Source organism: Salmo trutta, chromosome 38, assembly GCF_901001165.1.
Source record: "Salmo trutta chromosome 38, fSalTru1.1, whole genome shotgun sequence".
Lineage (NCBI taxonomy): Eukaryota > Metazoa > Chordata > Actinopteri > Salmoniformes > Salmonidae > Salmo > Salmo trutta.
The window spans coordinates 34,761,584-34,833,672 of record NC_042994.1 but is presented as its reverse complement, the minus strand read 5'-3'; the positions used below and the strand labels follow the sequence as shown (position 1 = coordinate 34,833,672).

The 72,089-nt window shown below is 42.1% G+C and overlaps 2 long non-coding RNA genes across 2 annotated transcripts; both read left to right on the top strand.

Moving 5' to 3' along the window:
- Nucleotides 1–34,450: 34,450 nt before the first annotated feature.
- Nucleotides 34,451–34,814, top strand: LOC115178328 (uncharacterized). Its single transcript, XR_003872603.1, has 2 exons — nt 34,451–34,492; nt 34,718–34,814. It is a non-coding gene; the product is annotated as an uncharacterized LOC115178328 (long non-coding RNA).
- Nucleotides 34,815–46,384: 11,570 nt separating this feature from the next.
- LOC115178327 (uncharacterized) lies at nt 46,385–54,486 on the top strand. The gene is made up of 2 exons (XR_003872602.1): nt 46,385–46,422; nt 52,693–54,486. It is a non-coding gene; the product is annotated as an uncharacterized LOC115178327 (long non-coding RNA).
- The last annotated feature ends 17,603 nt before the right edge of the window (nt 54,487–72,089 follow it).

The window sequence follows — 72,089 nt, the reverse complement described above, 5'->3', positions numbered from 1 at the left end:
ATCCAATGATAGGCGTGGCGCGAAATACAAACTCCTCGAAAATCCCAAAACTTCAATTTTTCAAACATATGACTATTTTACACCATTTTAAAGACAAGACTCTCCTTTATCTAACCACATTGTCCGATTTAAAAAAGGCTTTACAACGAAAGCAAAACAATAGATTATGTCAGGAGAGTACCCAGCCAGAAATAATCAGACACCCATTTTTCAAGCTAGCATATGTCACAAAAACCAAAACCCCAGCTAAATGCAGCACTAACCTTTGATGATCTTCATCAGATGACACTCCTAGGACATTATGTTATACAATATATGCATGTTTTGTTCAATCAAGTTCATATTTATATCAAAAACCAGCTTTTTACATTAGCATGTGACGTTCAGAACTAGCATACCCACCGAAACTTCCGGTGAATTTACTAAATTACTCACGATAAACGTTCACAAAAAACATAATTATTTTAAGAATTATAGATACAGAACTCCTTTATGCAATCGCTATGTCCGATTTTAAAATAGCTTTTCGGTGAAAGCACATTTTGCAATATTCTGAGTAGATAGCCCGGCCATCATGGCTAGCTATTTTGACACCCACCAAGTCTGGCACTCACCAAACTCAGATTTACTATAAGAAAAATTGGATTACCTTTGCTGTTCTTCGTCAGAATGCACTCCCAGCACTTCTACTTCAACAACAAATATTGGTTTGGTTCCAAATAATCCAGAGTTATATCCAAATAGCTGCGTTTGTTCTTGCGTTCAAGACACTATCCGAAGGGTGACGCGCCGGCGCGTATCGTGACAAAAAATGTCAAACGCTGTTTAAAATCAATTTTTATGCAATTTTTCTCATAAAATAGCGATAATATTCCGACCGGGCGACGTTGTTTTCGTTCAAAGACTGAAAATGTAAAATGGACTCTTCACGTGCGCGCCCGTTTCATTGTTCTCAGATTGACCACTATCCAAATGCGCTACTGTTTTTCAGCCAGGGACTGCAGAGTCATCATTCCCCATTCTGGCGCCTTCTGAGAGCCTATGGGAGTCTTAGAAAATGTCACGTTACAGCAGAGATCCTCTATTTTCCATAAAGAGGCTATAGAAGGCCAAGAAATGGTCAGAGTGGGCACTTTCTGTATGGAATCTTCTCAGGTTTTGGCCTGCCATATGAGTTCTGTTATACTCACAGACACCATTCAAACAGTTTTAGAAACTTTAGGGTGTTTTCTATCCAAATCAAACAATTATATGCATATTCTAGTTTCTGGGCAGGAGTAATAACCAGATTAAATCGGGTATGTTTTTTATCCGGCCGTGAAAATACTGCCCCCTATCCTAAACAGGTTAACTGCCTTGTTCAGGGGCAGAACGACAGATTTTTACCTTGTCAGCTCGAGATTCGATCCACCTACCTTTTGGTTTCTGGCCCAATGCTCTAACCACTAGGCTACCTGCCGGCCCATAGACGTGTCCAATGCAGACATGATGGGATTAGTATTGGCTTCATAGGCGTGTCCAATGCAAACATGATGGGATTAGTATTGGCTTTATAGGCGTGTCCAATGCAAACATGCTGGGATTAGTATTGGCTTTATAGGCGTGTCTAATGCAGACATGATGGGATTAGTGTTGGCTTCATAGGCGTGTCCAATGGAGACATGATGGGATTAGATTTGACCTCATAGGCGTGTCCAATGCACTTGTACATGTGGTTTGTCATTTCGATACTGAAACAGGATTTGCTAATCCTCCCACATTGTTTCCATTTTGCTGAGATGTTTTCTCCATTTGAAATGATACTGTTAGAAATAGGTAAAGCACTCACACATCTGAGAACTTGTGTGTGTTGATCATTAGTTAATAACTCGAAAGAAAACAAAAGGCTGATTGATAATGATCAGTGTGGGGGTTTCTTTTTCCTCAGACAATTAATGAGGCTGACCATGTTGAGGGAGACCAGATTAGACTCATAATGAGGCTCACCATGTTGAAGGAGACCAGATTAGACTCATAATGAGGCTGACCATGTTGAAGGAGACCAGATTTGACTCATAATGAGGCTCACCATGTTGAAGGAGACCAGATTAGACTCATAATGAGGATCACCATGTTGAAGGAGATCAGATTAGACTCATAATGAGGCTAGGTAGGTATATAGGGATGTAGTAGGTAGGGATGACCAGGGATGTTCTCTTGATAAGTGCTGAATTGGACCATTTTCCTGTCAAGTTAAGCATTCAAAATGTAACGAGTACTTTTGAGTGTCAGGGAAAATGTATGGAATAAAAAGTACATTATTTTATTTTAGGAATGTAGTGAAGTAAAAGTTGTAAAAAATAGAATTGTAAAATAAAGTACAGATACCCCAAAACAACTACTTCAGGAGTACTTGAAAGTACTTTCACTTAAGTACTTTACACCACTGGTACTGTGTTACAGCTGCTCTCTCCTCCTCAATGCCATGAACTAGACCAGGTACTGTGTTACAGCTGCTCTCTCCTCCTCAATGTCATGAACTTGGTCCAAAGCCATCTCCTCCGTGGTTTCCCCAACCTAAACTCACTGAGATGAGGTCCAAAGCCCTCTCCTCCATGGTTTCCCCAACCTAAACTCACTGAGATGAGGTCCAAAGCCCTCTCCTCCATGGTTTCCCCAACCTAAACTCACTGAGATGAGGTCCAAAGCCCTCTCCTCTGTGGTTTCCCCAACCTAAACTCACTGAGATGAGGTCCAAAGCCCTCTCCTTTGTGGTTTCCCCAACCAAAACTCACTGAGATGAGGTCCAAGGTGAAGTCAAGTAGAGGTGGTTTGGTTGACTACATGAGTAACCTTGCCTGAAGACTTGTTAGGTTCCCAAGCACTTTAATTTGGTGTTGATGTTTCATGGAAAGAGACAGCAAAGTTTAGCCCAGTGTGTACCAGGTGGACATTGGGTTTGATTCAGACCCTGCCAGGTGTACCAGGTGGACATTGGGTTTGATTCAGACCCTGTCAGTGTACCAGGTGGACATTGGGTTTGATTCAGACCCTGTCAGTGTACCAGGTGGACATTGGGTTTGATTCAGACCCTGCCAGTGTACCAGGTGGACATTGGGTTTGATTCAGACCCTGTCAGTGTACCAGGTGGACATGGGGTTTGATTCAGACCCTGCCAGCATGGCCAGAAATGTATTCCAAGGTCAGTAACTTAGAACCACAGAACCACCCCAGACCTTTCATGCATGACTAAAAACACCTAAGTATTAGATTTACTGCCATGGTTTAGTATGTCACTGCATCAGACACCATTCATAATGCTGGCTGAGGTACGAGTAAAACTTGACATATTATTTCCTAACCATTCACAATGCTGGCTGAGGTACGAGTAAAACATGACATATTATTTCCTAACCATTCACAACGCTGGCTGAGGTACGAGTAAAACATGACATATTATTTCCTAACCGTTCACAATGCTGGCTGAGGTACGAGTAAAACATGACATATTCTTTCCTAACCGTTCACAATGCTGGCTGAGGTACGAGTAAAACATGAAATATTATTTCCTAATTGTCAAAAAATCCCCCCCCTAAATCAACTAGTCTATCTCTGTTTAACCAGAATAAAATTAGTTGTGTCCTTCAGACTGTTAGTCCATAATCAACTAGTCTCTCACTGTTTAACCAGAACAGTCCTTCAAACTGTTAGACTGTTAATCATAATCATATTCAGCTACTTAGATGTCATGTATTGTCATGTCATGTTCTCTATAATGAAACATCACCACTGTAGATGTCATATATTGTCATGTTATGTTCTCTATAATGAAACATCACCACTGTAGATGTCATGTATTGTCATGTCATGTTCTCTATAATGAAACATCACCACTGTAGATGTCATGTATTGTCATGTTATGTTCTCTACAATGAAACATCACCACTGTAGATGTCATGTATTGTCATGTTATGTTCTCTATAATGAAACATCACCACTGTAGATGTCATGTATTGTCATGTTATGTTCTCTATAATGAAACATCACCACTGTAGATGTCATGTATTGTCATGTTATGTTCTCTATAATTAAACATCACCACTGTAGATGTCATATATTGTCATGTTATGTTCTCTATAATGAAACATCACCAAGTGAAATAAAGTTGATCAGATATTCTTAATAGACATATAATAAAAAATGGTTGTTCAGAAATGATTAATTATCATGTTGCTCTCATGAAATGAACTAAATATTTCACAATCATTACCACTGCTGATATTCACAGAGAATAATTACAAGGATCATATTTCTCAGCTGCATTGACCTGCAGACATCAGACATCACCTCTCCTTTATGCACATGTGACTGAAATGTAACCAATCACACAAATCACTGAGCCAGTGCACTACATGTGTAGAGGGATAATTCCAGTGCAGTACATGTGTAGAGGCATAATTTCAGTGCAGTACATGTGTAGAGGGATACTGGAAATCAACCAATCCTCCATTGCTAATGCAATAGAAAGGTCAACTGCTTTATTATCTAAAAATGTAAAGTGCTGGGCGACAGAGAGAAATAAAATGGTTCAGTTTGAGGCCATGTGGCTGAGAGTGATGCGCTGGAGATGGAGGTGTGTTCTAGTGGGTCTGGGCAGGTGTGATGTAGTTAAAACCTCTTACATCTAGACGTTCCGCTAGCGGAACACCTGCTCCAATATCCAATGATAGGCGTGGCGCGAATTACAAATTCCTCAAAAATCCAAAAACTTCAATTTTTCAAACATATGACTATTTTACACCATTTTAAAGACAAGACTCTCCTTTATCTAACCACACTGTCCGATTTCAAAAAGGCTTTACAGCGAAAGCAAAACATTAGATTATGTCAGCAGAGTACCCAGCCAGAAATAATCAGACACCCATTTTTCAAGCTATCATATAATGTCACAAAAAACAAAACCACAGCTAAATGCAGCACTAATCTTTGATGATCTTCATCAGATGACACTCCTAGGACATTATGTTATACAATACATGCATGTTTTGTTCAATCAAGTTCATATTTATATCAAAAACCAGCTTTTTACATTAGCATGTGACGTTCAGAACTAGCATTCCCACCAAACACTTCCGGTGAATTTACTAAATTACTCACGATAAACGTTCACAAAAAACATAACAATTATTTTAAGAATTATAGATACAGAACTCCTTTATGCAATCGAGGTGTCCGATTTTAAAATCGCTTTTCGGTGAAAGCACATTTTGCAATATTCTGAGTAGATAGCTCGCCATCACAGGCTAGTTATTTTGACACCCACCAAGTTTGACCCTCACAAAACTCAGATTTACTATAAGAAAAATTGGATTACCTTTGCTGTTCTTCGTCAGAATGCACTCCCGGGACTTCTACTTCAACAACAAATGTTGGTTTGGTTACAAATAATCCATAGTTATATCCAAATAGCTGCGTTTTGTTGTGCGTTCAAGACACTATCCGAAGGGTCACGAAGGGTTACGCGCCCGACGTGTTTCGTGACAAAAAAATTCAAAATATTCCATTACCGTACTTCGAAGCATGTCAAACGCTGTTTAAAATCAATTTTTATTAGATTTTTCTCGTAAAAAAACGATAATATTCTGACCGGGAGTCGTTGTTTTCATTCAAAGACGAAAAAATAAAAACATGGTGTCTCCTCGTGCATGCGCCTCCAGTCTCATTGTTCTCAGATCGACCACAATACAAATGCGCTACTGTTTTTCAGCCATGGCCTGCAAAGTCACCATTCATCGTTCTGGCGCCTTCTGAGAGCCTATGGGAGCGTTAGAAAATGTCACGTTATGCCAGAGATCCCCTGTTTTGGTTAGAGATGATCAAGAAGGCCAAGAAATAGTCAGAGAGAGCGCTTCCTGTTTGGAATCTTCTCAGGTTTTGGCCTGCCAAATGAGTTCTGTTATACTCACAGACACCATTCAAGCAGTTTTAGAAACTTTAGGGTGTTTTCTATCCAAAGCTAATAATTATATGCATATTCTAGTTTCTGGGCAGGAGTAATAATCAGATTAAATCGGGTACGTTTTTTATCCGGCCGTGAAAATACTGCCCCCTAGCCATAACAGGTTAATGGAGATGGAGGTGAGTTCTAGTGGGTCTGGGCAGGTATGATGTAGTTAATGGAGATGGAGGTGTGTTCTAGTGGGTCTGGGCAGGTGTGATGTAGTTAATGGAGATGGAGGTGTGTTCTAGTGGGTCTGGCAGGTGAGATGTAGTTAATGGCGATGGAGGTGTGTTCTAGTGGGTCTGGGCAGGTGTGATGTAGTTAATGAAGATGGAGGTGTGTTCTAGTGGGTCTGGGCAGGTGTGATGTAGTTAATGGAGATGGAGGTGTGTTCTAGTGGGTCTGGGCAGGTGTGATGTAGTTAATGGAGATGGAGGTGTGTTCTAGTGGACAGGTGTGATGTAGTTAATGGAGATGGAGGTGTGTTCTAGTGGGTCTGGGTAGGTGTGATGTAGTTAATGGAGATGGGGGTGTGTTCTAGTGGGTCTGGACAGGTGTGATGTAGTTAATGGAGATGGAGGTGTGTTCTAGTGGGTCTGGACAGGTGTGATGTAGTTAATGGAGATGGAGGTGTGTTCTAGTGGGTCTGGGCAGGTGTGATGTAGTTAATGGAGATGGGGGTGTGTTCTAGTGGGTCTGGGCAGGTGTGATGTAGTTAATGAAGATGGGGGTGTGTTCTACTGGGTCTGGGCAGGTGTGATGTAGTTAATGGAGATGGAGGTGTGTTCTAGTGGGTCTGGACAGGTGTGATGTAGTTAATGGAGATGGAGGTGTGTTCTAGTGGACAGGTGTGATGTAGTTAATGGAGATGGAGGTGTGTTCTAGTCGGTCTGGGCAGGTGTGATGTAGTTAATGGAGATGGAGGTGTGTTCTAGTGGGTCTGGGCAGGTGTGATGTAGTTAATGGAGATGGAGGTGTGTTCTAGTGGGTCTGGACAGGTGTGATGTAGTTAATGGAGATGGAGGTGTGTTCTAGTGGACAGGTGTGATGTAGTTAATGGAGATGGAGGTGTGTTCTAGTGGGTCTGGACAGGTGTGATGTAGTTAATGTTTGTATGATGTTGTCATTTGTGTTGTTTATAAAATATCAAATATAATATTTTTAAGTCCCAATGCAAAGTTAACCTCATTGTTCTATTTTTGGTTTTATTACATTAAACCAATCAGAATTCAGAAGAATGCCAAAGTCAGGTGTGATGTAATATGGAGGACCAGCCTATTCCTTATGATGTAAACTACAACAGAAATAAGTTCAAATGTATAACTTCAAATTAAACCAATCGTTTGAACTCATGACTTGAGTAATTAAAGTAAACCAATGTTTTGGAAATAAATAACGCCATCTAACCAAATATCAAAGAATATTAGCTATGTGCAGTTATCTTAGCCAGACAGCTAATATTAGCTATTTAGCCAACTAGCTATGGTCAGCGAGCTGCATCACAACTACAGGAGACCAGTTAGAACCCAACTAACAAAACCCAACTAAAACATGACTGCAGATCAAAAGAGCAGAGACATACAGAATGATGGCAGGGAAAATCACAGCATCAAAAATAGATCGATTCCATGATGTCAGTCAGCGCGGTAGCAGTAAACTAAGGTTGAAAAAGTTACAAAACTCCCGTAGCCTACTTCACAGAGAACATACTGAAAAGTAGTGATGGGGAAACAAAGATTCCTGAAGCAATGACGCTTTCCAGCCTATTGTGTCAAAAATAGGTTCATTACTCAAGGCTTTGAGCAACACAGAATTTAGAACAGCGAAATAATTATAGATGACGTCCAACGTAGCGTAGCCTCTCTGTCATATACTAAACCACTGGCCCTGTTCGAGAGCATCAAATCCATGCTGCATTATAGGTAAATGCTGACTGATTTCTAAATAATAATGAGTAGTTATTTATGATGTAAGGTGATTTGTAGATCAGTCAGTCGGCAGTCGCCTGCAATGTCGAACAAGCCCAATTCCAAACCAATCAGGTGGTTGTTTGATGAAATGAAGCTTCAGACGTCATTGATGACGTGCTGCTGATAAAGTGATACAGGCATCGGTACACTGCTTTGAAGTTTACTGCTTAGCGATTTGGACGCAGGCCTCGTAGCTCCGGTATCAAACGTAACCCCCCTAATGAAAATTTGACAAAACAAAAAGGAGCAAGCAGGTTGATTTCCTCTGTAATTTTGAGCCCACAGCAAGAAGGCACCAGAGCCTACCGTGCTAACGGGTTCTCTCAAGATAAAACAACCGCACAGTACATGGAAAGGTGTGGTTAACGTTGGCAAGCTTGAGCTAGATATCGAGCCAGTGTGACCTTCCTGGTCCCGTCCCTCAAGTCAGTGATTCAACACAGGAAGGAGCAATGGATGGATAGTTCATTTATTTCCAAAGCTGCAATGATGGGACACACACAGTATGGATGAATGATCAGTAGTGATGGGATATAAACAGCACTCCCACAGCAATTCTCCATAAATCTGCCCGATAATATACTAACAAAAAACAATCAAGATGTCTGTCAAAGTTATTGTGATCATATAGTGGATTTAATAATTCCTAATTTACTATAATAAAATAATACATTGTTTCCATGTGTAATCTCATATTCACAACATCAGAATAAACTGTCATCCATTTTAGTACCAAAATATATCAAATTAACCTGGAAAATTACTCAACGTCCCTCTCTGGTGGTGAAGAAGTATAATACACCTAAACTAACAACCTGGCTGATAAACTGGCTGGTGTTCATGAGTTTATAAAACACATACTTTATACATTTGTCACAAATTATCTGCAATGATGAGACACACAGTGTGGATGAATGATCAGGATATAAATAACACTCCTATAGAAGATGCAGTGTGGATGAATGATCAGGATATAAATAGCACTCCTATAGAAGATGCAGTGAGGATGAATGATCAGGATATAAATAGCACTCCTATAGAAGATGCAGTGGGGATGAATGATCAGGATATAAATAGCACTCCTATAGAAGATGCAGTGTGGATGAATGATCAGGATATAAATAGCACTCCTATAGAAGATGCAGTGTGGATGAATGATCAGGATATAAATAGCACTCCTATAGAAGATGCATTTTCCAGTTTGCTAAATGTAAATGTTAAATGCTACCAACTTGAAAGAGGGAACTTTAGCATAAAACCCACATGGAGATTCGGCAAATAACATATAAAGAGAGGCTTATTTTGATGCCAAACCAACAACAGAAGTTACTAAAACAAAATAGCTAATTTATGATGTAAAAGGTGGATTTTATGATGTAATGTCAACTTTATACATTCCTATCCCAGGACCACTCAATTTCCAATTTCTCAAAAAAATCTGCTGTGGGTTACCCAGAATCACATCCTTTATCACTGACACACGAGCAGCGATCTAAGGTACTGAATCTCAGTGCTAGAGGCGTCACCACAGACCCTGGTTCAAAACTAGGCTGTATCATAACAGGCAGGGATTGGGAGTCCCATAGGGCAACGCACAGTGGCCCAGCATCGTCTGGGTTAGGGTTTGGCAGGGGTTTGGCCGTCATTGTAAATAAGAATTTGTCCTTAGCTGGCTTGCCTGGTTAAATAAAGGTTAAATACTTTTTTTTAAATGCAACTTCATTACACCGTTACACTGGCATACAAACTCGGTAGCATAGAGTTGATAATACATATGACGTTGGGAAATAGTGCATTGTGGGTAGTTTAGAAGATTTCCCGAAATAAGTTAATACATTTGTAATAATGCAAAAACATAACTGTTTGTACTTATAGGTAACCATATCGTGACTACAACTAGCTTACTAAGTCTTTAACCACACTGTGTTGTTACGCTGGTGAGTAAAAACTCATGCTTCCTACACTTTAACTTGTCTGAAAATAAAATATACATTTTACTCAACAGCGTTACCCACTCCAGTCAACAGATGATGGTATGTGGCTTTAAGGTGATGCTGTTGGTGTGACGTATAATGTAGTGGACGGAACGCTTCTTTCAACAGCAACAACAGTTCGTCAGCCACCTCGGTAGCTTGCTACACAAAATAGCCGAACAATAAAGCTCTTTAGACGCTTTAGTGTATATTAGCCACTGTGTTTTAAACCCACTTCTGTCGTCTAGTTAGTTATCCGATTTAATTTCATATTTACAGTGTTGTTGTTATTAGTCAGGTAGCGGGCTGGTTAAGTTAGCATTAGCCTAGCTAGCTAACATCCCCCACCATGCGGTCACTAAACTACTCTCCTCCTGCTAAAGAAGAGGAGATCTGCTGGACGGAGAAAGAAACTCTAGTCAAAGAGGAGGAGGAAGATGAGGCTGTTACAATACAAAAACAAGTAGAGGGTGAAGCTGTTACAGTGAAAGAAGAAGAGAAAGACGTTTCAGTGAAAGAAGAGGAAGACTTGTTGAGAGTGAAGGAGGAGGATGATGCAGTTTTTGGAGTGAAAGAGGAGGAGGGGGAGATGACTGTCACATCGAAGAAGGAAGAAGAGGAGGAAACTGGATATCTGGGCCCGGTTTCCCAAGGGCATCATAAGGCATCCAATGGTTCTAACGATGAACATGCCCTGATTAACACTAGTAAGTACTGTCTTAAAAACAGAGGCACAAACTCCACACTTGTTAAACTGAGGTGTGAAAGGGGAAATATGCAATTGCTACATCCATATTTGGACTTTTAAATAATTTATATATAGCCATTGACTCTTGAAGAATATAACACATGCCTCATGAGCTTAGTTCAACTGTTGTACCCCATCAGAACCCCAAATAAGCTTTTTTACTCCAATGTTCAGAAACAATGTAAATCAACACTGTATAGCCTCAACATGGTTAAAACTATAATGTTGATATCCTTGCATCCATAGGTCTGTCTATGAATTTGAAATGAGTTACATTTCTCCAGCCCCATCCATCATCTTATTACCAAAACAGTGGTGGAATTACAGCTTTGTTATTGTTTGGACTGCAGATTGGTTGATTGATTGTGTGGCTTTTTTAAAGGGGCAACCTAGTTTTTAAACAGAAACAAAATGGCTGCCCAGAGACTTGAGCTGTGTTCGAATACTCATACTAACCATATTATGCTTATTTGTCATAGTATGGATATAGTTAGTGGCCAAAAGTTCCCGGATGTCGTACTACAGTCGCCAAAATACGAAGTATACATGCAGAGGACACTATTTCTGTGCTTTTAGGGCCCATAATGCAATTCTTCAGGAAATGGGCGGGGCTTCAACTATTTTCAGATTTGAAAAAAATGGCGGAAACTATGCAGCCGAAGTCCGACGAGAGAGTGGATACAAATGAACTGCTTTAACTAATTATGACAAATGTTTAGAAAATGTTGAGCAATGTAACGATATGTTGGCTACGTTATCCTTACAAATCGCATAGCATATCTTTACAGCAGTATGTACCACTGTGTCAGCTACAGTTGAAGTCAGAAGTTTACATACACTTAGGTTGGAGTCATCAACTTGTTTTTCAATTGTTTACAGACCACTCCACAAATTGTTTGTTAACAAACTATAGTTTTGACAAGTCGGTCAGGGCATCTACTTTGTGCATGACACAAGTAGTTTTTCCAACAATTGTTTACAGATTATTTCACTTATAATTCACTGTATCACAATTCCAGTGGGTCAGAAGTTTACATACACTAAGTTGACTGTGCCTTTAAACAGCTTGGAAAATTCCAGAAAATAATGTCATGGCTTTAGAAGCTTCTGATTGGCTAATTGACATAATTTGAGTAAATTGGAGGTGTACCTGTGGATGTATTTCAAGGCCTACCTTCAAACTCAGTGCCTCTTTGCTTGACATCATGGGAAAATCAAAAGAAATCAGCAAAGACCTCAGAAAAAAATGGTGGACCTTCACAAGTCTGGTTCATGTTCATCTGTACAAACAATAGTACGCAAGTATGAACACCATGGGACCACACAGCCGTCATAATGCTCAGGAAGAGATGAGATGAACCTAAAGTGCAAATAAATCCTAGAACAACTGCAAAGGACCTTGTGAAGATGCTGGGGGAAACAGGTACAAAAGTATCTATGTCCACAGTAAAATGACCCCCCCAATATCAACATAACCTGAAAGGTCGCTCAGCAAGGAAGAAGCCACTGCTCCAAAACCGCCATAAAAAAGTCAGACTATGGTTTGCAACTGCACGTGGGGACAAAGATTGTACTTTTTGGAGAGATGTCATCTGGTCTGATGAAACAAAAATAGAACTGTTTGGCCATAATGACCATCGTTATGTTTCGAGGGAAAAGGGGAGGCTTGCAAACCGAAGAACACCATCCCAGCCGTGAAGCACGGGGGTGGCAGCATCATGTTGTGGGGGTGCTTTGCTGCAGGAGGGACTGGTGCACTTCACAAATATATATTGAAGCAACATCTCAAGACATCAGTCAGGAGGTTAAAGCTTGGTCGCAAATGGGTTTTCCAAATGGACAATGACCCCAAGCATACTTCCAAAGATGTGGCAAAATGGCTTAAGGACAACAAAGTCAAGGTATTGGAGTGGCCATCACAAAGCCCTGACCTCAATCCCATAGAAAATGTGTGGGCAGAACTGAAAAGCATGTGTGAGCAAGGAGGCCTGCAAAACTGTCTCCGTTACACCAGCTCTGTCAGGAGGAATGGGCCAAAATTCACCCAACTTATTGTGGGAAGCTTGTGTAAGGCTACCAGAAACGTTTGACCCAAGTTAAACAATTTAAAGGCAATGTTACCAAATACTAATTGAGTGTATGTAAACTTCTGACCCACTGGGAATGTGATGAAAGAAATAAAAGCTGAAATAAATCATTCTTTCTACTATTATTCTGACATTTCACATTCTTAAAATAAAGTGGTGATCCTAACTGACCTAAGACATGGAATTTTTACTAGGATTAATTGTCAGGAATTGTGAAAAACTGAGTTTAAATGTATTTGGCTAAAGTGTATGTAAACTTCTGACTTCAACTGTAGCTACCTAACGTTAGTTGGCTACTTATACATCAAACTTACCAGTATATTAACTATATTCTAACTAACTACCCAACATTTATTGACTTGATTATTCACATCATTCTTAGCCAAGGGGTCGTGTGTGTTCTCAGTGGACATTGTTAATTCGGGTGCGTTCGTAAATTCGCTCTGGCTTTCTACTCCGATTTCAGAGCACTCTCGTCTGAGTGTACCGGAGCTTAGAATAACTGAAGAATTTACTAGCGCTCAACACCCGTTGAATATGTCCAGGTGTCAGTAAACTTTAAAAAAAGCTCAAATTAAATTGTTGCGAGCAGCACAGTTAGTCACCAACGCTCTGGATAACATGAAAACAGCCTAACCAGCTCTGCTAGGGCAAGTAAAATGGTAAGAGTGAGGTTTTTTCTCATTTGTGTCTAGCAAGCTATCCAACGGTAGCCAGTTAGCTTGGGTGCTTTACTGTCTTTGTGAGGTCAGAACGCTTGGATCGACCCTACTCCTCTGGCCTTATACGAGCTCATGTTTTGGTTTCTGATGGGGTAATACAGTTGAATAATTTGAGGCATTTATAAGTTATATTCTTCAAGAATCAATGGCTAGATGGTAAATGGGTCTTTCTATAACTGCCAGTGAAGATTTCCTGTGGGGGTCAAATTGTTAGAGCTGTTGATAAGTCATTGTATAATATTCTGGCAATTATTTTCATGCCATTACATTGAAGGCGAACGTTTGTCTTTTCTTAGCAAGGTGTTGCTAAAATAATGTTAGCCGCTAATGCTAATCGCTAGCTAGCTTGCTAAATGTATTAAGAGTCAAACGTAGCTGGCTAATACTGCCTGGTGCCAGTGCTGGTGTAGGCATAGATAAGCATGTTTGTGCAGCGGTATCTTATCAGAGAGGAATAAGAAGTTTGAATATGTTGGCTAGCTAGCCGGCTACATGAAGTAAGAAAACATGTAATGTAACATCTAATTAGGGTCATCTGGAAACACTGACCAACACTTTGGTTCTTACCATGTCTTCTTCTTCGCTGAGGTTTGTCAGACTACACTCATCAGGTGTATTGCTGCCACCTACTGTACGGGGTTGTAAAAAATACCCCCAAAACATATATTTTTTTAAAGAACAAATCATTCTAATTAAAATTATAGAATACAAAATAAACAGTTTGACTAGTGCAATTTCTCACTTGTGCTATAAACACAACTCAGTTCACCTTCTACACTATTAGTGTGTTGGGATCCTTCTCCTGCATGGCTTCACTGCAGACTGTGGGACATCCACTACCTTCTCTCTACTCATTCCTTCAGCTATTTTCACTGCCTGCACATAGGACACCTGCTGGATGGGCCTGATCCTAGCTACTGTGACATCCTTCATCCGTACAGGGCACTCCAGGATCTTGGGAACGTGATTCCCATCACAATTACAACAACATGCTTCATCTGACTCTTCAACTATGACATATTTATTCCTTAGACAAACACTTGCCACGTGTCCAAACTTTTACAATTGTAACACCGCAGCGGCTTCTGTACATAGGGTCTCACCGCATATCTCACATACCCAGGTTTTACATAAGATGGGAGAACCAGTTCACCAAACGACAGTAAAACCTTCCGTCTGTTATTCAATTTAATGGACGTGCGTCTACCTGGAATGTTTTCCCTAAACCACCCAGCCTCTATGTCCAACGCAACACCAGAGATGACACTTTTAACCGGTGCCCTACTCTGAAAGTCATAGCCGTCCACATCTTGTTGAGTCACAGAGCTTCTCCTTTTGCGCTGTTGACACACAATCAGCATCATACCGCTCCTGGTCACTCAAACCGATTCCACTTTACCCAATTCATCCTTCACCATCTTTGAGACCGTTAACGGGTCACCCACAAAAACATCCTTGCTGATGATTCCCACTCCGACCATAAACTGCTGTTCATTACCAACTTTAGCCCTTTTCACTCCACTGTTCATCGTCCACTCAGTCTCAGCAACTGTACAGAGTCAATGTGCGGGGGTACCGGTTAGTTGAGATAATATGTACATGTAGGTAGAGTTAAAGTGACTATGCATAGATTATAACAACAGAGAGTAGCAGCAGTGTAAAAAGGTGTGGGGGGGGGCAATGCAAATAGTCTGGGTAGCCATTTGATTAGATGTTCAGGAGTCTTATGGCTTGGGGGTAGAAGCTGTTTAGAAGCCGCTTGCCGTGCGGTAGCAGGGAGAACAGTCTATGACTAGAGTGGCTGGAGTCTTTGACAATTTTTAGGGCATTCCTCTGACACAGTTAGAGGTCCTGGATGGCAGGAAGCTTGGCCCCAGTGATGTACTGGGCCATTCGCACTACCCTCTGTAAGGCCTTGCGGTCAGAGGCCGAGCAGTTGCCATACCAGGCAGTGATGCAACCAGTTGGCTATTGATGGTGCAGCTGTAGAACCTTTTGAGGATCTGAGGACCCATGCCAAATCTTTTCCGTCTCCTGAGGGGAAATAAGTTTTGTCGTGCCCTTTTCACAACTGTCTTGGTGTGCTTAGACCATGTTAGTTTGTTGGTGATGTGGTGACCTGCCCCACTACAGCTCCGTCGATGAGAATGGGGGCGTGCTCGGTCCTCTTTTTCCTGTAGTCCACAATCATCTCCTTAGTCTTGATTAGAGGTCGACCGATTATGATTTTTCAATGCCGATACCGATTTATTGGAGGACCAAAAAAAGTCGATGCCAACTAATCGGCCGATTTTTTATATATATATTTGTAATAATGACAATTGCAACAATACTGAATGGGCACTTATTTTAACTTAATATAATACATAAATAAAAACCAATTTAGTCTCAAATAAATAATGAAACATGTTCAATTTGGTTTCAATAATGGAAGAACAAAGTGTTGGAGAAGAAAGTAAAAGTGCAATATGTGCCATGTAAAAAAAGCTAACGTTTAAGTTCCTTGCTCAGAACATGAGAACATATGAAAGCTGATGGTTCCATTTAACATGAGTTTTCAATATTTCCAGGTAAGAAGTTTTAGGTTGTAGTTATTATAGGACTATTTCTCTCTATACCATTTGTATTTCATATACCTTTGACTATTGGATGTTCTAATACATACTTTAGTATTGCCAGACTAATCTCGAGAGTTGATAGGCTTGAAGTCATAAACAGCGCATTGCTTGAAGCACAGCGAAGAGCTGCTAGCAAATGCACAAAAGGGCTGTTTGAATGAATGCTTACGAGCCTGCTGCTGCCTACCACCGCTCAGTCAGACTGCTCTATCAAATCATAGACTTAATTATAATATAATAACACACAGAAATACGAGCCTTAGGTCATTAATATGGTCAAATCCGGAAACGATCATTTCGAAAACAAAATGTTTATTCGTTCAGTGAAATACGGAACCGTTCTGTATTTTATCTAACGGTGGCATCCATAAGTCTGAATATTGCTGTTACATTGCACAACCTTCAATGTTATGTCATAATTATGTACAATTCTGGCAAATTAATTACGGTCTTTGTTAGGAAGAAATGGTCTTTACACAGTTCGCAACGAGCCAGGCGGCCCAAACTGCTGCATATACCCTGACTCTGCTTGCACAGAACGCAAGAAAAGTGACACAATTTCCCTAGTTAAAAGAAATTAATGTTAGCCGGCAATAGTAACTAAATATGCAGGTTTAAAAATATATACTTGTGTATTGATTTAAAAAAAGGCATTTATGTTTATGGTTAGGTACATTGGTGCAACGACAGTGCTTTTTTCGCGAATGCGCTTGTTAAATAATCCGTTTGGTGAAGTAGGCTGTGATTCAAAGACAAATTAACAGGCACCGCATCGATTATATGCAACGCAGGACAAGCTAGATAAACTAGTAATATCATCAACCATGTGTAGTTAACTAGTGATTATGTTAAGATTGATTGTTTTTTATAAGATAAGTTTAATGCTAGCTAGCACCTTACCTTGGCTCCTTGCTGCACTCGCATAACAGGTAGTCAGCCTGCCACGCAGTCTCCTCGTGGAGCGCAAGGTAATCGGCCATAATCGGTGTCAAAAAAATGCCGATTACCGATTATTATGAAAACTTGAAATCGTCCCTAATTAATCGGCCATTCCGATTAATCAATCGACCTCTAGTCTTGATCACATTGAGGGAGAGGTTGTTGTCCTTGCACCACACGGCCAGGTCTCTGACCTCCCTATAGGCTGTCTTGTCGTTGATCAGGACTACCACTGTTGTGTCATCAGCAAACTTAATGATGGTGTTGGAGTTGTGCCTGGCTGTGCAGTCATAAGTGAACAGTGTGTACAGGAGGGGACTGAGCACACATCCCTTAGGGGCACCTGTGTTGAGGATCAGCGTGGCGGATGTGTTGTGTTGTTACATACACTTACAACATGGGGGCGGCCCGTCAGGAAGTCCAGGATCCAGTTGCAGAGGAAGGTGTTTAGTCCCAGGTTCCTTAGTTTATTGATGAGGTTTGAGGGCACGATGGTGTTGAACGCTGAGCTGTTGTCAATGAATATCATACTGACATAGGTGTTCCTTTTGTCCAAGTGGGAAAGGGCAGTGTGAAGTGTGATTGAGATTGCATCATCTGCGGATCTGTTGGGGCGGTATGCAAATTGGAGTGGGTCTAGGGTTTCTGGGATAATGGTGTTGATGTGAGCCGTGACCAGCCTTTCAAAGCACTTCATGGCTACAGACGTAAGTGCTACGGGTTGGTAGTCATTTAGGCAGGTTACCTTAGTGTTCTTGGGCACAGGGACTATGGTGGTCTGCTTAAAACATGTTGGTATTACAGACTCGGACAGGGAGAGGTTGAAAATATCAGTGAAGACACTTGCATGCTCACAGTACACATCCTGGTAATCCGTCTGGCCTTGCGGCCTTGTGAATGTTAACCTGTTTAATGGTCTTACTCACATCGGCTGCGTAGGACGTGCTCACACAGTCTTTCGGAACAGCTGGTGCTCTCATGCATGTTTCAGTGTTATTTGCCGTAATTTAGCTCTTCTGTCACTGGGCATCTATTGGCTGTGCTTCCCTTTGTAGTCTGTAATGGTTTGTAAGCCCTGCCACATCCAACGAGCATCAGAGCCTTTTGTAGTACGATTTGATCTTAGTCCTGTATTGACACTTTGCCTGTTTGATGGTTCATCGGAGGGCATAACGGGATTTCTTATAAGCTTCCGGGTTAGAGTCCCGCTCCTTGAAAGCGGCAGCTCTAGCCTTTAGCTCAGTGCGGATGTTGCCTGTAATCCATTGCTTCTGGTTGGGGTTGGTCACTGTGGGTACGACATCATCGATGCACTGATTGATGAAGCCAATGACTGTTGTGGTGTACTCCTGAATGCCATCGGAGGAATCCCGGAACATATTCCAGTCTGTGCTAGAAAAACAGTCCTGTAGCTTAGCATCTGCTTCATCTGACCACTTTCTTATTGATCGAGTCACTGGTGCTTCCTGCTTTAATTTTAGCTTGTAAGCAGGAATCAGGAGGATGGTCAGATTTTCCAAATGGAGGGCGAGGGAGAGCTTTGTATGCATCTGTGTGTGGAGTAAAGGTGGTCCAGAGTTGTTTTCCCTCTGGTTGCACATTTAACATGGTGATAGAAATTTGGCAAGACAGATTTAAGTTTCCCTGCATTAAAGTCCCCGGCTACTAGGAACACTGCCTCTGGGTGAGTGTTTTCCTGTTTGTTTATGGAGGAATACAGCTCATTCAATACGGTCTTAGTGCCAGCCTCAGTCTGTGGTGGTATGTAAAACAGCTATGAAAAATACAGATATACTCTCTAGGTAGATAGTGTGGTCTACAGCTTAGCATGAGATACTCTACCTCAGGCGAGCAATAGCTCGAGACTTCCTTAGATATCGTGCACCAGCTGTTATTTGCAAAAATACATAGTCCGCCTCCCCTTGTCTTACCAGACGCCACTGTTCTATTCTGCCAGTGCAGCATATAACCAGCCAGCTGTATGTTGATAATGTCGTCGTTCAGCCACGACTCCGTGAATTATAAGATATTACAGTTTTGAATGTTCCGTTGGTAGTTTAGTCTTCCGCGTAGGTCATCGATTTTATTTTCCAAAGATTGCACGTTTGCTAGCAGAATGGAAGGAAGTGGGGGTTTATTCAGTGTCAGTTGGCTTTTCATAGCGGAGCATTCAGAGTTAGAGACAGCAGGTGTGGTAGAGAGAGTTGAAAACAGCAGGTCCGGGACAAGGTAGCATGTCCGGTGAACAGGTCAGGGTTCCATAGCCGTAGGCAGAACAGTTGAAACTGGAGCAGCAGCACGGCCAGGTGGACTGGGGACAGCAAGGCGTCATCAGGACAAGTAGGTCTATGTTATTGTTAGGTGAAGTTATGGGTCCTACAGTAGGTTTGTGTTATTGTTAGGTGAAGTTATGGGTCTGTCAGTGGAATTTTCTATCCCAATGATAATAATTAACTTCTATGGGCTACGTGGGACGCTAGCGTCTGCGGGACACAGCCAGTGAAATATCAGGGCGGCAAATTCAAAACAACAAAATGTCATAATTCAACTTTCTCAAACATACAACTATTTTACACCAGTTTAAAGATACATCAAGGAGAAGTGTAACCACATTGTCCGATTTCAAAAAGGCTTTACAGCGAAAGCAAAACATTAGATTATGTTAGGAGAGTACATAGACAAAAATAATCACACACCCATTTTCCAAGCAAGGACATGTGTCAATAAAACCCAAAACACAGCTAAATGAAGCACTAACCTTTGACGATCTTCATCAGATGACACTCCTAGGACATTATGTTACACAATACATGTATGTTTTGTTCGATAAAGTTCATATTTATATCCAAAAACAGCATTTTACATTGGCGCGTGATGTTCAGAAAATGTATTCCCACCAAAACCCCGGTGAATGTGCACATCAATTTACAAAAATACTCATCATAAATGTTGACAAAATATTTAACAATTATTTAAAGAATTATAGATAGACTACTCCTGGATGCAACCGCTGTGTCAGATTTTAAAATAGCTTTACGGAGAAAGCACATTTTTCAATATTCTGAGTACATAGCTCGCCATCACAGCAAGCTATACAGACACCCGCCAAGTTCGGGGTCACCTAAACTCACCTAAACTTCTCTTACCTTTGCTGATCTTCGTGAGAATGCACTCCCAGGACTGCTACTTCCACAATACATTTAGTTTTTGTTCGAAATAATCCATATTTATGTCAATACCTCCGTTTTGTTCGTACAGATCACTTATCTAAAGGCATAACGTGCGAGCGCGGTACCAGAGACAAAGTCAAAATGTTCCATTACCATACTTAGAAGCATGTCAAATGCTGTTTAAAATCAATCTTTATGGTATTTTTAATGTAAAATTGCGATAATATTCGAACCGGACAATAGCGTATTCATTCAAGAAGAAAAAGAAGGAACAGCGTGACTGCGCATATCCAATCCCTTTGTCCCCAGGCAGTCCACTGATTGACTGAGCTCCTATTATCTGCCCAGTGACAGGAGAATGCTGAAAGAACTTTCTGAAGGCTGTTGACAGCCAATGGAAGCCTTAGGAAGTGCAACGTGACCCCACAGAATCTGTAGTTTCGATAGAGAATCAAAAAAAGAACTACAATTCTGACTTTCCACTTCCTGGTTGGATTTTTCTCAGGTTTTTGCCTGCCATATGAGTTCTGTTATACTCACAGACACCATTCAAACAGTTTTAGAAACTTCAGTGTTTTCTATCCAAATCTACTAATAATATGCATATTCTAGTTTCTGGGCCAGAGTAGTAACCAGTTTAATTTTGGGTAAGTTTTTCATCCGGCTGTGAAAATACTGCCCCCTACACCCCAACAGGTTAACAATCAATAAGCCTTGACTAATTCCCAAGGTTTGTAAGACACTGGGTAAAAAATAATTAGGCAAGGACTCAGCTTTCTGCAAAAGGTCTGTACAGTTTAGTCAGAGAACGTTCTGAAGTACATTACACGAAGATGTTCCTTTTATGCTCACTCCCCTCTTACGCACATACCTACACACGAACAGTAGGTGAGTTGTATCCCTCCCTGGAGTTCTCATCACTGTTAATCACTATCCAGTGCTGTCTGTTCCTTTCCCCCGAGATTAGGGGGACCTTGAAGGTTACTCCTTCTTTTCTCCTAAGTCTCTCCAGGTCTACAGTTCCCTTAGGCCCACTAACACGCACACACATTTCCCTTCCTCCAGGGTCTTCTACTAGACCTTATGGGACTTACGTTCAGTACTTTAATTATTCATTACACATGCTACATAACTATTCATTACTAATCAGTTATGTTTCAGGGATGGATTCTTTATTCATTTACCTTTATTATATAATTCCCTTATCAGGGTCCTACAGTAGGTCTATGTTGTTGTAAGGTGAAGTTATGGGTCCTACAGTAGGTCTATGTTGTTGTTGTTCAGAACACATTACCACTACTACACACTACCACTACTACACACTACCACTACTACACACTAACACTACCACTAATATTCAGAACACACACTACCACTAATATTCAGAACACACTACCACTACTACACACTACCACTACTACACACACCACTACTACACACTACCACTACTACACACTACCACTACTACACACACCACTACCACTACTACACACTAACACTACCACTAATATTCAGAACACACTACCACTACTACACACTACCACTACTACACACTACCACTACCACTAATATTCAGAACACACTACCACTACTACACACTACCACTACTACACACTAACACTACTACACACTACCACTACTACACACTACCACTACTACACACACCACTACCACTACTACACACTACCACTGCCACTACTACACACTACTACACACTACCACGCACTAACACTACCACTAATATTCAGAACACATTACCACTACCACTACTACACACTAACACTACTACACACTACCACTACTACACACTAACACTACCACTAATATTCAGAACACATTACCACTACCACTACTACACACTAACACTACTACACACTACCACTACTACACACTAACACTACTACACACTACCACTACTACACACTACCACTACCACTAATATTCAGAACACACTACCACTACTACACACTACCACTACTACACACTAACACTACTACACACTACCACTACTACACACTAACACTACCACTAATATTCAGAACACATTACCACTACCACTACCACTACTACACACTAACACTACCACTAATATTCAGAACACATTACCACTACCACTACTACACACTAACACTACTACACACTACCACTACCACTACTACACACTAACACTACCACTAATATTCAGAACACATTACCACTACCACTACTACACACTAACACTACTACACACTACCACTACTACACACTAACACTACCACTAATATTCAGAACACAAAAGCTAAAACCTTCGTCCATAACTAGCGGTTTCCTCATTAGCAGGGAGGTGTTTCTACAACCAAATTGCATGTGCATCGCCCTCCTGCTGCAATTTTAGCAAACACAGAAAGGGGTCTATATTGGAGACCGAAAGTTGTCTGGCACACTGCTTAGGATTTCACAATTTTGTTATTACTTAATAATCTTCGATGTTACTAATAATGTGAAAACAAGACAAAATATGACTTGACTGTATTAAGACAATTGTCAAATAATTTAACAGACGCCAATTGATGTACAACTTCATGGCTATGCTCTGGGCATCACCTTTTACCTTAAATAAACAATGGATTTCTGCTGTTGTGGGCCTTTAACCATCTGTCTGACTTTGTTGTTCACATAGGAGAGAGACGGGACTATCGTGGATCCTCTGGGGAACCTCAACAACATCATGATGCTGACGAGGCAGAGAAGAGTCTCTCCAGATCAGAACTCCTCAAGAAACACCAGCAGAGACCCACAGGAAAGAAATCTTATTGCTGCTCTGACTGTGGGAAACATTGCAAATATTCATCAGACCTTAAAATACACCAGCGTGTACACACAGGAGAGAAATCTCACCGCTGTTCAGATTGTGGGAAAAGCTTTTCAACATCACAGATTTTGAAGCTGCACCAGAGAACACACACAGGAGAGAAACCTCATAGCTGTGATCAATGTGGGAAGAGTTTTACTCAGTCAGGCTCCCTGAAATCACACCGGAAACTACACACAGGAGAGAAATCCTATAGCTGTGATCAATGTGGGAAAAGTTTTACTACATCTAGCAATCTGACTATACACCAGAGAACACACACAGGAGAGAGATCATTTAGTTGTAATCAATGTGGGAAGAGTTTTGTTCAATCTAGTGATCTGACAGTACACCAGAGAAAACACACAGGAGACAAACCTTATAGCTGTGATCAATGTGGGAAGAGTTTTATTACATCTAGCTATCTGACCATACACCAGCGGACACACACAGGAGAGAAACCTTATAGCTGTGATCAATGTGGGAAGAGTTTTATTACATCTAGCCATCTGACAACACACCACCGAGTACACACAGGAGAGAAACTTCACCATTGTTCAGATTGTGGGAAAAGCTTTTCAACATCACAGACTTTGAAGCTGCACAAGAAAACACACACAGGAGAGAAATCTTACAGCTGTGATCAATGTGGGAAGAGTTTTATTACATCTAGCAATCTTACTATACACCAGCGGACACACACAGGAGAGAAACCTTATAGCTGTAATCAATGTGGGAAGAGTTTTAATACATCTAGCCATCTGACTACACACCAGCGAGTACACACAGGAGAGAAACTTCACCACTGTTCAGATTGTGGGAAAAGCTTTTCAACATCACAGACTTTGAAGCTGCACCAGAAAACACACACAGGAGAGAAACCTTACAGCTGTGATCAATGTGGGAAGAGTTTTATTACATCTAGCAATCTTACTATACACCAGCGGGGACACACAGGAGAGAAATCCTATAGTTGTGGTCAATGTGGGAAGAGATACTCTGATAAAAGATCTCTGATTAAACATCAGAAAATACATGAAGGAGTTGTTTTGTGATATCAATGAAAATGTCACAATGTAGAATGTTTTAACATTGTAGAAGGATTATTTTAAGGAATTTCACAATGTAGAACCCTAAACATTTGCCCCATTCAATTGATTTCAGCATGATTTGGAAAAGTACTATTTATGTGATTTAACAAAAAGTGACTAACACAAAAAGAGCTGTGTTACACTTACCACGTTGGTGAGGCACTTGAATCAAAATGCAACACTTCAAAATGTAGCTAGCTGTTTGCGTTTAGCCAGTGCGTTACCATGGATCCCAATTGATTTTGACTGCACGTTTTTCTGTATTGTAGATTAGTTTTGTTTGGGCTCGTTCCAAGGGGACGAGAGTTCTAGAAGCAAAAAAGTACATTGTAGAAAAATATATATATTTAGAATTACTTTTTTTTTCATATTTTTTTTTATTGTTGTCAGCCAGGTGTTACAGGCTTTGGTTTTTCCATTTATGTTTTGAGGTTGGACTTTTGCATGTATAGCTCGTTAGCATGTATAGCTCGTTAGCACGTAGGACGCACTGATTGGTGTCACCTCGTTAGTCAGTATGTGTTACACCTGTGCTGGCTTGTCCATCTCGTTAGTGGGAAAGTGTTTCACCTGAGCTGGTCCAGGTTCTATTTAAGAGTGTCTGGCCCAGTGCTCCAGTTGTCTTGATACATGTGGAGAGTCAACACCTTTAGTTGCTCCACCTTTTTGGTTTGCTTCCTGTCTTTAAGTTTGGTGTGGGTTTTTCTTTTGTTTGTCTCTTCTTGGGCAGATTTAGTGGGTCTCATGGTGGGTGTCTTTTAGGTCCCAGTTGTTGTTACTAGTCAACTTTCAGTAGACACCCCCATAGTGTGTTTTAGAACACCTCCTGTTTAGTTTTGGTTGTTGTCAGTGACTCTTTGTTTGTTCCCTCTTCTATTTACGGGACATTTCTGTTTTTTTGCTGGGGAACGTAACAACAAACAGTGTAGTAAAACAAGCCTATATTTTGGGTTGGATATTGTGTCCAATTGTTCATATTTTAATCAATGGCATTTCCTTAAAATGCTCATTAGTCTTTCAGTTATTAATCTGTTTTTTATCTTATGTTTGTGTACTAAATATTTCTGTTCATAGTTTTTTTTGCCTTTGAAGCCATTGTGTTGCATCCATGTCTGAAATGTGGTGTATAAATAAAGCTTGATTTGAACATATTGTAAAACAAATTAACCTAATGACTGACCAATCAACAGACTCTTGGTCCATCTTACTATGAAAAACAGTATCAATCCCACATTTTCAGCCTGCTGAAGGCGTGGTGGAGTGGTAAACACCACCCCCGGCTCTACCAGGGGCTTGAGGTGGTCTCCCACAGCTCTGTTTATGTCATGTTCTGTGGCCTTGCTGTTCCATTTCTTGACTGTCCCTGCAACACAGAAACACATTTAGTCATATTATATAAAACACTCAAAGTAGTGGATATGGAGCATGTATGGCCTCAGTTACACCTGGTACCGAAATGTGACTTCTGTCATCTGATCACTCCAAGCTGCATTAGGTTTAGATCTGCCAGGATGGGCATTGTGTTTGGAATTTGAGTCAGGCCACCGAATATCCATAAGCAATGTAAAGAGGTGGGGTGAATGAGTGGAAAAAAAGTACATTTGACACAAATGATCTTTAAATCAAAGAACAAATGTGTGTCTGAGGGGAAATTAACTTTCATACAGCCAAAAGAGGTGAGAAATTACACCAATATCAGTGGACAATTTGCACTAATGTAAATAAACATGGATGATGGAACATATTCCCTTTTGCTGACGTGATGAACCACTAAGGGGACATAAATATTTACCATCTAAACCATGTGTGACCTCACCTCTCTGGCTGTAGAAGTGTTCTTCCTAACCAGTCCCTCAACAGCTCTCTGACTGAGCTCCACCCTCACTGGGTCTTCAGAGGAGAGGAAGGCTGAATGGATCAGTCAGTCAATAAAGTGTAGAGCTGCTGTCTGAAAAATCACAATGGATCTAATTTATCTCTAGAGAAACTACAACTGTCTACTACATCACACAGTTCAGGCTGGGTCTGATTTATCTCTAGAGAAACTACAACGCCCTACTACATCACACAGTTCAGGCTGGGTCTGATTTATCTCTAGAGAAACTACAACTGTCTACTACATCACACAGTTCAGGCTGGGTCTGATTTATCTCCAGGACTCCAGGTTAGCTAACTCCAATTAGCATTTGGAGAAGTCATTAGCCTAGGGGTTCACATACTTTTTCCAACCTACACTGTGAATGTTTAAATGATTTATTCAATATAGACAAGAAAAGACAATCATTTCTGTGTTATTAGTTTAAGCACACTATGTTTGTCTATTGTTGTGACTTAGATGAAGATCAGATTTATGCAGAAATCCAGGTAATTCCAAAGGGTTCACATCATTTTTCTTGCCACTGTACACATTACCTCAATTACCTCGACTAACTGGTGCCCCCACACATTGACTCTGTACCGGTACCCCCTGTATATAGTCCCGCTATTGTCATTTAACTTCTGCTCTTTAATTACTTGTTCCTTTTATTTTTTAATCTTATTTGTACTTTTTTAAACAGCATTGTTGGTTAGGGGCTGGTGAGTAAGCATTTCACTGTAAGGTCTACACCTGTTATATTCTGTACATGTGACTAATAACACTTCATTTGACAGACTCATAGTAAAGAATGAATGACTGACTGCCCAGTTCAACGTCTCACCTCACCTGGAGCACTGGGCCAGACACTCTTAAATAGCACCTGGAGCACTGGGCCAGACACTCTTAAATAGCACCTGGAGCATTGGGCCAGACACTCTTAAATGGCATCTGGAGCACCTGGGCCAGCGACTCCTAAATAGCACCTGGAGCATTGGGCCAGACACTCTTAAATGGCATCTGGAGCACCTGGGCCAGCGACTCCTAAATAGAACCTGGAGCACTGGGCCAGACACTCTTAAATGGCATCTGGAGCACCTGGGCCAGGGACTCCTAAATAGCACCTGGAGCACTGGGCCAGACACTCTTAAATAGCACCTGGGCCAGTTCAGGTGAAACGCCTTCCAATTAACGAGATGGAGAAGCCAGCACAGGTGTAACATATACTGACTAAGGAGGAGACAATCAGTGCCCCCTACATGCTAACGAGCTATATGTGCTAACGTCCAGCCTCAAAACATAAATGGAAAAACCACAGCCCGTAACACCTTCCCCCTTAAGACAACAAATAATCTCAGCAAAAAAATAAACATCCTCTCACTTAACTGTGTTTATTTTCAGCAAATTTAACATGTGTATGAACATAACAAGATTCAACAACTGAGAGACAAACTGAACAAGTTCCACAGACATGTGATTAACAGAAATTGAATAATGTGTCCCTGAACAAAGGAGGGGTCAAATCAAAAGTCATAGTCAGTATCTGGTGTGGCCACCAGCTGCATTAAGTACTGCAGTGCATCTCCTCCTCATGGACTTCACCCGATTTGCCAGTTCTTGCTGTGATATGTTACCCCACTCTTCCACCAAGGCACCAGCAAGTTCCCAGACATTTCTGGGGGGAATGGCCCTAGCCCTCACCCTCCGATCCAACAGGTCCCAGATATGCTCAATGGGATTGAGATCCAGGCTCTTCGCTGGCCATGGCAGAACACTGACGTTCCTGTCTTGCAGGAAATCACACAAAGAACGAGCAGTATGGCTGGTGGCATTGTCATGCTGGAGAGTCATGTCAGAATGAGCCTGCAGGAAGGGTACCACATGAGGGTGGAGGATGTCTTCCCTGCAATGACAACAAGCTCAGTCTGATGATGCTGTGATGATGCTGTGACACACCAGCCCAGACCAAGACGGACCCTCCACCTCCAAATCGATCCCGCTCCAGAGTACAGGCCTTGGTGTAATGCTCATCCCATCGACGATAAACGCGAATCCGACCATCACCCCTGGTGAGACAAAACTGCGACTCGTCATACTCCTACAACAATGTTAAACATGCCATATTGTGACATTACATTGATATCATGAAACAACCTTCATCTATGTATTTTTTTATGTTTAATCAGATATCTTTTATCTGAGAATCTGTTGTCACATTGATTACAGCTATGAGGTTTCTCTCCTGTGTGTGTTCTCAGATGCACTACCAGGCTGTTTAACTGAGTAAAACTCTTCCCATATTGATCACAGCTATAAGGCTTCTCTCCGGTGTGTGTTCTCTGGTGTGTCATCAGACAGCCAGATGTAACAAAACTCTTCCCACATTGAGTACAGCTATATGGTTTCTCTCCTGTGTGTGATCTCTGGTGTACCACAAGGCTGCTTGACTGATTAAAACTCTTCCCACATTGATCACAGCCATAAGGTTTCTCTCCTGTGTGTGATCTCTGGTGTACCACAAGGCTGCTCGACTGATTATATCTCTTCCCACATTGATCACAGCCATAAGGTTTCTCTACTGTGTGTAGTCTCTGGTGTATCTTCCGATCTCCAGATTGACCAAAACTCTTCCCACATTGATTACAGCTATATATGTTTTCTCTCCTGTGTGTGTTCTCTGGTGTTTAGTCAGATTGCTAGATGTAAAAAAACACTTCCCACATTGATTACAGCTATAAGGTCGCTCTCCTGTGTGCATTCTCTGGTGCACCTTCAAGGTGTGTGATGTTGAAAAGCTTTTCCCACAAAATGAACAATGGTGAAGCTTCTCTCCTGTGTGTGTTCTCTGGTGCACTACCAAGGAGCTTGACACAGTAAAACTCTTCCCACATTGATCACAGCCATAAGATTTCTCTCCTGTGTGTGTTCTCTGGTGTGATTTCAGGGTTTTTAGCTGAGAAAAACTCTTCAAACATTGATCACAACCAAAAGATTTCTCTCCTGTGTGAATTCTATGATGTATTTTAAGGTCTATTGTAGAGTTGAATCTTTTCCCACAGTCAGAGCACCAGTGAGATGTCCCTAGAGTGTGAATTCTCAGGTGTACTTTTAGTGAATTTGATCTTGAGAAACATTTCCCACAGTCAGAGCAGCAGTAAGGTTTCTCTCCTGTGGGTCTCTGCTGTTGTTTATTGAGGTGCTCTGATCTGGAGAGACTCTTCTCTGCTTTGTCAGCCTCATGATGTTGTTGAGGCTCCCCAGAGGATCCACGATAGTCCCGTCTCTCTCCTGTGTGAACGACAAAGTCAGACAGATGGTTAAAGGCCCACAACAGCAGAAATCCACTGTTAATTTATTATTTTTTCACCTTTATTTAACCAGGTAGGCAAGTTGAGAACAAGTTCTCATTTACAACTGCAACCTGGCCAAGAATAAAGCAAAGCAGTTTGACACATACAACAACAGAGTTACACGTGGAATAAACAAAACATACAGTCAACAATAAAGTTGAAGAAAATCTATACACAGTGTGTGCAAATTTACATTTTAGTCATTTAGCAGACGCTCTTATCCAGAGCAACTTACAGTAGTGAATGCATACATTTCATTTCATGCATTTCTTTTTTATTTAAATGTTTTTGTACTGGCCACCCGTGGGAATCGAACCCACAACCCTGGCGTTGCACACACCATGCTCTACCAACTGAGCCACAGGGAAGACCCTCAAATGAGGTGAGATAAGGGAGGTAAGGCAATAAATAGGCCATGTTGGCAAAGTAATTACAATATACCAATTTGACACTGGAATGATAGATGTGCAGAATACGAATGTGCAAGTAGAGATACTGGGGTGCAAAGGAGCAAGAAATAAATAAATACAGTATGGGATGAGGTAGTTGGATGGGCTATTGGCAGATGGGCTATGTACAGGTGCAGTGATCTGTGAGCTGCTCAGACAGTTGGTGCTTAAAGTTAGTGAGGGAGATATGAGTCTCCAGCTTCAGTGATTTTTGCAGTTCGTTCCAGTCATTGGCAGCAGACAACTGGAAGAAAAGGCGGCCAAAGGAGGATTGGCTTTAGGGGTAACGAGTGAGATATACCTGCTGGAGTGCATGCTATGGGTAGGTGCTGCTATGGTGACCAGTGAGTTGAGATAAGGCAGGGCTTAACCTAGCAGAGACTTGTAGATGACCTGGAGCCAGTGGGTTTGGCGACGAGTATGAAGCGAGGGCCAGCCAACGAGAGCGTACAGGTCGCAGTGTTGGGTATTACATGGGGCTTTGGTGACAAAACAGATGGCACTGTGACAGACTGCATCCAATTTGTTGAGTAGAGTGTTGGGGGTTATTTTGTAAATGATATCGCCAAAGTTAAGGATTGGTCGGATGGTCAGTTTTACGAGGGTATGTTTGGCAGCATGAGTGAAGGAGGATTTGTTGCGAAATAGGAGGCCAATTCTAGATTTCATTTTGGATTGGAGATGCTTAATGTGAGTCTGGAAGGAGAGTTTACAGTCTAACCAGACAACTAGGTATTTGTAGTTGTCCACATATTCTAAGTCAGAACCGTCCAGAGTAGTGATGCTGGACGGACGGGCAGGTGCGGGCAGCGACCGGTTGAAGAGCATGCATTTAGTTTTACATGCATTTAAGAGCAGTTGGAGGCCACGGAAGGAGAGTTGTATGGCATTGAAGCTCATCTGGAGGTTAGTTAACACAGTGTCCCAAAAACGGCCAGAAGTATACAGAATGGTGTCGTCTGCGTAGAGGTGGATCAAATAATCACCAGCAGCAAGAGCGACATCATTGATGTATACAGAGAAGAGAGTCGGCCTGAGAATTGAACCCTGTGGCGCCAGAATAGAGACTGCCAGAGGTCCGGACAACAGGCCCTCCGATTTGACACACTGAACTCTGAGAAGTAGTTGGTGAACCAGGCGAGTCAGTCATTTGAGAAACAAAGGCTGTTTAGTCTGCCAATAAGAATGTGGTGATTGACAGAGTCGAAAGCCTTGGCCAGGTTGATGAATACGGCTGCACAGTATTGTCTCTTATCGATGGCGGTTATGATATCGTTTAGGACCTTGAGCGTGGCTGAGGTGTACCCATGACCAGCTCTGAAACCAGATTGCATAGCGGAGAAGGTACGGTGGGATTCGAAATGGTCGGTAATCTGCTTGTTAACTTGTCTTTCGAAGACTTTAGAAAGGCAGGGTAGGATAGATATAGATCTGTAGCAGTTTGGGTCTAGAGTGTCTCCCCCTTTGAAGAGGGGGATGACCACAGCTGCTTTCCAATCTTTGGGAATCTCAGGTGATACGAAAGAGAGGTTGAACAGGCTAGTAATAGGGGTTGCAACAATTTTGGCAGATTATTTTAGAAAGAGAGGGTCCAGATTGTCTAGCCCGCTGATTTGTAGGGGTCCAGATTTTGCAGCTCTTTCAGAACATCTGCTATCTGGATTTGGGTGAAGGAGAAATGGTGGGGGCTTGGGCGAGTGGCTGTGGGGGGTGCCGGGCAGTTGACCGGGGTAGGGAGAGCCAGGTGGAAAGCATGGCCAGCCGTAGAAAAATGCTTATTGAAATTCTCAATTATAGTGGATTTATCGGTGGTGATAGTGTTACCTAGCCTCAGTGCAGTGGGCAGCTGGGAGGAGGTGCTCTTATTCTCCATGGACTTTACAGTGTCCCAGAACCTTTTGGAGTTAGAGCTACAGGAACTTTTTTGAATTTGTACAACGGGATGCAAATTTCTGTTTGAAATAGCTAGCCTTAGCTTTCCTAACTGCCTGTGTATATTGGTTCCTAACTTCCCTTAAAAGTTGCATATCACTGTAGGACCCATAACTTCACCTAACAACAACATAGACCTAGGACTATAAATCATGTAATATTTCAGGTGAAACATGGAAACTAAAATGTCTCTGTCATGACATTTCATAACCTGATCACCAGATCATTTTGTGAATAATCCCACAAGGCTACTCTGTAATGTGTTGTCATTTTAAATGTCCTGAATGAAGGAAAATATCTCTGTGTGTTGTACAATAGCCTATCCACCAAGGAACAGTTCTCTACACATTATGAGCTAAGTATCTCTGTGTCCAAACAGACTAACGAGACCCTACTGTAAATCAAGTAGACAATAACACATTATAAATATCTATTTGTTAGGGATGTTGGATCCAGCATGGAGCACGGCATAACTGTCTTTACCAGAGTAATGAATGAAGAAGCACTTTGGTTGTTGTTGCATGTCGTTATTAGAGGGCGACCGATTATGATTTTTCAACGCCGATACCGATTATTGGAGGACCAAAAAAAAGCCGATAACGATTAATCGGCCGATTTTTAAAAAATGTATTTATTTATTTATTTGTAATAATGACAATTACAACAATACTGAATGAACACTTATTTTAACTTAATATAACACATCAATAAAATCAATTTAGCCTCAAATAAATAATGAAACATGTTCAATTTGGTTTAAATAATGCAAAAACAATGTTTTGTAGAAGAAAGTAAAAGTGCAATATGTGCCATGTAAAAAAGCTAATGTTTAAGTTCCTTGCTCAGAACATGAGAACATATGAAAGCTGGTGGTTCCTTTAAACATGAGTCTTCAATATTCCCAGGTAAGATGTTTTAGGTTGTAGTTATTATAGGAATTATAGGACTATTTCTCTCTATACGATTTGTATTTCATATACCTTTGACTATTGGATGTTCTTATAGGCACTTTAGTATTGCCAGTGTAACAGTATAGCTTCCGTCCCTCTCCTCGCTCCTACCTGGGCTTGAACCAGGAACACATCGACAAAAGCCATGCTCGAAGCAGCGTTACCCATGTAGAGCAAGGGGAACAACTACTCCAAGTCTCAGAGCGAGTGACGTTTGAAACGCTATTAGCGCGCACCCGGCTAACTAGCTAGCCATTTCACATCGGTTACACCAGCCTCATCTTGGGAGTTGATAGGCTTGAAGTCATAAACAGCGCAATGCATTGCGAAGGGCTGCTGGCAAAACGCACGAAAGTGCTATTTTGAATGAATGCTTACGAGCCTGTTGCTGCCTACCACCACTCTGTCAGACTGCTCTATCAAATCATAGACTTAATTATAACATAATAACACACAGAAACACGAGCCTTAGGTCATTAATATGGTCGAATCCGGAAACTATCATCTCGAAAACAAAACGTTATTCCTGTTACATTGCGCAACCTTCAGTGTTATGTCATAATTACGTAAAATTCTGGCAAATTAGTTCACAACGAGCCAGGCGGCCCAAACTGTTGCATATACCCTGACTGCGTGCAATGAACGCAAAATGACACAATTTCACCTGGTTAATATTGCCTGCTAACGTGGATTTCTTTTAGCTAAATATGCAGGTTTAAAAATATATACTTCTGTGTATTGATTTTAAGAAAGGCATTGATGTTTGTGGTTAGGTACAGTCTGTGCAACGATTGTGCTTTTTTCGCAAATGCGCTTTTGTTAAATCATCCCCCGTTTGGCGAAGTCGGCTGTCTTTGTTAGGAAGAAATAGTCTTCACAGTTCGCAACGAGCCAGGCGGCCCAAACTGCTGATATACCCTGACTCTGTTTGCAAGAGAAGTGACACATTTTCCCTAGTTAAAAGAAATTCATGTTAGCAGGCAATATTAACTAAATATGCAGGTTTAAAAATATATACTTGTGTATTGATTTTAACCTGTTTGGGATAGGGGGCAGTATTTTCACGTCCGGATAAACGTACTCGATTTAATCTGGTTACTACTCCTGCCCAGAAACTAGAATATGCATATAATTAGTAGATTTGAATAGAAAACACTCAAAAGTTTCTCAAACTGTTTGAATGGTGTCTGTGAGTATACGGTGTGGGATGTCATCTATAATTATTTGGCTGTTTTAAATTCTGTGTTGCTCAAAGCCTTGAGTAATTAACCTGTTTTTGAGACAATTGGCTGAAAAGCGTCAATGCTTCAGGAAGCTTTGTTTCCCCATCACTACTCGGCATATTCTCTGTGAAGTAGACTACGGGAGTTTTGTAACTTTATCCACCTTGGCTTACTGCTAGCACACTACCTGACTGACATCTGGAATCTATCTATTTTTGATGTTGGGGATTTTCCCTGCCATCATTCTGTATGTCTCTGCTCTTCTGATCTGCAGTCATGTTTTAGTTGGGTTTTGTTAGTTGGGTTTTAACTGGTCTCCATTAGTTGGGCTCCAGCTCGCTGATCATAGTGTCACGAACCGGCTCGAAGACCGTAACAAACAGTGAGACAACGTGGAGATAAAGAATAACAAAATATTTATTAACTGAAGTAAATACAATTAACACAGGTGTGTGTTTAGTCAGTAGTGTAAGTGAGTGGTCACATGTGATAATGAGGGGTGTTGAAAGGTGCCAACGCAAACAACCAAAATAGCCACAAAAATGCCACAACCAAAATCTGTCTGTGTCTGCATGGAGAGAGTCTCCTCAATGAATGGGGAAGAGGTACATTTATCCTGGGACCCACCCGATCCCAGGTCTGTCTGCATGGAGAGAGTCTCCTCAATAAATGGGGAAGAGGTACATTTATCCTGGGACCCACCCGAGCCCAGGTGTGTCTGCATGGAGAGAGTCTCCTCAATGAACGGGGAAGAGGTGCATTTATCCTGGGACCCACCCGAGCCCAGGTGTGTCTGCATGGAGAGAGTCTCCTCAATGAACGGGGAAGAGGTGCATTTATCCTGGGACCCACCCGAGCCCAGCCCATTTCACTGACAACCCTCCCGGCTCCGCCCACCGACATCCTATTAAGGAAAACAAGAGCAAAGAGAAAGAATTGGGCAGACAGAGTGGGAGGGTTGTCAATGCAGTCTGATGATATACCAGGGACTGGGGATACAGTTAGGTTTGTATGCAGTCTGATGATATACCAGGGACTGGGGATGCAGTTAGGTTTGTATGCAGTATGGTGATATACCAGGGACTGGGGATACAGTTAGGTTTGTATGCAGTCTGATGATATACCAGGGACTGGGGATGCAGTTAGGTTTCTATGCAGTATGGTGATATACCAGGGACTGGGGATGTAGTTAGGTTTGTACAGTCTGATGATATACCAGGGACTGGGGATGCAGTTAGGTTTGTATGCAGTATGGTGATATACCAGGGACTGGGGATACAGTTAGGTTTGTATGCAGTCTGATGATATACCAGGGACTGGGGATACAGTTAGGTTTGTATGCAGTCTGATGATATACCAGGGACTGGGGATGCAGTTAGGTTTGTATGCAGTCTGATGATATACCAGGGACTGGGGATACAGTTAGGTTTGTATACAGTCTGGTGATATACCAGGGCCTGGGGATGCAGTTAGGTTTGTACAGTCTGATGATATACCAGGGACTGGGGATACAGTTAGGTTTGTACAGTCTGGTGATATACCAGGGACTGGGGATGTAGTTAGGTTTGTACAGTCTGATGATATACCAGGGACTGGGGATGCAGTTAGGTTTGTACAGTCTGATGATATACCAGGGACTGGGGATGTAGTTAGGTTTGTACAGTCTGATGATATACCAGGGACTGGGGATGCAGTTAGGTTTGTACAGTCTGATGATATACCAGGGACTGGGGATGTAGTTAGGTTTGTACAGTCTGATGATATACCAGGGACTGGGGATGCAGTTAGGTTTGTATGCAGTCTGGTGATATACCAGGGACTGGGGATGCAGTTAGGTTTGTACAGTCTGATGATATACCAGGGACTGGGGATACAGTTAGGTTTGTACAGTCTGGTGATATACCAGGGACTGGGGATGTAGTTAGGTTTGTACAGTCTGATGATATACCAGGGACTGGGGATGCAGTTAGGTTTGTACAGTCTGATGATATACCAGGGACTGGGGATGCAGTTAGGTTTGTATACAGTCTGGTGATATACCAGGGCCTGGGGATGTAGTTACCTTTGTATGCAGTCTGGTGATATACCAGGGACTGGGGATGTAGTTAGGTTTGTACAGTCTGATGATATACCAGGGACTGGGGATGTAGTTAGGTTTGTACAGTCTGGTGATATACCAGGGACTGGGGATGCAGTTAGGTTTGTATACAGTCTGGTGATATACCAGGGCCTGGGGATGCAGTTAGGTTATATGCAGTCTGATGATATACCAGGGACTGGGGATGTAGTTAGGTTTGTACAGTCTGGTGATATACCAGGGACTGGGGATGCAGTTAAGTTTGTATGCAGTCTGGTGATATACCAGGGCCTGGGGATGCAGTTAGGTTTGTACAGTCTGATGATATACCAGGGACTGGGGATGCAGTTAGGTTTGTACAGTCTGATGATATACCAGGGACTGGGGATGTAGTTAGGTTTGTACAGTCTGATGATATACCAGGGCCTGGGGATGTAGTTAGGTTTGTTTTCCTCTAGCTATTCTCCAGTTTCCTCCCAGCAGCGTTCATAGAACATAGATCCCTGTTAAACTAGGCTGCAGAGTTCCTAGTTTGACAGATAATTCAACCAGTGTGACCAGTGGGTTTCTTTAAATGAATGAATATGAAACTGCCTTAAATACAGATGTGAAGGACAGTATGTTTTAAATTCTCACTCAAAATATGCACTGCTCTATTTGAACGTCTCAATATAATATTATTATTTCATGAACGGAATGAAAAATAAATTTGGCTGAAAATGTGCAATTTTGTTGCCAACTTTACTTTGCTACCTGACAACTTAATGGTTTATACTTTTTAATTGACGTTTATATTTTTAGTTTTTCCCTCACTCAACTCTTTTTCATTGAACTTTTTCACTCCGGACGCTTTATCTGGACATGGTTCGTCAGGACCTCCAACAGCCGAAGCTAAGTAACATTAACATGATGCCTTCTAATTGCAGTCGCTGTACTCATAATATACAGGAGAACGATCGCCTTACGGCGAAGATAGCTGTGCTGCAAGCACAGCAGATAATATTCTAATTTTTGGTGACTTTAATATTCACATGGAAAAGTCCACAGACCCACTCCAAAAGGCTTTCGGAGCCATCATCGACTCAGTGGGTTTTGTCCAACATGTCTCTGGACCTACTCACGGCCACAGTCATACTCTGGACCTAGTTTTGTCCCGTGGAATAAATGTTGTGGATCTTAATGTTTTTCCTCATAATCCTGGACAATCGGACCACCATTTTATTACGTTTGCAATCGCAACAAATAATCTGCTCAGACCCCAACCAAGGAGCATCAAAAGTCGTGCTATAAATTCTCAGACAACCCAAAGATTCCTTGATGCCCTTCCAGACTCCCTCTGCCTACCCAAGGACATCAGAGGACAAAAATCAGTTAACCACCTAACTGAGGAACTCAATTTAACTTTGCGCAATACCCTAGATGCAGTTGCACCCCTAAAAACTAAAAACATTTGTCATAAGAAACTTGCTCCCTAGTATACAGAAAATACACGAGCTCTGAAGCAAACTTCCAGAAAATTGGAACGGAAATGGCGCCACACCAAACTGGAAGTCTTTCGATTAGCTTGGAAAGACAGTACCGTGCAGTATCGAAGAGCCCTCACTGCTGCTCGATCATCCTATTTTTCCAACTTAATTGAGGAAAATAAGAACAATCCAAAATTTATTTTTGATACTGTGACAAAGCTAACTAAAAAGCAGCATTCCCCAAGAGAGGATGGCTTTCACTTCAGCAGTAATAAATTCATGAACTTCTTTGAGGAAAAGATCATGATCATTAGAAAGCAAATTACGGACTCCTCTTTAAATCTGCGTATTCCTCCAAAGCTCCGTTGTCCTGAGTCTGCACAACTCTGCCAGGACCTAGGATCAAGGGAGACACTCAAGTGTTTTAGTACTATATCTCTTGACACAATGATGAAAATAATCATGGCCTCTAAATCTTCAAGCTGCATACTGGGCCCTATTCCAACTAAACTGCTAAAAGAGCTGCTTCCTGTGCTTGCCCTCCTATGTTGAACATAATAAATGGTTCTCTATCCACCGGATGTGTACCAAACTCACTAAAAGTGGCAGTAATAAAGCCTCTCTTGAAAAAGCCAAACCTTGACCCAGAAAATATAAAAAACGATCGGCCTATATCGAATCTTCCATTCCTCTCAAAAATGTTAGAAAAAAACTGCCTTCCTGAAGACAAACAATGTATACGAAACGCTTCAGTCTGGTTTTAGACCCCATCATAGCACTGAGACTGCACTTGTGAAGGTGGTAAATGACCTTTTAATGACGTCAGACCGAGGCTCTGCATCTGTCCTCGTGCTCCTAGATCTTAGTGCTGCTTTTGATACCATCGATCACCACATTCTTTTGGAGAGATTGGAAACCCAAATTGGTCTACACGGACAAGTTCTGGCCTGGTTTAGATCGTGTCTGTCGGAAAGATATCAGTTTGTCTCTGTGAATGGTTTGTCCTCTGACAAATGTAAATCAACTGTAAATGTAAGTGTTCCTCAAGGTTCCGTTTTAGGACCACTATTGTTTTCACTATATATTTTACCTCTTGGGGATGTCATTCGAAAACATAATGTTAAATTTCACTGCTATGCGGATGACACACAGCTGTACATTTCAATGAAACATGGTGAAGCTCCAAAATTGCCCTCGTTAGAAGCCTGTGTTTCAGACATAAGGAAGTGGATGGCTGCAAATGTTCTACTTTTAAACTTGGACAAAACAGAGATGCTTGTTCTAGGTCCCAAGAAACAAAGAGATCTTCTGTTAAATATGACAATTAATCTTGATGGTTGTACAGTCGTCTCAAATAAAACTGTGAAGGACCTCGGTGTTACTCTGGACCCTGATCTCTCTTTTGAAGAACATATCAAGACTGTTTCAAGGGCACCTTTTTTCCATCTACGTAACATTGCAAAAATCAGAAACTTTCTGTCCACAAATGATGCAGAAAAATTAATCCATGCTTTTGTTACTTCTAGGTTGGACTACTGCAATGCTCTACTTTCCGGCTACCCGGATAAAGCACTAAATATACTTCAGTTAGTGCTAAATACGGCTGCTAGAATCCTGACAAGAACCAAAAAATTTGATCATATTACTCCAGTGTTAGCCTCCCTACACTGGCTTCCTGTTAAGGCAACGGCTGATTTCAAGGTTTTACTGCTAACCTACAAAGCATTACATGGGCTTGCTCCTACCTATCTTTCCGATTTGGTCCTGCCGTACATACCTACACGTACGCTACGGTCACAAGACGCAGGCCTCCTAATTGTCCCTAGAATTTCTAAGGAAACAGCTGGAGGCAGGGCTTTCTCCTATAGAGCTCCATTTTTTTGGAATAGTCTGCCTACCCAGGTGAGAGATGCAGACTCGGTCTCAACCTTTTAGTCTTTACTGAAGACTCATCTCTTCAGTGGGTCCTATGATTGAGTGTAGTCTGGCCCAGGAGTGTGAAGGTGAACGGAAAGGCTCTGGAGCAACGAACCGCCCTTGCTGTCTCTGCCTGGCCGGTTCCCCTCTCTCCACTGGGATTATCTGCCTCTAACCCTATTACAGGGGTTGAGTCACTGGCTTATTGGTGTTCTTCTCTGCCGTCCCTAGGAGGGGTGCGTCACTTGAGTGGGTTGAGTCACTGACGTGGTCTTCCTGTCTGGGTTGGCGCCCCCCCTTGGGTTGTGCCGTGGCGGAGATCTTTGTGGGCTATACTCGGCCTTGTCTCAGGATGGTAAGTTGGTGGTTGAAGATATCCCTCTAGTGGTGTATAAACCCCCTCGCACGGTCCCCGCAGCCGGACATCTTTCTCATGGCTTCTGGAGGGAAACGCTGTAGGAATGCTCAACCGGTGTCGCTTATTCAGCCGACAGAAACTTTCAACCGGTTCTCCCCGTTAAGCGAGTCGGAGTCGGAGGCCGAGACTTCTCTGGTCTCTGCTCCTCCCGTTGTGGGGTCTGAGACGCCGACGGCTCCCACCATTAGCTCTGACAAATTGAAAACCCTAGTCATTGGCGACTCCATTACCCGCAGTATTAGACTTAAAACGAATCATCCAGCGATCATACACTGTTTACCAGGGGGCAGGGCTACCGACGTTAAGGCTAATCTAAAGACGGTGCTGGCTAAAGCTAAAACTGGCGAGTGTAGAGAGTATAGAGATATTGTTATCCACGTCGGCACCAACGATGTTAGGATGAAACAGTCAGAGGTCACCAAGCGCAACATAGCTTCAGCATGTAAATCAGCTAGAAAGATGTGTCGGCATCGATTAATTGTCTCTGGCCCCCTCCCAGTTAGGGGGAGTGATGAGCTCTACAGCAGAGTCTCACAACTCAATCGCTGGATGAAAACTGTTTTCTGCCCCTCCCAAAAGATAGAATTTGTAGATAACTGGCCCTCTTTCTGGGATTCACCCACAAACAGGACCAAGCCTGGCCTGCTGAGGAGTGACGGACTCCATCCTAGCTGGAGGGGTGCTCTCATCTTATCTACGAACATAGACAGGGCTCTAACTCCTCTAGCTCCACAATGAAATAGGGTGCAGGCCAGGCAACAGGCTGTTAGCCAGCCTGCCAGCTTAGTGGAGTCTGCCACTAGCACAGTTAGCGTAGTCAGCTCAGCTTTCCCCATTGAGACCGTGTCTGTGCCTCGATCTAGGTTGGGCAAAATTAAAAATGGCGGTGTTCGCTTCAGTAATCTTACTAGTATAAAGACCTCCTCCATTCCTGCCATTATTGAAAGAGATTGTGATACTTCACATCTCAAAATTGGGTTACTTAATGTTAGATCCCTCACTTCCAAGGCAGTTACAGTCAATGAACTAATCACTGATCATAATCTTGATGTGATTGGCCTGACTGAAACATGGCTTAAGCCTGATGAATTTACTGTGTTAAATGAGGCCTCACCCCCTGGTTACACTAGTGACCATACCCCCCGTGCATCTGGCAAAGGCGGAGGTGTTGCTAACATTTACGATAGCAAATTTCAATTTACAAAAAAAAAAACAATGACGTTTTCGTCTTTTGAGCTTCTTGTCATGAAATCTATGCAGCCTACTCAATCACTTTTTATAGCTACTGTTTACAGGCCTCCTGGGCCATATGCAGTGTTCCTTACTGAGTTCCCTGAATTCCTATCGGATCTTGTAGTCATAGCAGATAATATTCTAATTTTTGGTGACTTTAACATTCACATGGAAAAGTCCACAGACCCACTCCAAAAGGCTTTCGGAGCCATCATCGACTCAGTGGGTTTTGTCCAACATGTCTCTGGACCTACTCACTGCCACAGTCATACTCTGGACCTAGTTTTGTCCCATGGAATAAATGTTGTGGATCTTAATGTTTTTCCTCATAATCCTGGATTATCGGACCACCATTTTATTGCGTTTACAATTGCAACAAATAATCTGCTCAGACCCCAACCACGGAAGATTAAAAGTCGTGCTATAAATTCTCAGACAACCCAAAGATTCCTTGATGCCCTTCCAGACTCCCTCTGCCTACCCAAGGACGTCAGAGGACAAGAATCAGTTAACCACCTAACCGAGGAACTCAATTTAACCTTGCGCAATACCCTAGATGCAGTTGCACCCCTAAAAATTAAAAACATCTGTCATAAGAAACTAGCTCCCTGGTATACAGAAAATACACGAGCTCTGAAGCAAGCTTCCAGAAAATTGGAACGGAAATGGCGCCACACCAAACTGGAAGTCTTCCGACTAGCTTGGAAAGACAGTACCGTGCAGTATCGAAGAGCCCTCACTGCTGCACGATCATCCTATTTTTCCAACTTAATTGAGGAAAATAAGAACAATCCGAAATTTCTTTTTGACACTGTCGCAAAGCTAACTAAAAAGCAGCATTCGCAAATGGAGGATGGCTTTCACTTCAGCAGTAATAAATTTATGAACTTCTTTGAGGAAAAGATCATGATCATTAGAAAGCAAATTACGGACTCCTCTTTAAATCTGGGTATTCCTCCAGGGCTCCATTGTCCTGAGTCTGCACAACTCTGCCAGGACCTAGGATCAAGGGAGATACTAAAGTGTTTTAGTACTATATCTCTTGACATAATGATGAAAATAATCATGGCCTCCAAACCCTCAAGCTGCATACTGGACCCTATTCCAACTAAACTACTGAAAGAGCTGCTTCCTGTGCTTGGCCCTCCTATGTTGAACATAATAAACGGCTCTCTATCCACCGGATGTGTACCAAGCTCACTAAAAGTGGCAGTAATAAAGCCTCTCTTGAAAAAGCCGAATCTTGACCCAGAAATTATAAAAAACTATCGGCCTATATCGAATCTTCCATTCCTCTCAAAAATTTTAGAAAAAGTTGTTGCGCAGCAACTCACTGCCTTCCTGAAGACAAACAATGTATACGAAACGCTTCAGTCTAGTTTTAGACCCCATCATAGCACTGAGACTGCACTTGTGAAGGTGGTAAATGACCTTTTAATGACGTCAGACCGAGGCTCTGCATCTGTCCTCATGCTCCTAGATCTTAGTGCCGCTTTTGATACCATCGATCACCACATTCTTTTGGAGAGATTGGAAACCCAAATTGGTCTACATGGACAAGTTCTGGCCTGGTTTAGATCTTATCTGTCGGAAAGATATCAGTTTGTCTCTGTGAATGGTTCGTCCTCTGACAAATCAATTGTAAATTTCGGTGTTCCTCAAGGTTCCGTTCTAGGACCACTATTGTTTTCACTATATATTTTACCTCTTGGGGATGTCATTCGAAAACATAATGTTAAATTTCACTGCTATGCGGACGACACACAGCTGTACATTTCAATGAAACATGGTGAAGCCCCAAAATTGCCCTCGCTAGAAGCCTGTGTTTCAGACATAAGGAAGTGGATGGCTGCAAATGTTCTACTTTTAAACTCGGACAAAACAGAGATGCTTGTCCTAGGTCCCAAGAAACAAAGAGCTCTTCTGTTGAATCTGACAATTAATCTGGATGGTTGTACAGTCGTCTCAAATAAAACTGTGAAGGACCTCGGCGTTACTCTGGACCCTGATCTCTCTTTTGAAGAACATATCAAGACTGCTTCAAGGACAGCTTTTTTCCATCTACGTAACATTGCAAAAATCAGAAACTTTCTGTCCAAAAATGACGCAGAAAAATTAATCCATGCTTTTGTTACTTCTAGGCTCGACTACTGCAATGCTCTACTTTCCGGCTACCCGGATAAAGCACTAAACAAACTTCAGTTAGTGCTAAATACGGCTGCTAGAATCCTGACTAGAACCAAAAAATTTGATCATATTACTCCAGTGCTAGCCTCCCTACACTGGCTTCCTGTTAAGGCAAGGGCTGATTTCAAGGTTTTACTGCTAACCTACAAAGCATTACATGGGCTTGCTCCTACCTATCTTTCCGATGTGGTCCTGCCGTACATACCTACACGTACACTACGGTCACAAGACGCAGGCCTCCTAATTGTCCCTAGAATTTCTCAGCAAACGGCTGGAGGTAGGGCTTTCTCCTATAGAGCTCCATTTTTATGGAATGGTCTGCCTACCCATGTGAGAGACGCAGACTCAGTCTCAACCTTTAAGTCTTTACTGAAGACTTATCTCTTCAGTAGGTCCTATGATTAAGTATAGTCTGGCCCAGGAGTGTGAAGGTGAACGGAAAGGCTGGAGCAACGAACCGCCCTTGCTGTCTCTGCCTTGTCGGTTCCCCTCTTCCCACTGGGATTCTCTGCCTCTAACCCTTTTACAGGGGCTGAGTCACTGACTTACTGGTGTTCTTCCATGCCGTCCATGGGAGGGGTGCGTCACTTGAGTAGGTTGAGCCACTGACGTGGTCTTCCTGTCTGGGTTGGCGCCCCCCCCTTGGGTTGTGCCGTGGCGGAGATCTTTGTGGGCTATACTCGGCCTTGTCTTCGGACGGTAGGTTGGTGGTTGTAGATATCCCTCTAGTGGTGTGGGGGCTGTGCTTTGGCAAAGTGGGTGGGGTTATATCCTGCCTGTTTGGCCCTGTCCGGGGGTATCATCGGATGGGGCCACAGTGTCTTCTGATCCCTCCTGTCTCAGCCTCCAGTATTTATGCTGCAGTAGTTTATGTGTCGGGGGGCTAGGGTCAGTCTGTTACATCCGGAGTATTCTCTTGTCTTATCCGGTGTCCTGTGTGAATGTAAATATGCTCTCTCTAATTCTCTCTTTCTCTCTTTCTTTCTTTCTCTTGGAGGACCTGAGCCCTAGGACCATGCCTCAGGACTACCTGGCATGATGACTCCTTGCTGTCCCCAGTCCACCTGGCCATGCTGCTGCTCCAGTTTCAACTGTTCTGCCTGCGGCTACGGAACCCTGACCTGTTCACCGGACGTGCTTGTTGCACTCTCGACAATTACTATGATTATTATTATTTTACCATGCTGGTCATTTACGAACATTTTAACATCTTGACCATGTTCTGTTATAATATCCACCCGGCACAGCCAGAAGAGGACTGGCCACCCCTCATAGCCTGGTTCCTCTCTAGGTTTCTTCCTAGGTTTTTGGCCTTTCTCAGGAGTTTTTCCTAGGGAGTTTTTCCCAGCCACCGTGCTTCTTTCACATGCATTGCTTGCTGTTTGGGGTTTTAGGCTGGGTTTCTGTACAGCACTTTGAGATTTCAGCTGATGTACGAAGGGCTATATAAATCAATTTGATTTGATTTGATTTGGTGTGGGTGCTGTGCTTTGGCAAAGTGGGTGGGGTTATATCCTTCCTGTTTGGCCCTGTCCGGGGGTGTCGTCGGATGGGGCCACAGTGTCTCCTGACCCCTCCTGTCTCAGCCTCCAGTATTTATGCTGCAGTAGTTTGTGTCGGGGGGCTAGGGTCAGTCTGTTATATCTGGAGTATTTCTCCTGTATTATCCGGTGCCCCCCCTTGGGTTGTGCCGTGACGGAGATCTTTGTGGGCTATACTCGGCCTTGTCTCAGGATGGTAAGTTGGTGGTTGAAGATATCCCTCTAGTGGTGTGGGTGCTGTGCTTTGGCAAAGTGGGTGGGGTTATATCCTTCCTGTTTGGCCCTGTCCGGGGGTGTCGTCGGATGGGGCCACAGTGTCTCCTGACCCCTCCTGTCTCAGCCTCCAGTATTTATGCTGCAGTAGTTTGTGTCGGGGGCTAGGGTCAGTCTGTTATATCTGGAGTATTTCTCCTGTATTATCCGGTGTCCTGTGTGAATTTAAGTATGGTCTCTCTAATTCTCTCTTTCTCTCTCTCGGAGGACCTGAGCCCTAGGACCATGCCTCAGGACTACCTGACATGATGACTCCTTGCTGTCCCCAGTCCACCTGGCCGTGCTGCTGCTCCAGTTTCAACTGTTCTGCCTGCAGCTATGGAACCCTGACCTGTTCACCGGACGTGCTACCTGTCCCAGACCTGCTGTTTTCAACTCTCTAGAGACAGCAGGAGCGGTAGAGATACTCTGAATGATCGGCTATGAAAAGCCAACTGCCATTTACTCCTGAGGTGCTGACCTGTTGCACCCTCTACAACCACTGTGAATATTATTATTTGACCAGGCTGGTCATTTATGAACATTTGAACATCTTGGCCATGTGCTGTTATAATCTCCACCCGGCACAGCCAGAAGAGGACTGGCAACCCCTCATAGCCTGGTTCCTCTCTAGGTTTTTTCCTAGGTTTTGGCCTTTCTAGGGAGTTTTTCCTAGCCACCCCACCGTGCTTCTACACCTGCATTGCTTGCTGTTTGGGGTTTTAGGCTGGGTTTCTGTACAGCACTTTTAGATATCAGCTGATGTAAGAAGGGATATATAAATACATTTGATTTGATTTGAAGAAAAAAAAACGTATCTTAACGCCGGTACCCACTCCAGTCAGCAGACGGCGATGTGCGTCTTTCAGGCGATGCTGCAGCGTGACGTATAATCTAGTGGACGGAACGGATCAACAACAACGAGTCAGCCACCTTGGTAGCCAACAGCCGAAACATTTAGACTGTTTCTGTGCATATTTGCCTCTGTGTTTTAAATATACTTCTGACATCTAGTTAATTGCCCCCATTTAAATGTTATAATGTTAGGAACATTGTTAGTCAACTAGCTGGCTTGATAAGTTAGCCTAGCACTAAACTAGTCGCTCATGCTAACTAGCTAGCTAGCTAACATCCCCAACCATGAGCTTACTGATGTATTCCTGGCCTGCTAAAGACGAGGAGGTCTGTTGGACGGAGAAAGAAGCTCTGGGGCTGAACATTGTCGTGAAAGAGGAGAAGGAAGAGGAGGATGTCACAGTAAAACAAGTAGAGGGTGAGGCTGTTACTGTGAAAGTAGAAGAGAAAGACGTTTCAGTTAAAGAAGAGGAAGATGCGTTCAGAGTGAAAGAGGAGGAGGAAGCAGTTTTTGGAGTGAAGAAGGAAGGAGAGATTACTGTCACATTGGAAGATGAAGAGGAGGAGACAGGAGATCTGAATAACACCAGTAAGTACCGCCTTCAATTAGTTTTTAACTTTGGATATTCGGAGTTGGCTCGTCAATACCTCTTCAATGGAGGGCCCTGGGATGATAACTGATATGTCTAGAATCAGGACGTAGAGAACAAGCTGCCCCTTGTTTTCTCCGTTCCGTTTCCTAAATGTGACTTAACATATATATTTGAGAAGGGTCTATCTGCTGACCGCAGACTGGGGGGCCACGGCATGTAGTGATTTTAATGTAGTGATGTTTTACTACACACCGTGCCCCCCAATAGTGCCATGTGAGAGTTGGGTTGGCTACACCAAAGATTATGGATATACTGACAAGATGTCTCTCCGCCCTAACAAGGGGAGTCGTTGTCCACAAAGCGGCACTGTGGGTCGTCTATCTCCCGCCTATCTATACTAGCCTCATGACATGAATATGCATAGCCATCTGGAGACAACTCCTATAGTGTTTTTATTAGAACACACCGTTCTATACAGTCCACCTGGTAGAGGTTCATATCTGACAGAGATGAACACACCGTTCTATACAGTCCACCTGGTAGAGGTTCATATCTGACAGAGATGAACACACCGTTCTATACAGTCCACCTGGTAGAGGTTCATATCTGACAGAGATGAACGCACCGTTCTATACAGTCCACCTGGTAGAGGTTCATATCTGACAGAGATGAACACACCGTTCTATACAGTACACCTGGTAGAGGTTCATATCTGACAGAGATGAACACACCGTTCTATACAGTCCACCTGGTAGAGGATCATATCTGACAGAGATGAACACACCATTCTATACAGTCCACCTGGTAGATGTTCATATCTGACAGAGATGAACACACCGTTTTATACAGTCCACCTGGTAGAGGTTCATATCTGACAGAGATGAACACACCGTTTTATACAGTCCACCTGGTAGAGGTTCATATCTGACAGAGATGAAAATCTCTGTTAGAAACTTAGAAAGAGGGGGAGTCTAAAGCTGCAACAACTAGGATTATGCCTTCGGCTTCTGGACAACAAAATAATGTTGATATGAAAACCAATAGAACAGAAGTGAAATTACATAGTGGTGGGTCCAATAGAACAGGAGAGACATGACATAGTGGTGTGTCTAATAGAACAGGAGAGAAATGACATAGTGGTGGGTCCTATAGAACAGGAGAGAAATGACATAGTGGTGGGTCTAATAGAACAGGAGAGACATGACATAGTGGTGGGTCTAATAGAACAGGGGAGAAATGACATAGTGGTGGGTCTAATAGAACAGGAGAGACATGACATAGTGGTGGGTCTAATAGAACAGGAGAGAAATGACATAGTGGCGGGTCTAATAGAACAGGGGAGAAATGACATAGTGGTGGGTCTAATAGAACAGGAGAGACATGACATAGTGGTGGGTCCTATAGAACAGGAGAGAAATGACACAGAGTTACACGTGTGATAAACAAACGTACAGTCAATAACACAATAGATAAATCTATCATCGCCGTCATGTGCAAATGAAGTAAGGAGGGATGGCAATAAATGGGTAATTACAGAGGTAATTACTATTTAGCAATTAACACTGGAGTGAAGAAAAAAAATAGCTGTGTTTCAGTTAACAAATGTCACCAGTAGTAAATATACTGTTACTTCCTGTCATTTGGTTATATTCATTTCTGTTAATAAATGTATTAATTACAGTCATTTACCGTTGTCATTTTCGGAGTGGAAACGTTGTCTGTTCAAAACCTGCTGCACTTGTGAGAAACCAGTTTTGGTTTACATTTTACATTTACATTTTAGTCATTTAGCAGACGCTCTTATCCAGAGCGACTTACAGTAGTGAATGCATACATTTCATACATTTTCTTTTTTTTCTGTGCTGGCCCCCCGTGGGAATCGAACCCACAACCCTGGTGTTGCAAACACCATGCTCTACCAACTGAGCTACAGGGAAGGTTTATTTCAGAACCATCATTTACAAGATTTGTCAATTTTTTTCCATTGTCTTTTTGTTTGGAGTGCTCCATGTGAGCAATGAGCATGTCTGGTTTCTCTGTCCTGATCATGTTGAGGGAGCGCGTGTCTGGTTTCTCTGTCCTGATCATGTTGAGGGAGCGTGTGTCTGGTTTCTCTGTCCTGATCATGTTGAGGGAGCGTGTGTCTGGTTTCTCTGTCCTGATCATGTTGAGGGAGCGCGTGTCTGGCTTCTCTGTCCTGATCATGTTGAGGGAGCGCACACCCTCATTCATACTGGGTTCCTTACAAACAACAGGATTTGTCACAACCTTCCCTCCAGCCAAATAATTTCCCAATATGAATGAGACCCCCTTCACTGGTAGGCTAGGCCTCACTCCAACGACAACGGAATGAGACATGAGATCAGATTCCAGTTCCACATTATATAAAGGAACTTCCATGCAACCATCTCCACGTCTTGTACTGACACACTGGAACCAGTCGTCTTGTACTGACACACTGGAACCAGTCGTCTGGTACTGACACACTGGAACCAGTCGTCTTGTACTGACACACTGGAACCAGTTGTCTTGCACTAACACACTGGAACCAGTTGTCTTGCACTAACACACTGGAACCAGTTGTCTTGTACTGACACACTGGAACCAGTCGTCTTGTACTGACACACTGGAACCAGTCGTCTTGTACTGACACACTGGAACCAGTCGTCTTGTACTGACACACTGGAACCAGTCGTCTTGTACTGACACACTGGAACCAGTCGTCTTGTACTGACACACTGGAACCAGTCGCCTTGTACTGACACACTGGAACCAGTCGTCTTGTACTGACACACTGGAACCAGTCGCCTTGTACTGACACACTGGAACCAGTCGCCTTGTACTGACACACTGGAACCAGTCGCCTTGTACTGACACACTGGAACCAGTTGCTGAAGTGTCAAAGACAAAACACCCTCCAACACGAAGGGCTTCCCCAGTATAGTACTGTAGAAACACCCTCCAACATGAAGGGCTTCCCCAGTATAGTACTGTAGAAACACCCTCCAACATGAAGGGCTTCCCCAGTATAGTACTGTAGAAACACCCTCCAACATGAAGGGCTTCCCCAGTATAGTACTGTAGAAACACCCTCCAACATGAAGGGCTTCCCCAGTATAGTACTGTAGAAACACCCTCCAACATGAAGGGCTTCCCCAGTATAGTACTGTAGAAACACCCTCCAACATGAAGGGCTTCCCCAGTATAGTACTGTAGAAACACCCTCCAACATGAAGGGCTTCCCCAGTATAGTACTGTAGAAACACATGGAACAACAGTAACCACAGTAACACATTGGATAACATTCACAACATGGAACAACAGTAACCATAGTAACACATTGGATAACATTCACAACATGGAACAACAGTAACCATAGTAACACATTGGATAACATTCACAACATGGAACAACAGTAACCATAGTAACATTGTTTCCCCCAGAACATCTAAAGGAAGTTTGTTCTGAAGTGTCTGTCCTGTATCTGAGAGATAAAATGTATCTGAGATGTATACAAAATAAAACGTGCACGTCTTTAACTCCTTATTTATGTCACTAAAGTCTTTCCACATTTTGTTACGTTACAGCCTTATTCTACTATGGATTAAATATCAATCTACAGTCGTGGCCAAAAGTTTTGAGTGACACAAATATTAATTTCCACAAAGTTTGCTGCTTCAGTGTCTTTTAGATATTTTGGTCAGATGTTACTATGGAATACTGACGTACAATTACAAGCATTTCATAAGTGTCAAAGGCTTGTATTGACAATTACATGAAGTTGATGCAAAGAGTCAATATTTCAATATTTCCAGTGTTGACCCTTCTTTTTCAAGACCTTTGCAATCTACCCTGGCATGCTGTCAATTAACTTCTGGGCCACATCCTGACTGATGGCAGCCCATTCATGCATAATCAATGCTTGGAGTTTGTCAGAATTTGTGGGGTTTTGTTTGTCCACCCGCCTCTTGAGGATTGACCACAAGTTCTCAATGGGATTAAGGTCTGGGGAGTTTCCTGGCCATGGACCCAAAATATTGATGTTTTGTTCCCCGAGCCACTTGGTTATCACTTTTGCGTTATGGCAAGGTGCCCCATCATGCTGGAAAAGGCATTGTTCGTCACCAAACTGTTCCTGGATGGTTGGGGGAAGTTGCTCTCGGAGGATGTGTTGGTACCATTCTTTATTCATGGCTGTGTTCTTAGGCATAATTGTGAGTGAGCCCACGCCCTTGGCTGAGAAGCAACCCCACACATGAATGGTCTCAGGATGCTTTACTGTTGGCATGACACAGGACTGATGGTAGCGCTCACCTTGTCTCTCCGGACAAGCTTTTTTCCGGATGCCCCAAACAGTCGGAATTGGGATTCATCAGAGAAAATGACTTTACCCCAGTCCTCAGCAGTCCAATCCCTGTACCTTTTGCAGAATATCAGTCTGTCCCTGATGTTTTTCCTGGAGAGAAGTGGCTTCTTTGCTGCCCTTCTTGACACCAGGCCATCCTCCAAAAGTCTTCGCCTCACTGTGCGTGCAGATGTACTCACACCTGCCTGCTGCCATTCCTGAGCAAGCTCTGTACTGGTGGTGCCCCGATCCTGCAGCTGAATCAACTTTAGGAGACGGTCCTGGCGCTTGCTGGACTTTCTTGGGCGCCCTGAAGCCTTCTTCACAACAATTTAACCGCTCTCCTTGAAGTTCTTGATGATCCAATAAATGGTTGATTTAGGTGCAATCTTACCGGCAGCAATATCCTTGCCTGTGAAGCCCTTTATGTGCAAAGCAATGATTACGGTACGTGTTTCCTTGCAGGTAACCATGGATGACAGAGGAAGAACAATGATTCCAAGCACCACCCTCTTTTTGAAGCTTCCAGTCTGTTATTCGAACTCAATCAGCATGACAGAGTGATCTCCAGCCTTGTCCTCGTCAACACTCACACCTGTGTTAACGAGAGAATCACTGACATGATGTCAGCTGGTCCTTTTGTGGCAGGGCTGAAATGCAGTGGAAATGTTTTTGGGGGATTCACTTCATTTGCATGGCAAAGAGGGACTTTGCAATTAATTGCAATTAATCTGATCACTCTTCATAACATTCTGGAGTATATGCAAATTGCCATCATACAAACTGAGGCAGCAGACTTTGTGAAAATGAATATGTGTAATTCTCAAAACTTTTGGCCACGACTGTATACACAATACCTCATAATGAAAAAGCTAAAATAGGTTTGTAGAAAACATGTCACATTTATTAAAAAGAAAAAACAGATACCTTAATTTACATAAGTATTCAGACCGTTTGCTATGAGACTTGAAATTGAGCTCAGGTGCATACTGTTTCCATTGATCATCGTTGAGATGTTTCTACAACTTGATTGGTGTCCACCTGTGGTAAATTCAATTGATTGGACTTGATTTGGAAAGGCACACACCTGTCTGGCTACCACAGCATTCTGAAGCCATACGCCATCCCATCTGGTTTGCGCTTAGTGGGACTATCATTTGTTTTTCAACAGGACAATGACCCAACACACCTCCAGGCTGTGTAAGGTCTATTTGACCAAAAAGCAGAGTGATGGAGTGCTGCATCAGATGACCTGGCCTCCACAATCACCCGACCTTAACCCAATTGAAATGGTTTGGGATGAGTTGGACCGCAGAGTGAAGGAAAAGCAGTCAACAAGTGCTCAGCATATGTGGGAACTCCTTCAAGACTGTTGGAAAAGCATTCCAGGTGAAGCTGGATGAGACACTGCCAAGAGTGTACAAAGCTGTCATGAAGGCAAAGGGTGGCTACTTTGAATAATCTAAAATATATTTTGATTTGTTTACCACTTTTTTGGTTACTACATGATTCCATATGTGTTATTTCATAGTTGTCATGTCTTCACTATTATTCTACAATGTAGAAAATAGTAAAAATAAAGAAAAACCCATGAATGGTGTGTCCAAACTTTTGACTGATACTGTATATCTCATGAATGTTTTTGCATTCAGTTACAAAAAGTAACTTTCTTACCACTTCTTCCATAGTCAAACATGTAAGGAAAGCTTTTTTTTTTTAAATCAAAAGGAATGTTGTCAAAAATGTATTGAATTCAAATGGATTTACCCAGCCTACAAAGCACTACAGCCACTCTGTGATGAACAGTTCTGCTCTTTTATTGAGGGATCTAGTCTGGATTAAACCTCATAGGAAGACAGTTTTATCATGTGGAGGTTTCATTCAGGTCTCTGTATAACTAGATACTGTTTGTCTTTGACAGGAGAAAGAGCAGACTCTCACTATGACAGCAGGAAGAGTCCTTCAGGGGAACCAGACCCAGAGACGCCCAAACCAGCGAGACAACACCACTGCTCCCACTGTGAAAAGAGTTTTCGCTGGTTAGGGAACCTAAAACGCCATGAGAGGACACACACAGGAGAAAAGCCTTTCCAATGCTTCCAATGTGAAAAGAGATTTTCCGGATCAGGGGACTTAAAAGCTCATGAGAGGACACACACAGGAGAAAAGCCTTTCCAATGTTCCCAGTGTAAAAATAGGTTTTCACGAGTAGGGGACCTAAAAGCTCATGAGAGGACACACACAGGAGAAAAGCCTTTCCAATGTTCCCAGTGTGGAAAGAGTTTTACCCTGTTAGCTAATCTGAAAAGGCATGAGAGAATACACACAGGAGAAAATCCTTATCACTGTTCCCATTGTGGAATGAGTTTTATTCAGTTAGCGAGCCTGAAGGCACATGAGTGGACACACACAGAAGAAAAGCCTTTCCAGTGTTCCCAGTGTAGAAAGATTTTTACCCTGTTAGCTAACCTGAAAAGGCATGAGAGAATACACACAGGAGAAAAGCCTTACCACTGCTTCCAGTGTGAAAAGAGATTTTCCCGATCAGGGGACCTAAAAGCTCATGAGTGGACACACACAGGAGAAGAACCTTTCCATTGTTCCCAGTGTAGAAAGCGTTTTACTGTGTTAGCTAACCTGAAAAGGCATGAGAGAATACACACAGGAGAAAAGCCTCATCACTGTTCCCACTGTGGAATGAGTTTTATTCAGTCAAGGAGCCTGAAGGAGCATGAGTGGACACACACAGGAGAAAAGCCTTTCCAATGTTCCCAGTGTGGAAAAAGTTTTATTGTGTTAAGTAACCTAAAAAGGCATGAGAGAATACACACAGGAGAAAAGCCATTCCAATGTTCCCATTGTGGAAACAGTTTTACTCAGAGAGGGCACCTAAAAGAGCATGAGAGAATACACACAGGAGAAAAGCCTTACCACTGCTCCCAGTGTAAAAATAGATTTTCCAGAGTAGGGGACCTAAAAGCTCATGAGAGGACACACACAGGAGAAAAGCCTTTCCAATGTTCCCAGTGTAGAAAGAGTTTTACTGTGTTAGCTACCCTGAAAAGGCATGAGAGAAAACACACTGAAGAAAAGCCGAGCACCGAAGACGTGGATGGCGATTAAGGCAGCCCCCGCACATCTCTGATTCAGAGGGGTTGGGTTAAATGTGGAAGACACATTTCAGTTGAATGCATTCAGTTGTACAACTGACAAGGTATCCTCCTTTCCCATTCCCTATTATAGAGCTCTGCTCAGCCTATAAACATGAAAGCAAGGTTAGATTTAATGTTCTACATTATTATTATTATTAGGGCAGCCACCAAGTTATGAAAATGATGGTATGTTCTGAAAACTGACTTCAGGTTTTTGAGGAATCTAGCTTCGCAGGAAGAAAGTTTGATTTTATGGAGATTTAATTCAGTTCTCTTTCTCGTATTTAACTAAATACTCTGTCTTTGGTAGGAGAGGGACCAGACTTATCACTGTTCCCACTGTGGAATGAGTTTTATTCAGTTAGGGAGCCTGAAGGAGCATGAGTGGACAAACACAGGAGAAAAGCCTTACCACTGCTCCCAGTGTAAAAACCGATTTTCACAAGTAGGGGACCTAAAAGCTCATGACAGAATACACACAGGAGAAAAGCCTTTCCAATGTTCCCAGTGTGGAAAGAGTTTTACCTGGTTAAGGAGCCTGAAGGAGCATAAGAGGACACACATGATAAAAGTCCAGTCAGTGCTCTCTCTGTGTGGAAGGGCATTTTCCCAGTCAGAGAACCTGAAATCACATGAGAGAATAGAAAAGCTGTATTCTGACTTATATTTTTGACTGAGAATTTGTGTTTTTGTTTTGTGCCACATGAAATCATATTGTTTATGATTATACCTGTCTATATAAGGTCCCACAGTTGGCAATGCATGTCAGAGCAAATTCCAAGCCATGAGGTCGAAGAAATTGTCCGTAGAGCTCAGAGACAGGATTGTGTCGAGGCACAGATCTGTGGAAGGGTACCAAAAAATGTCTGCAGAATTGAAGGTCCCCAATGGAAGAAGTTTGGAACCACCAAGACTCTTCCTAGAGCTGTCCGCACGGCCAAACTGAGCAATCGGGGGAGAAGGACCTTGGTCAGGGAGGTGACCAAGAACCCGATGTTCACTCTGACAGAGTTCCAGAAGGACAATCATCTCTGCAGCACTCCAACAATCAGGCCTTTATGGTAGAGTGGCCAGACGGAGGCCACTCCTCAGTAAAAGGCACATGACAGCCTGCTTGGAGTTTACCAAAAGGCACCTAAAGACTCTCAGACCATGAGAAACAAGATTCTCTGGTCTGATGAAACCCAGATTGAACTCTTTGTCCTGAATGCCAAGCCTTGCGTAAAGCGTGGTGGTGGCAACATCATGCTGTCGGGATGTTTTTCAGCGCCAGGGACTGGGAGACTAGTCAGGATCGAGGGAAAGATGAACAGAGTGCAGAGAGATCCTTGATGAAAACCTGCTACAGAGAGCTCAGGATCTCAGACTGGGGTGAAGGTTCACCTACCAAAAGGACAATGACCTTAAGCCCACAGCCAAGACAACGCAGGAGTTGCTTCGGGACAAGTCTCTGAATAACCTTGAGTGGCCCAGCCGGAGCTCGGACCTGAAAAGAGCTGTGCAGCGACGCTCCCCATCCAACCTGACAAAGCTTGAGAGGATCTGCAGAGAAGAATGGGAGAAACTCCCCAAATACAGGTGTGCCAAGCTTGTAACGTCATACTCCAGAAGACTTGAGCCTCTAATCGCTGCCAATGGTGTTTCAACAAAGTACGTAGTAAACGGTCTGAATACTTCGGTTTATTTTAATAAATTAGCAAAAAAATCTAAATCCGTGTATTTGGTTTGTCATTATGGGGTATTGTGATGTCATTATGGGGTATGCGTTGATTGATGAGAATTAAAAAAAAATTAAATCCATTTTAGAATAAGGCTGTAATATAACAAAATGTGGAAAAAGTGAAGGGGTCTGAATACTTTCCGAATGCACTGTATTGTTACACCATGTAGGAGCAGTGTAGACCTAGTCTGTTCATTATATACATCTACATGATGTATTGTTACACCATGTAGGAGCAGTGTAGACCTAGTCTGTTCATTATATACATCTACATGATGTATTGTTACACCATGTAGGAGCAGTGTAGACCTAGTCTGTTCATTATATACATCTACATGATGTATTGTTACACCGTGTAGGAGCAGTATAGACCTAGTCTGTCCATTTTATATACACTGCCGTTCAAAAGTTTGGGGTCACTTAAAAATGTCCTTGTTTTGAAAGAAAAGCTATTTTTTTTAATCCATTAAAATAACATAAAATTTATCCGAAAAACAGTGTAGACATTGTTAATGTTGTAAATGACTATTGTAGCTGGAAAAACAGCTGCATTTTTAAATGGAATATCTACAGTTGGAAGTTACATATACTTAGGTTGGAGTCATTAAAACTAATTTTTCAACCACTCCACAAATGTCTTGTTAACAAACTATAGTTTTGGCAAGTCGGTTAGGACATTTACTTTGTGCATGACACAAGTCATTTTTCCAACAATTGTTTACAGGCAGATTATTTCACTTATAATTCACACTAGCACAATTCCAGTGGGTCAGAAGTTTACATACACTAAGTTGACTGTGCCTTTAAACAGCTTGGAAAATTCCAGAAAATGATGTCATGGCTTTAGAAGCTTCTGATAGGCTAATTGACATCATTTGAGTCCATTGTAGGTGTACCTGTGGATGTATTTCAAGGCCTACCTTCAAACTCGGTGCCTCTTTGCTTGACATCATGGGAAAATCAAAAGAAATCAGTCAAGACCTCAGAAAAAAATTGTAGACCTCCACAAGTCTGGTTCAGTTTCCAAACGCAGTTTCCAAACGCCTGAAGGTACCACGTTCATCTGTACAAACAATAGTATGCAAGTATAAACACCATGGGACGATGCAGCCGTCATACCGCTCAGGAAGGAGACATGTTCTGTCTCCTAGAGATGAATGTAGTTTGGTGCGAAAAGTGCAAATAAATCCCAGAACAACAGCAAAGGACCTTGTGAAGATGCTGGAGGAAACAGGTACAAAAGTATCTATGTCCACAGTAAAACGAGACCTATATCGACATAACCTGAAAGGCCGCTCAGCAAGGAATAAGCCACTGCTCCAAAACCGCCATAAAAAGGCCAGACTACGGTTTGCAACTGCACATGGGGACAAAATCGTACTTTTTGGAGAAATGTCCTCTGGTCTAATGAAACAAATATAGAACTGTTTGGCCATAATGACCATTGTTATGTTTGGAGGAGAAAGGGGGAGGCTTGCAAGCCGAAGAACACCATCCCAACTGTGAAGCACGGGGGTGGCAGCATCATGTTGTGGGGGTGCTTTGCTGCAGGAGGGACTGGTGCACTTCACAAATAGATGGCATCATGAGGATGGAAAATTATGTGGATATATTGAAGCAACATCTCAAGACATCAGTCAGGAAGTTAAAGCGTGGTCGCAAATGGGTCTTCCAAATGGACAATGACCCCAAGCATACTTCCAAAGTTGTGGCAAAATGGCTTAAGGACAACAAAGTCAAGGTATTGGAGTGGCCATCACAAAGCCCTGACCTCAATCCTATAGAACATTTGTGGGCATTACTAAAAAAGGGTGTGCGAGCAAGGAGGCCTACAAACCTGACTCAGTTACACCAGCTCTGTCAGGAGGAATGGGCCAAAATTCACCCAACTTACTGTGGGAAGCTTGTGGAAGGCTACCCAAAACATTTGACCCAAGTTAAACAATTTAAAGGCAATGCTACCAAATACTAATTGAGTGTATGTAAACTTCTGACCCACTGGGAATTTGATGATAGAAATAAAAGCTGAAATAAATCATTCTCTCTACTATTATTCTGACATTTCACATTCTTAAATAAAGTGGTTATCCTAACTGACCTAAAACTGAATTTTTACTAGGATTTAATGTTAGGAATTGTGAAAAACTGAGTTTAAATGTATTTGGCTAAGGTGTATATAAACTTCTGACTTCAACTATATATATATATATTATATACATGACTGGTACTATATATATATATATATATATATATATATTATTATATACATGGCTTAATGCATCATTACTTTAGCCATTTAGCCCCAATATGAATCTCAATTGGTCTCTTACTGTTTAACCAGAATAACATGAGTTGTGTCCTTCAAACTGTTAGACTGTTGGTCCATAAGCATATTCAGCTACTTACAGTGGCAAGAAAAAGTATGTTAACCCTTGGATTTAATAACTGGTTGACCCTCCTTTAGCAGCAATAACCACAACCACACGTTTTCTGTAGTTGCGGATCAGACCTGCACAACGGTCAGGAGGAATTTTGGACCATTCCTATTTACAGTTCAGCAATATTCTTGGGATGTCTGGTGAACTGCTCTCTTGAGGTCATGCCACAGCATCTCAAATCGGGTTGAGGTTAGGACTCTGACTGGGCCACTCCAGAATGCGTATTTTCTTCTGTTGAAGCCATTCTGTTGTTGATTTGCTTCTGTGTTTTGGGTCGTTGTCCTGTTGCATCATCTAAATTCTGTTGAGCTTCAATTGGCAGACAGATAGCCTAACATTCTCCTGCAAAATGTCTTGATAAACTTGGGAATTCATTTTTCCGTAGATGATAGCAAGCTGTCCAGGCCCTGAGGCAGCAAAGCAGCTCCAAACCACGATGCTCCCTCCACCATGCTTTACAGTTGGAATGAGGTTTTGATGTTGGTGTGCTGTGCCTTTTTTTCTGTGTTCCTTCCAAACAACTCAACTGTAGTTTAATCTGTCCACAGTATATTTTGCCAGTAGCGCTGTGGAACATCCAGGTGCACTTTTGCAAACTTCAGATGTGCAGCAATGTTTTTTTTGGACAGCAGTGGCTTCTTCCGTGATGTCCTCCCATGGACACCATTTTTGTTTAGTGTTTTACGTATTGTAGACTTGTCAACAAAGATGTTAGCATGTTCCATAGATTTCTGTAAGTCTTTAGCTGACACTCTAGGATTCTTCTTAACCTCATTGAGCTTTCTGCGCTGTGCTCTTGCAGTCATCTTTGCAGGATGGCTAGAGAGAGTAGCAACAGTGCTGAACTTTGCTTCTTGTGAATAGCAAACTCAAATTTTGTGAGTGTTTTTCATAGGGCAAGGCAGCTCTAATCTCGTCTCATTGATTGTACTCAATTAGCTTTTTGAGAAGTCATTAGCCTAGGGGTTCACATACTTTTCCCAACCTACACTGTGAATGTTAAAATGTATTCAATATAGACAAGGAAAATACAATAATTTGTGTGTTATTATTTTAAGCACACTACGTTTGTCTATTGTTGAAGATCAGATCAAATGTGATGACCAATTTATGCAGAAATCCAGGTCATTCCAAAGGGTTCACATACTTTTTCTTGCCACTGTAGATGTCATGTATTGTCATGTTATGTTCTCTATAATGAAACATCACCACTGTAGATGTCATGTATTGTCATGTTATGTTCTCTATAATGAAACATCACCACTGTAGATGTCATGTATTGTCATGTCATGTTCTCTATAATGAAACATCACCACTGTAGATGTCATGTATTGTCATGTTATGTTCTCTATAATGAAACATCACCACTGTAGATGTCATGTATTGTCATGTTATGTTCTCTATAATGAAACATCACTGCTGTAGATGTCATGTATTGTCATGTTATGTTCTCTATAATGAAACATCACCACTGTAGATGTCATGTATTGTCATGTTATGTTCTCTATAATGAAACATCACCACTGTAGATGTCATGTATTGTCATGTCATGTTCTCTATAATGAAACATCACCACTGTAGATGTCATGTATTGTCATGTTATGTTCTCTATAATGAAACATCACCACTGTAGATGTCATGTATTGTCATGTTATGTTCTCTATAATGAAACATCACTGCTGTAGATGTCATGTATTGTCATGTTATGTTCTCTATAATGAAACATCTCCAAGTGAAATAAAGTTGATCAGATATTCTTAATAGACATTAAATAAAAAATGGTTGTTCAGAAATCATTAATTATCATGTTGCTCTCATGAAATGAACTAAATATTTCACAATCATTCCCACTGCTGATATTCACAGAGAATAATTACAAGGATCATATTTTACAAGCATTCCCACTGCTGATATGCACAGAGAATAATTACAAGGATCATATTTCCCAATCATTCCCACTGCTGATATTCACAGAGAATAATTACAAGGATCATATTTCACAATCATTACCACTGCTGATATTCACAGAGAATAATTACAAGGATCATATTTCTCAGCTGCATTGACCTGCAGACATCAGACACCACTTCTCCCTTATGCACATGTGACTGAAATGTAACCAATCACACAAATCACTGAGACAGCTTTGATGGCCCAATAAAAAAAAACAGCACGTTTCTGCCAGCCAATTGGAAAATTCCAGTGCAGTACATGTGTAGAGGGATACTGGAAATCAACCAGTCCTCCGTTGCTAATGCAATAGAAAGGTCAAATGCTTTATTATCTAAAAATGTAAAGTTCTGGGTGACAGAGAGAAATAAAATGGTGCAGTTTGAGGCCATGTGGGAGGATGCAGGAGCTGGAGATGGGGGTGTGTTCTAGTGGGTCTGGGCAGGTGTGATGTAGTTAATGGAGATGGAGGTGTGTTCTAGTGGACAGGTGTGATGTAGTTAATGGAGATGGAGGTGTGTTCTAGTGGGTCTGGGCAGGTGTGATGTAGTTAATGGAGATGGAGGTGTGTTCTAGTGGGTCTGGGCAGGTGTGATGTAGTTAATGGAGATGGAGGTGTGTGCTAGTGGGTCTGGGCAGGTGTGATGTAGTTAATGGAGATGGAGATGTGTTCTAGTGGGTCTGGGCTGGTGTGATGTAGTTAATGGAGATGGAGGTCTGTATGTGTATGTTTATAAAATATCAAATGAAATATGTTTTAAGTCCCAATGCAAAGTTACACCTTATTACATAAAACCAATCATAATTCTGAAGAATGCCAAAGTCAGGTGTGAAGTAATATGGAGGACCAGCCTATTACCTATGATGTAAACTACAACAGAAATAACTTAAAATTAAACCAATCGTTTGCAGTCATGACTTGAGTGATTGAAGTAAACCAACGTTTTGGAAATACATAACGCCATTTAACCAAATATCAAAGAATGTTAGCTATACAGTATGCAGTTATCTTAGCCAGCCAGCTAACATTAGCTATTTGGCCAACGAGCTATGGTCAGCGAGCTGGAGCCCAACTAATGGAGACCAGTTAGAACCCAACTAACAAAACCCAACTAAAATATAACTGCAGATCAAAAGAGACATACAGAATCATGGCAGGGAAAATACCCCAAATCCAAAATAGATAGATTCCAGATGTCAGTCAGCTAGCGCACTAGCAGTAGGCCAAGATGGAAATAGTTACAAAACTCCGTAGCCTACTTCACAGAGAACATGCTGAAAAGTAGTGACAGGGAAACACAGCTTTCTGAAGCATTCACGCTTTCCAGCCAATTGTCTCAAAAATAGGTTCATTACTCAAGGCTTTGAGCAACACAGAATTTAGAACAACCAAATAATTATAGATGACATCCCACACCGTAGCAGCATAGCCTTTATGTCATTATTATAGATGACATCCCACACTGTAGCAGCATAGCCTTTATGTCATTATTATAGATGACATCCCACACCGTAGCAGCATAGCCTTTATGTCATTATTATAGATGACATCCCACACCGTAGCAGCATAGCCTTTATGTCATTATTATAGATGACGTCCCACACCGTAGCAGCATAGCCTTTATGTCATTATTATAGATGACATCCCACACCGTAGCAGCATAGCCTTTATGTCATTATTATAGATGACGTCCCACACCGTAGCAGCATAGCCTTTATGTCATTATTATAGATGACGTCCCACACCGTAGCAGCATAGCCTTTATGTCATTATTATATATGACATCCCACACCGTAGCAGCATAGCCTTTATGTCATCTACTAAACCCCTGGCCATGTTCGAGAGCATCAAATCCATGCTGCATTGTGGGTAAATGGTGACTGGCTGACTGATTTATAAATAATAATGAGTAGTTATTTATGATGTAATGTGATTTGTCGATCAGTCTGTTGACAGTCGCCTGCAGTGTCGAACAAGCCCAATACCAAACCAATCAGGTGGTTGTTTGATGAAATTAAGCTTCAGACGTCATTGATGACGTGCTGCTGATAAAGTGATACAGGCATCGGTACACTGCTTTGAAGTTTACTGCTTAGCGATTTGGACGCATAAAACGTAACATCCCTCCCGAAAAGTTGTCAAAACAAGAAGGAGCAAGCAGGTATTATTTTCAAAACTAATGCTTCCTACACTTTAACTTGTCTGAAAATAAAATATACATTTCACTCAACTGCGTTACCCACTCCAGTCAGCAGATGATGGTGTGTGGCTTTAAGGTGATGCTGTCGGTGTGACGTATAATGTAGTGGACGGAACGCTTCTTTCAACACCAGCAACAGTTAGTCAGCCACCTCGGTAGCTTGATAGACAAAATAGCCGAACCAATAAAGCTCGATAGACGCTTTAGTGTATATTAGCCACTGTGTTTTATACACACTTCTGACGTCTAGTTAGTTATCAGATTTAATTTCATATTTACGGTGTTGTTGATATTAGTCAGGTAGCGGGCTGGTTAAGTTAGCATTAGCTTAGCTAGGTTAGCTAGGTAACATCCCCGACCATGAGTTCACTAAGCTACTCTCCTCCTGCTAAAGAAGAGGTCTACTGGACGGAGAAAGAAGTTCTCGTCAAAGAGGAGGTGGAAGATGAGGCTGTTTCAATACAACAACAAGTAGAGGGTGAGGCTGTTACCGTGAAAGAAGAAGAGAAAGAAGTTACAGTTAAAGAAGAGAAAGACGCGTTCAGAGTGAAAGAGGAGGATGTAGTTTTTGAAGTGAAGGAGGAGAAAGAGGGAGATGGAACTGTCATATTGACAGAGGAGTCAGGAGATCTGATTACCTTTAGTAAGTACTGTCTCCAAAGTTTTTGAACGAATGTGTGGTTTTAAAGCAGCATGCTACTGAAATTCTATACTTAAATGTTGTTCTGTACTGTAGGAATTTGTTATAATATAATGTTAAAGCTACATTTTAAAATAGGTGATTAAAGCCCTGAATGCTGATTGGCTGACAGCCGTGCTATATCAGGCCGTATACCACGGGTATGACAAAACATGTATTTTTCTGTTCTGAAGAAGTTACAGTGAAAGAAGAGGGAGAAGCGTTCAGAGTGAAAGAGGAGGAGGATGTTACAGTAAAAGGAGAGGAGGAAGAGACTGAGGATGATGCAGTTTTTGGAGTGAAAGAGGAGGAGGAGGAGAAGACTGTCACATTGAAAAAGGAGGAAGAAGAGGAGGAAACTGGATATCTGGGCCCGGTTTCCCAAACTCATCTTAAGGCGTCCAATGGTTCTAACGATGAACGGACCCTGATTAACACTAGTAAGTACTGTCTTAAATACAGAGGCACAAACTCTGCAGTTGTTGAACTGATGTGAAGAATATAACACATGCCTCATGAGCTTAGTTCAACTGTTGAACCCCAAATAAGCTTTTTTTACTCCAATGTTTAGAAACAATGTAAATCAACACAGTATAGCCTCAACATGGTTAAAACTATAATGTTGATATCATGGATGGTCAGTCCTTGCATCCATAGGTCTGTCTATGAATTTGAAAGTAGTTACATTTCTGCAACCCCATCATCATCTTATTACCAAAACAGTGGTGGAATGACATTTGTTATTGTTTCAACTGCAGATTGCTGGGTTGTGTGGGTTTTTTAAACAGCAACAAAATGGCTGCCCAGAGACTTGGTTTGGTTAACAGCTGAGGGATGGGGGAAGGAGAAATGTAACCACTCAAATTCATAGAGAAAGATATTGTAGCAACCGTAACCCAACACCTAGCGACCTCGTCAAGAAGTTCAGACATCTTGGCGTAACAGTTATAAGGTGTTGGCTTGACAGTCGCTAGACCTGAGTCCAGCTCAGGGATACCCTGAGTTGACTACATTATAAATACAAGGACTAGCCATCCATGATGTCATAATGATAGTTTAACCAGGTTTCTAGGCTATATAGTATATTCTAGAATTCATCCATGATGTCATAATGATAGTTTAACCAGGTTTCTAGGCTATATAGTATATTCTAGAATTCATCCATGATGTCATAATGATAGTTTAACCAGGTTTCTAGGATATAGTATATTCTAGAATTCATCCACGATGTCATAATGATAGTTTAACCAGGTTTTTAGGCTATATAGTATATTCTATAATTGCCAGTGTAGATTTCCTGTGGGGGTCAAATTATTAGAGCTGTTGATAAGTCATTGTATAATATTCAGCCAATTTTTTTTTCATGCCATTAGATTAAAGGCAAGACATAACTAGATTCAATTACATTCGTGAATTGGTTTGTCATAAAACAGTTTTTATTTATTTAAATGTAACCTTTATTTAACTAGGCAAGTCAGTTAACAACAAATTCTTATTGACAATGAAGGCCTACCCCGGACGACGCTGGGCCAATTGTGCACTGCCCTATGGGACTCCTGATCACGGCCGGTTGTGATACAGCCTGGATTTGAACCAGGGTGTCTGTAGTGACGCCTCAAGCACTGAGATGCAGACCGCTGCGTCACTCTGGAGCCCCAAAATCATGTTCTAGTGCTGTCTCCAACTAAAATATATCTTGGTCAAGAGTCATCTGTTCTTTCTACCAATCGCCCCATGTGTTTTAATAAAATCAATTGTATGTACTGAACTGGTCTGATGTTTAAGCTGTTTGATTAAATAAGACACACACATGACTGGAGGGAGCCAGAGACCTAACCAGAAGAGAGAGAAATTCTGAAGTTTCCGGTAATGGGCTACACCAGCGGTTGGCAACCTTTTCCATTTGGAGTGCAAATTTATCTGACCATTTCTACCAATCTGTGGGCCAGTTATGATTTTCATATGCACATTTTCGTGGAACAGTTTCATTTAATTTAGAATAGTATCTCAAAATCATAGAATGTAGATTAATCACAGACAATCTAAATGAAAATTATACAAATCTAAAAGTAACTTTTATTGTCATTGCCAACTATGTAAAAAAAAATAGCCTACATAAAGCCAACAAATAAAAGTTAAATAAATAATAAAAACATTGCATTCTGCAGGTAAAAAATAAATATCCTAAAAATCACATTGGCTGCACAAGGCCTGTCTACAACGAACTTAAATGAACTATCAACTGGGTCGGCCCGAAACTTGTAATAACAAGCTTGCAACATTGTATAAAATATTCTGGGCCCTCAGAGTTTGGGACAGACACGGCTGTCGGCTATTTGTGCAAAGGATAAGAAGTAAACAGGTATTTTATGACATTTCCACTGGATCAGAGAATTACATTTTTCCCTTTTATGCCGAGTGGTTATCAAAACGGTGAGAGCTGGAAATCTTTTACTAAAATACTTTTTAAGGAACTATTGTCATTCGCAATTGATTTTGATTAGACTTTGTTTACTTGCTGTTTGAGGTGAAGAAAAAATGTATTTGAGAAGCTCCACAACTCATTAGTGGTGGTGTGTTAAGACAATCAAATGTTATCAGACATCCCAAATTGGCACATTTATAGGCCTAGAATACAGTATATACATTTTTTTTATTCAACCAGGTAGGCTAGTTGAGAACAAGTTCTTATTTAACTGCGACCTGGCCAAGATAAAGCGTAGCAATTCGACACATACAACAACACAGAGTTACACATGGAATAAACAAAACATACAGTCAAAAATACAGTAGAACAAAAGAAAACAAAGTCTATATACAGTGAGTGCAAATGAGGTAAGTTTAGGCAATAAATAGGCCATGGTGGCGAAGTAATTACAATATAGCAATTAAACACTGGAATGGTAGATGTGCAGAAGATGAATGTGCAAGTAGAGATACTGGGGTGCAAAGGAGCAAAATAAATACAGTATGGGGATGAGGTAGGTAGATAGATGGGCTATGTACAGGTGCAGTGATCTGTGAGCTGCTCTGACAGCTGGTGCTTAAAGCTATTGAGGGAGATATGAGTCTCCAGCTTCAGAGATTTTTGCAATTCGTTCAAGTCATTGGCAGCAGAGAACTGGAAGGAAAGACGACCAAAGGAGGAATTGGCTTTGGGGGTGACCAGTGAGATATACCTGCTGGAGCGCGTGCTACGAGTGGGTGCTGCTATGGTGACCTGTGAGCTGAGATAAGGCAGGGCTTTACCTAGCAGAGACTTGTAGATAACCTGTAGCCAGTGGGTTTGGCGACGAGTATGAAGCGAGGGCCAACCAACGAGAGCATACAGGTCGCAATGGTGGGTAGTGTATGGGGCTTTGGTGACAAAACGGATGGCACTGTGACAGACTGCATCCAGTTTGTTGAGTAGAGTGTTGGAGGCTATTTTATAGATCACATCACCGAAGTTGAGGATTGGTAGGATGGTCAGTTTTAGGAGGGTGTGTTCGGCAGCATGAGTGAAGGAGGCTTTGTTGCGATATAGGAAGCCGATTCTAGATTTAATTTTGGATTGGAGATGCTTAATGTGAGTCTGGAAGGAGAGTTTACAGTCTAACCAGACACCCAGGTATTTGTAGTTGTCCACGTATTCTAAGTCAGAGCCGTCCAGAGTAGTGATGCTGGACGGGCGAGCAGGTGCGGGCAGTGATCGATTGAATAGCATGCATATAGTTTTACCTGCGTTTAAGAGCAGTTGGAGGCCACGGAAGGAGAGTTGTATGGCATTGAAGCTCGTCTGGAGGTTAGTTAACTTCTCTAGGGCCAGTGGGACGAAATCGTCCCACCTACTCAACAGCCAGTGGAATCCCGTGGCGCGTTATTCAAATACCTTAGAAATGCTATTACTTCAATTTCTCAAACATATGACTATTTTACACCATTTTAAAGACAATACTCTCGTTAATCTAACCACACTGTCCGATTTCAAAAAGGCTTTACACCGAAAGCAAAACATTAGATTATGTCAGCAGAGTACCCAGCCAGAAATAATCAGACACCCATTTTTCAAGCTAGCATATAATGTCACATAAACCCAAAACACAGCTAAATGCAGCACTAACCTTTGATGATCTTCATCAGATGACAACCCTAGGACATTATGTTATACAATACATGCATGTTTTGTTCAATCAAGTTCATATTTATATCAAAAACCAGCTTTTTACATTAGCATGTAACGTTCAGAACTAGCATACCCCCCGCAAACTTCCGGTGAATTTACTAAATTACTCACGATAAACGTTCACAAAAAACATAAATTATTTTAAGAATTATAGATACAGAACTCCTCTATGCACTCGCTATGTCCGATTTTAAAATAGCTTTTCGGTGAAAGCACATTTTGCAATATTCTAAGTAGATAGCCCGGCATCACAGGGCTAGCTATTTAGACACCCACCAAGTTTAGCACTCACCAAAGTCAGATTTACTATAAGAAAAATGTTATTACCTTTGCTGTTCTTCATCAGAATGCACTCCCAGGACTTCTACTTCAATAACAAATGTTGGTTTGTTTCAAAAGAATCCATAGTTATGTTCAAATATCCTCTGTTTTGTTTGTGCGTTCAAGACACTATCCGAATGGTAAAGAAGGGTGACGCGCACGACGCATTTCGTGACAAAAAAATCTAAATATTCCATTACCGTACTTCGAAGCATGTCAACCACTGTTTAAAATCAATTTTTATGCCATTTTTCTCGTAAAGAAAACGATAATATTCCGACCGGGAAAGCGTGTTTACGTTCAAAGAGAGAGAAAGTAAAAGCATGGGATCCCCTCGTGCACGAGCCTCAGTCTGATGGCCCTCTGATCGACCACCATCCAAACGCGCTAAAGTCTTTCAGCCAGCGGCTGGAATTACATCATTCAGCTTTTTCCCGGGTTCTGAGAGCCTATGGGAGCCGTAGGAAGTGTCATGTTACAGCAAAGATCCAAAATTTTCTTTAAACAGAGCCAAGAAGCCCAAGGAATGGTCAGAGAGGGTACTTCCTGTTTGGAATCTTCTCAGGTTTTTGCCTGCCATATGAGTTCTGTTATACTCACAGACACCATTCAAACAGTTTTAGAAACTTTAGGGTGTTTTCTATCCAAAGCCAATAATTATATGCATATTCTAGTTTCTGGGCAGTAGTAATACCCAGATTAAATCGGGTACGTTTTTTATCCGGCCGTGTAAATACTGCCCCCTAGCCCTAACAGGTTAACACAGTGTCCAAAGAGGGGCCAGAAGTATACAGAATGGTGTCGTCTGCGTAGAGGTGAATCAGAGAATCACCAGCAGCAAGAGCAACATCATTGATGTATACAGAGAAGAGAGTCGGCCCGAGAATTGAACCCTGTGGTACACCCATAGAGACTGCCAGAGGTCCGGACAACAGGCCCTCCGATTTGACACACTATCAGAGAAGTAGTTGGTTAACCAGGCGAGGCAATCATTTGAGAAACAAAGGCTGTCTAGTCTGCCAATACGAATGTGGTGATTGACAGAGTCGAAAGCCTTATTGCATACTTATGTCATGCAATAAAATGTAAATGATTTACGTAAAAATCATACAACGTGATTTTCTGGATTTTTGTTTTAGATTCCGTCTCTCACAGTTGAAGTGTACCTATTATAAAAATTACAGACCTCTACATGCTTTGTAAGTAGGAAATCCTGCAAAATTGGCAGTGTATCAAATACTTGTTCTCCCCACTGTAGGTCTGTAGAAGTTTGGATCTAGAGTGTCATGACCGCGGCAGCTTTCCAATCTTTGGGAATCTCAGACGATACGAAAGAGAGGTTGAACAGGCTAGTAATAGGGGTTGCAACAATTTCGGCAGATCATTTTAGAAAGAGAGGGTCCAGATTGTCTAGCCCGGCTGATTTGTATGGGTCCAGATTTTGCAGCTCTTTCAGAACATCAGCTATCTGGATTTGGGTGAAGGAGAAATGGTGGGGGCTTTGGCGGGTTGCTGTGGAGGGTGCCGGGCAGTTGACCGGGGTAGGGGTAGCCAGGTGAAAAGCATGGCCAGCCGTAGAGAAATGCTTATTGAAATTCTCAATTATAGTGGATTTATCGGTGGTAAGTGTTTCCTAGCCTCAGAGCAGTGGGCAGCTGGGAGGAGGTGCTCTTATTCTCCATGGACTTTACAGTGTCCCAGAACTTTTTTGAGTTAGTACTACAGGATGCACATTTCTGTTTGAAAAAGCTAGCCTTAGCTTTTCTAACTGCCTGTGTATATTTGTTCTTAACTTCCCTGAATAGTTGCATATCACGGGGGCTATTCGATGCTAATGCAGAACGCCACAGGATGTTTTTGTGCTGGTCAAGGGCAGACAGGTCTGGAGTGAACCAAGGACTATATCTATTCCTAGTTCAAAATCTTTTGAGTGGGGCATGCTTAAGATGGTGAGGAAGGCACTTTTAAAGAATAGCCAGGCATCATCTACTGACGGGATGAGGTCAATGTCATTCCAGGATACCCCGGGCCAGGTCGATTTAGAAAGGCCTGCTCACAGAAGTGTTTGAGTAATGTAGGGTATGTAAACATTATTAAAGTGACTGGTGATACCTTTGATTAAGTCCATTTATTAAAGTGGTCAGAGATTGAGTCTGTATGTCGGCAGCAGCCACTCAATGTTAGTGATGGCTGTTTAACAGTCTGATGGCCTTGAGATAGAAGCTGTTTAACAGTCTCTCGGTCCCAGCTTTGATGCACCTGTACTGACCTCACCTTCTGGATGATAGCGGGGTGAACAGGCAGTGGCTCGGGTGGTTGTTATCCTTGATGATCTTTTTGGCCTTCCTGTGACATCGGGTGTTGTAGGTGACCTGGAGGGCAGGTAGTTTGCCCCCATTGATGTGCTGAGTAGACCGCACTACCCTCTGGAGAGCCTTGCGGTTGAGGGCGGTGCAGTTGCCGTACCAGGCGGTGATACAGCCTGACAGGATACTCTCGATTGTGCATCTGTAAAAGTTTGAGTGTTTTCGGTGACAAGCCAATTTCTTCAACTTCCTGAGGTTGAAGAGGCACCGTTGCGCCTATTTCACCACGCTGTCTGTGTGGGTGGACCATTTCAGTTTGTCCGTGATGTGTACGCCAAGGAACTTAAAACGTTCCACCCGTCGATGTGGATGGGGGGTGCTCTCTCTGCAGTTTCCTTGAAGTCCACAATCATCTCCTTTGTTTTGTTGATGTTGAGTGAGAGGTCATTTCCCTGACACCACACTCCGAAGGCCCTCACCTCTTCCCTGTAGGCCGTCTCGTTGTTGTTGGTAATCAAGCCGACTACTGTAGTGTCGTCTGCAGTTGGAAGCGTGCATGGCCACCCAGTCATCGGTGAACAGGGAATACAGGAGAGGGCTGAGAACGCACCCTTGCGGGGCCCCAGTGTTGAGGATCGGCGGGGTGGAGATATTGTTTCCTACCTTTACTGCCTGGAGGTGGTCAGAAAGTCCAGGACCCAGTTGCACAGGGCGGGGTCTCGAGCTTAATGACGAGTTTGGAGGGTACTATGGTGTTAAATGCTGAGCTGTAGTCAATGAACAGCATTCTTACATAGGTGTACCTTTTGTCCAGATGAGATAGGGCAGTGTGATGGCGATTGCATCGTGGCCCTATTGGGGCAGTAAGCAAATTGAAGTGGGTCTAGGGTATCGGGTAGCGTGGAGGTGATATGATTCTTGACTAGTTTCTCAAAGCACTTCATGATGACAGAAGTGAGTGAAATGGGGCGATAGTCATTTAGTTCAGTTACCTTAGCTTTCTTGGGAACAGGAATAATGGTAGCCATCTTGAAGCATGTGGGGACAGCAGACTGGGATAGGGATTGATTGAATATGTACGTAAACACACCAGCAAGTAGGTCTGCGAATGCTATGAGGACGCGGCGAGGGATGCCGTCTGGTCCGTCAGCCTTGCGAGGGTTAACATGTTTAAATGTTTTACTCACGTCGGCCACGGAGGAGGGCCCACAGTCTTTGGTAGCGGGCTGTGTCGGTGGCACTGTATTGTCCTCAAAGCGAGCAAAGAAGTTGTTTTAATTTATCTGGTAGCAATTTCGTCCACCTTGTTGTCTAGAGATTGGACATTGGCGAGTAATTTGATCGGAAGCGGTGGATGATGTGCTCTCCTTCTGAGTCTGACCAGTAGGCCGCTCAGTCTGCCTCTCCTGTGATAATAATGATAATAACAATAATACATAAAACAACAAATAACTGCATAGTTTTCTAAGGACCTGAATCTCTGTCAGTGCCATCTTGCACAGTCTGGGTGGTCTGCCAGGGGCCGTTTCATTTAGTATCCGTTTGGGTCAGCATGGGGAATGATTGTATTTCCCCATAGTATGCTGTACCGAAGTTGACCGGCTGAAAGGGAGTATAACTTTATGACTATAATTATTGTTCCCCGAAGAAGGGAAACGAGGTACAACACCAACATCCTGGGTTGGTGAAGAGCGGTTTTACATTTTAAGGAATAAATCCAAGCCTCACTCTCATCACCTGTGGAAGGCGGGGCTTCAAACGAGGTACGGATTTAATAGTATGTTGTACCTAGTTTCCCACCTTCAGGGAACAGTAGTTATAGTCATAACGTTAAGCGTGTTATATGATGAACTTCAACTTAAATACTGGATCTTGCTGTTGGACAGTTTTTTTGTATTCAGATCTCTGAAATGCTCTCTAACTACGTAACATTTAGTGTCTCCTTATGTTACGCTGGGAAAACAGTTTTCATGGGCACAGAAATCCTAAATAATTTCAGAGTTTGCTAAATCCAATGGTTGTAACTGAGAGTCACCTTAAGTTGATTCACAACACCCAAATGGATACTGTCATTAATGTGGTTCTTCAATAATTACACATCATTCTTAATACTGTAGCTGTTTAGTTACAGTCACATGTTCAACTATCATCAGCTGATCCAGGAAATCATTTTCTGAATGACAGTCACATGACAAACATCACGACATGCAACAACAACCAAAGTGCTTCTTCATTCATTACTCTGGTAAAGACAGTTATGCCGTTCTCCACGTTGGTGTTTAAAATGTGTTACTGTCTGCTTTATTTACAGTAGGGTCTCGTTAGTCTGTTTGCACACAGAGATACTTATCTCATAATGTGTAGAGAACTGTTCCTTGATGGAAAG